The sequence below is a fragment of the Equus caballus genome, chromosome 20 (assembly GCF_041296265.1).
Source record: "Equus caballus isolate H_3958 breed thoroughbred chromosome 20, TB-T2T, whole genome shotgun sequence".
Taxonomy (NCBI): Eukaryota; Metazoa; Chordata; class Mammalia; order Perissodactyla; family Equidae; genus Equus; species Equus caballus.
The window spans coordinates 49,610,840-49,676,985 of record NC_091703.1 but is presented as its reverse complement, the minus strand read 5'-3'; the positions used below and the strand labels follow the sequence as shown (position 1 = coordinate 49,676,985).

General features: G+C 39.7%; 1 protein-coding gene across 1 annotated transcript; it reads right to left on the bottom strand.

The window, feature by feature from the left end:
* Nucleotides 1-36,777: 36,777 nt before the first annotated feature.
* OPN5 (opsin 5) lies at nt 36,778-64,968 on the bottom strand. Its single transcript, XM_001502775.2, has 6 exons — nt 64,839-64,968; nt 60,458-60,577; nt 56,184-56,354; nt 52,539-52,873; nt 42,075-42,316; nt 36,778-36,841 (listed from the first exon to the last, which is right to left on the bottom strand). Exons 1-6 carry the CDS (start codon nt 64,966-64,968, stop codon nt 36,778-36,780), a joined length of 1,062 nt encoding a protein of 353 aa, XP_001502825.2.
* Between the last annotated feature and the right edge of the window lie 1,178 nt (nt 64,969-66,146).

The following is a 66,146-nucleotide window of genomic DNA, read 5'->3' as shown; positions in this document are numbered from 1 at the left end:
TAAGGAACTCAAAGATCCTGCCCCAAGCCATTCTTAGGTGGAATTTTAGGATTATGCATACAAGCACCCAAAGCCAGCCTAACACAAGCATGAGTAAAATATATCATCTGATGCTCAGGAACATTTCCTTTTTCCCCAAAAATGAATAATTTATTGATCTTCTACCTGCTGTTTTCATACTCACATTAATGATTCATTGATTAGTCTCAAAAACAGATACTTGTAATTAAATGACAGGTTCTGTAAGATCATTAACCAATCCTCTAATGGCAGAAAGAATTAAGGAGAAATTTCATAGTTTAAATTCATCAATTCAGGAAGAAATATAGGAAACATTTTCTGTACAATTGTGGTATTTGCTGTATTGTTTTCCTTTCTAGTAGAAATTTTTCATCTTCTAAATTTTTATTAGTATAGAACTTGCTTTAGTTTAACCCCAGCAGATTTATTATTCAATACCATCCATAGAAATTCTGACTCAGATGGCTAGTGGAGTGTAGCCTTATTGCTTGTTCAAATTTATTATTGCTTTTTGTTTTATGCCTTAGTTTATCCATATTAGAATTTCTCCAAAATAATGTAATTTATGTTGGTTAAGCAGCATTTCATTATTTGTGGTAGAAAAAACATAGGTTTCAACATAAGCAAAGTTTCCTTTAAGTTTTGTAGGCGTTAGTTGCTCAGGAGATGTGATAGCTATTTCATTTCCACCGATATTTTCTTCTCTACCTTGTTCTCAGTGGAAATTGCTACTTATATTTTTAACTACTTGACTCTTGAAGTTGAGGTAAGCTGAATAGATTCAATTTTTCAATTTTCTCTCACACACATTACCTTGTCTACATAAGGAATTTATTTATGGAGCAGGGTGATGAATATTATAAACTAAAATCAGATTTTATTCTTATGTCTGCCTCTGAATCAAAAATTGGGGATGCCTGTTACAAAATCAAGTTTATTTCTGTCTGAAAACCTTCCCTCTCTTATAATTGCTAGGGTATTCATTCAACGCTCTCACTCGGTATATAATTTCTAGCAAAACACTTCCTAGGGAAGGTACACCAAGACATTGCATGCACAACACTCAACCTTAAGTGTGCATAGATGGTCTGGTTCTGCCACTCTTTAGCTCACACGCTAAATCAATTGAAACGTTTCAAAAATGCTTGTGTTGGATTTTAGTTTGAGACATGAAACACATGGCATTCTTAAAAGTTTTATCCTCAGTCCTCAAGGTACTTATATCAAATTATTCCTAATTACAGTTTGCTCAAAATCTATTATAATGAAATTATCTTTGGGATGTCAGTGTTAAAGTACCAGCTTGTAAAAAAATATTTAATGGCAGCCGTTAGTATGTTTAATATCTGTGTACTCAATGTAGTGCCATCTTTATTGGATGATTTATTTCACAACTTTTTCATTGCCATTTTCCAAATGAAAATAAGTACCCTGCAAGGAGTTTATAGCCCTTCTCTTTGGATACTATTGCAAAGACACAGCAGCACTTTTAACTGAAACACTATGGGTTAAAATGGTTTGGTGATGGTATGAAGTTGGGTCAGCATTGCAATGCAATATTGAAAAAATTAGAATGCAATAAAGAAATGTAGATATTACATGTGAGTGCTTCATGCTACCCAAACTCCTCATTCATTGTTTGGACACAAGAGCTATTCTTTTATCTTGCCGAAAGGCTACTGTCAGGAAGTCAATGTGATGCTGCCTTGTTCCAGGACAGAAGTTTTACAAAGCAAGATATTTTTAAATGACGTAGTTTTACAGGACAGAGGTTGGCCTCCAAAGGAAACTGCATATTCAGATGAAACTTTGTATTATCAATGTGCATCTGTTCTTACTAATCTGGGGAGAAAAAAGAAGATTGCCAATTCACTGTTGGTCAAACGCCATTTCTTTTAGGCAGCACAATACACCAGCACATGGTTAGCACCACTCTGGTACAAAACTGTTGAAAGAAAAGAAAAAGTCATTGTTCTGAAAACATGTAAAGCAACACTGATCATAAGCAATTTTTTTCAAGTGGGGCAATACTACAATAACATGAATTCTTGTGTCTAGGTTTTCTCCAAAAGATCATATTTGCTGGATCCAGAAGATTCAAAAGTTCCCTAAACAACTTTGGTCATAAATTTTATCATGCTTCAGCTTCTGGCAGTTTGGATTCATTACTGATTATTAACATCATTGATTAAATATGAATATTGTCCCTTCCCATTATGAAAAGCTATTACAAACATATATGGATTTATATAAAGGTTGATGACTATATGCTTTTTTATATTAGAAAACTGTGTGAAAACAAAATTAATCTGATGAATGCTGTTAATTATTTTAACTTTTTTATTAGGTATAAAATGTTCATAAAATTGTTCTCTCTATAACTTACCAAGATTTATCAGCTTGTGTAATTTTTATAATCAGAGGAGTCTGGTTTTCTAATTAAAGTTTTGTCAAAGAAAATGAATTGTTTGGCTCTTTCCTTCTTTGCAGGCATATTATTAAAATGCCAAAAATACTGTCCAGGTTTTCTCTCCTCCTCTATGTGGTATGCAAATGAAATTGTATACAGCCAACACACCTGGATTTGGGGCTATTTTAAATTCCCATTATAGGGAAAAATAAACGAAAAAACTCTTATGCATATCTGAATATTATTAGAACAAGCTAAAACCAGGAAGTCTGTGCAGTTCAAGGCTGATCACATTGGAGGCCTAATCATGCTTACCTAAAAATAACTTTCTCCATCTACTCCCAATTAGGGGAAAGGGCTAACATGATACCTTAAACATTATCAGCCTTCCCTCAGACAAACTGGTCACCTCTCTACATCTTGTAAGCCTTAATTATTCCATTTCAAATCCCAAATGAAAAAATTTACCATTACCGGGAATATATTCACTGAATCTCAAATCTTATTTGAAGAATAGGAATACTCCTGTTCTAGGAAATACTGATATTCTAGGAAATAATGACAAGAGCAACCATGAGAAAAAACACTAAATCACATACTTTGGCACTGCCATTGCCAAATTTCCTATGAAACAGGTAACTAAAAAGAAAAATATTATCAAATATAGCTTTCAGTCGAAATTTTTCTTCTCCAAGGAGGTTGCCTACGAATTTGCTGGGAGTGGATCGTATGAGGGAAGTTAGAAGAGTGACAAGCAAGAAAACCATCTCCAAAAATATCTTCAGGACCAGGTATCATTGTAATCTCACTCCTTAGATCTTGAAAGCTTACCAGTTTTAAGAGTTCCCCATTACAATGCAAAAGTCTCTGGAAAAGGTGATATTGTAGATCAACAGTGGTGCACATTAGTGGCTTAGTTATCCATTTATTCATTAACACCTTAGCAAGGGTTACTGAAAATGGGAGTTCCTTTTTTTTCCTCTCTGATAGATGGTGTGTTATAGTTCTAACCGGAAGAAAAGAGAAGTCTAAGGTGGGTTAAATTTCATCCCCTCCTTTATTTACCAAAGTCCAGAATTCCTTTTTAAAAAAAAAAAAAAAAAAAAAAGTCAATTAATTGTAAGTATTTTCAACAGAAGGGTCACTTGTCTCAAAATAATTAAAGCTGCTTGGTTAGATGCATGATGGGCTGGCAGGTAGATATTTTAATATAGAGAACACTATTCCAGCTGTTAGCCATTGTTACCCACCATATGTAAGAACTGAGCTCCTCGTCTGGGCTTCTATCCTCAGTTTATAACCTGTAGGTCTCTAAATCATTCCTTCTACATTGAATAAGCGCATCACCAACAATGAGTGCTTAGCTAGGCTAAACTGGGCTCACTGTATCCTAATATGCAGGATGAAAGGAATTTTTCCTTAGAGAGGAGATAGAACAGGAAAAAAAGTGGCCTATGGGACAAAAAAGGTCTTGGTAATTGCTATTTGGTAAAGTAGCAATTAAAGCTTGGTGAAATATGAATCTAGTAGTAAAAAGAAGATCAATAAATATCTAAGCCATCTCAAAAAAAAAAAAAAACAATGAATAACTACACATTGATAAAAATCATTCCAATCAGGACGGGAGAGAAAATGGATATATAAGCAATATGCCCATATAGGCAGACTTTCAGAAAGCATTTTAGATAATATTGCCAAAATCCTACTGGCAAATTGCTTGGGCTCTGCACATTCCCATGGTTGGAAGGCTGACAGCATCAACAAATGAATAGACATGAATCTTGCTGAAAGGAGGTGTCATCTGCAGCGCCAAGAGTCAAACATTGTTTTACATCTTCATTATCGATTCAGAACAACAGATAAACCAAATCTGCAACTGATAATAAAGCAGTCAGTGTTCCTAAACCTCCCAAGGGGAGAAAATCAAGAAATGCAGGCATGAAAATGTTAGAGATGCAAACAATGAGGAGCTCAAATGGGTTTGGCTGAGACATACACAGGGAAATTTACCACAAACCTGGGTTTGGAAGCGGGGTTAGGAGAAACACAGAAATGTAATAAAGCCAACAGAGCCCAACGAAGTATGAGAAAACAAGTTGAGAATGCATTCGTAGTATTTATACGAAGTAAATAGGCCAGTGCTCTGTGGAGTGACATGCAGTATGAAATTGAGAGGTGAAAATAGTTTTTATGTACCCCTGAAATGGGAGGACTCATTCAAAAAAGTTTGGGACAAATTGGAAGGATCAATAGTGCAGGGAAATACTGGAAGCAGTTAGATGAGTACGCTTACAAAAACAAGCCATGGCTCAGGGGAAATAGAGCAGTGACACACCGTGGTGATGCAAGTCTAGAGGAACATCATAGATCTGAGCCAGTGAGCCCAAACTATGCACCACTTGTGTTCACTCTCTGTTGGGTCCTTGTGGTGATAGGTGCTCGAAAAAGCGATTGACAGCATTTCTAGAGGCAAAGTGAGTTCCATTATCCCTACAATGAGAACTGCAGGAGATGGAAGGAGGTGCTATTTGGTATAAACTAGGGTTTCTGAATTTTTAGGTGTAGAATCCTTTCTTCAAACAAAGGTCAATGCAGAAATTGCACGTGTAGAACAGATGAGTACAGTAGCTCTGAGGCCAGGAGCCTGTCCTTCCTACCACTCTGCTTTCGACCCCTCAAGCACCCTGGAAGAATCTGAAAACCATTGGTAAATGAAAAAGTAGAGAATCCCCCTTATCTCTGCCTCTGTATGGCCGAGTGATAACAGTTAGCCTTGTCTATAAAATGAATGAATTACATTAATGATGTCTAAGGCTTCTTCCTTCTTTCTCTAATTACTGTAAGTATGGCCTCTGCAAATTTGGCAAATGAAAACCATCATATCCTATCTTAACACTTTCTGGCTGAACTATACCAGAATGGAGATGTTTTTCTTGGGTCAGCTTGGACTCTGCACTATTCAGTATTTATTGACTAACTTCTTACCCCAAATTTCAATCCTTTCTACAAACATCTAGCTTCTGCTTGCGTATTTCTTGTGATGAAAGCCTCACTCACTTGTGAGGCAACACACTGAATCTTCACGTAATTGTTGGAAAGTTCTTCCTTACATTGATTTGATATCTATGTCCACCCTTTGGCCCAATCAGAATAAATCAAGCTCATCTTTTACATAACAGATCCTCAAATATCTGAAGAGATCTCTCTTGTTTCCCTGAGGACTCTCACCTTCCAGAAAAATAAAAGAAAATCTTCAGCCCCTTCAGTTATTTCTTAGATGACAAGAGTTACCGACCCCTCATTATGCTGGTTTCCCTATTTGAACACGCCCCTGCTTATCGGTGACACTCTGGAAGCAGCTTGCCCAGAACTGGACACAGAACGTCAGCTGCAGTCTGATTGTTGTACAGAAAGAGGGAACATTTATTACCTCCTAAAGACAGCCTAAGGTCACATTAGCTGTCTCTGCACCCACATCACACTGTTGGCACAAGCACTACATAATCACACAAGTAGAACACTGTGACTTCTCAGAAGCTCTTCAGCTATCTTCTTAGTGATTAGACTCTGAGAACCCGCTCCTCTGTGATTTACTGATAGGAAACAGGGAAGGGAAAGCCTTGGGTGGCCATGCTGCAATTAGCTCCTAATTTCTTGAGATGCCAACAGCCGCAAGAGAGAAGCTATTCGCTGCCGGCTTCCCCCAACTCAAACCCTATGTAACAGCCTTCAAAGATTGATCTGAGAGCAGTTTCAGCGACCACGGCTCTATCAGGAGTGAGTTATTCATTTACTAAAGCAGCCAATATTTATTGGGCATCCCCACTCATCCTTTCATATTTGGGGTGTTAATTCCCAATTTGAACAATTACTTCTTAACTTCTAGGCTATAGAAGAAAATGAGCACTAGAAAAATTTCACCTTCTATTTTTATTATATGTTTACAAAATTACAGTAATTCAGCCAGTTATCTTTAAAGCACTATCACTGGCTCCTCTTCCCATTCTCCTCATGGGAATATGTATTACACATCTTGCCTCCTGCATCTAGAACATAAAAGGTGGGTGCTGATGTATTTGTTTTGAGATATCAAAAGAAGTCATCTTCTATCTCACATATGAATAGCTTCTCCTTAGGAGACCTTGCCCTTAACAATGTCAGCTTTCTGGAAGGCAAGCTGGCCTTCCTAGTCTCCTGTACCTCTGTTCACATCCTGACTCTACAATTTGCAAGCTGTCGGATATTTGGCAAGTTGTCTGACTTCTCTAAACTTCTTGTTACTGTATAAATAAAAGTCTGTCTTTGATAGTTATCTACCTAGAACTCAATATTCTTTTGTTCTTTCTTCCTTTCTGCTACCTGGAATTTTCTGTCTCAGCGCAGTTTAACCAGGTGATATACATATGCCATTACAGGCTTCATGGCCTAAAGACACCGTAATGCAGTTTCAGATGTTTCCATCACAGCCCCTCTGCAGCCTCCTCCTGGCCACAGCTGGGCTGTAGAGCGTGGAGAAACACTACAGTCACTAGAAAGACTGCCTCCAGGATTGCTCGCTCTTTTCCAGGTCTATGGTGCTGCCACCCTGAAATGTTTGTTTGGTCTTTTGTTCAGTCATCTACACTCATCAATCATTAATTGAGCACCTATTCCATGGTAGACTCTGGGATAAGCACTGGAAATATGGGTACTCTACCCTAAGGAGCATACATTTTAGCAGGGGGAGACCAATATGATTTCCAAAAGTACTAAAAGGGATAATGTATTATTTGGCTGAAGTCTGAACAAAGTACAGAAGAGCACAAAGGAAAGAATGCTCAATTCTCCCTGAGTGGATGTGGGGAGTGAAAACAAGAAAGACTTCATAGAAAACGTTTCTGGACTAGGCCATACGTTCTGAGGAGAGAGAGAGAGTCCTATTTGTCTTCTTTGCTGCTGGTCTCCCTATAGCCTAGCAGAGGGTCAATCAAGTGTTCAGGTACCAAAGGAGACTGAGACATAGAATTGGTCTACAGTTCAAGGCAAAGTCATGAGGAAGGAGAAACAAAGACTCTCACCGGAAGACACAGAGCTTGTAACTCTTCTCACAAGGAGAATCTGGAAAATTGACTGCAGTCAAGGTCTAGTTAAGATAAACCTCATGTAGCCCCTGACACTGATCCCCTCAACCCCCACCACCTTGTCCCTGGCAGAGAGCACTACCTCAGGAACAAATGTTTTCTTTGGTGAGCTTGGATTCAAAGGTGAGGAAATTGTGTGATCCAGAGGATATCTCCCTCAGGCTACGATAGATTCTAGTGGGCCAGCATCTCTCACTCAAAGTAAAGCAAAGTATTATCTGAATGTCAGCTGCCCTTGCGTGTATCCTTTGTTCTCACTCAGGCCAAGTTTGAAGTAGGGCCTGGCACATCCTTCCATTCCTCAGAGGAAGAAAAAGATCTGCTCATACCCAAAACATTAGTGAGTAGTATGGGATTGAGGGGAGATTAGAAATGGAGATGAAGATGTTTTATGCTCAAACCTCCGTAGCGCATATCCCTGTGATGCCCCAAGAAATATGTCTCTTCTCCAAAGACCTGTTGGTGTGGTTCACCTGGAGTTTTCTTTCTTAGCCATTCCCCAAGGGTGCTCCCATCCCCAATTCTGGTCTTTTCTGAGTTCTTTTCAATCTTTTGCTTCTTTTTCATAGAGAGCAACTCATCTCTGTGCCACATCCTGCCAACTCACCAACTTCTACCCAAACACAGACCTAGAAAGAACCTTCTGGCCGCAGGGGCCCACTCACTTTAGAAGGAAATTGGAGGTTGTAAATAACTTTCACAAGAAATATGTGTCTGCTTCATCATAGACTACTGAATATCACTGAAAATTTGCTTGACAAAGCTTTCTTTTTTCAGTATTTCTTGTTTCTATATTTCCAATTTTTAATCTTTTACACCATTGCAGTATGTTAGTCTGAGGTATAGCCGCTTAGGGATTAAGTGCATGGAGTCTGGAATTTGAAATATCTGGATTTATTTCAAATCTCACATCTGCCACCTCCCTGAATGTGACCTTGGGAGAGAGATGTAACCTCTCACTGCCTTGCTCTCCTAACCTCTTAAAATGTGGTTCAATAAATCTATATTGATAGATTGCCATCTACCCTTTGTTTATTCACTTAATCATTCATCCAATTTTTGTTTCATACCTTTTATTGGAGTTCATAGGTTTGTTTGAAATAATTAATGTAAAACTCTTAACACAGAGTTCATCATGCAAGTATTTAATCATCCATTGTCATTATTACTGCTATTATCTCTTTCGTTCTTGAGAAAGGGCTTGTAAAAATTTCCATTACTTGGAAAATCAATTTCTCTTGATCTTTGACTTACATCCATCTGATCAATTTGCCTTTTGTTTTTCCCCCTCTGTTCATACCAGCCTTATCCTTGAGGAAACCGGGCCTATTGAACTTTTTGACTGCTTGAATTTGTTAACTTTAATCATATTTTCAGAGTTAAGAGACAATGATTTTCGTCTAGCAACATTCTGCTACTTAGAGAGTAATCTTTCTTCAGTACCTTGAAGTAGTAAGCCAAACCCTGGTTATCACTGTCTTGTGGAGATGTGGAAGTTTAGGTATCTAGTTTATAAAATTATAGATTGGCTGCTTTTATTGTCCATCAGTTATCAAAAAATAAAATATTTTATCAATATTTTTTTAAGATTGGTACCTGAGCTAACACCTGTTACCGATCTTTTTTTTCCCTTCTTCCTCCCAAAGTCCCCCAGTACATAGTTGTATATTCCAGCTGTGAGTGCCTCTGGTTGTGCTATGTGGGACACCACCTCAGCATGGCCTAATGAGCGGTGCCATGTCCACGCCCAGGATCCGAGCCCGTGAAACCCTGGATGGCTGAAGCAGAGCACACAAACTTAACCACTTGGCCCTGAGGCCGGCCCCCAATATTTTATCAGTTTTTGTGTTGAGTATGGATTTAAGTAATTCCAAAAATTCAGTTTTAATTTTCCTTCCTTTCAACATAACCTTTCCATTATCACCTGTCAAGTCAACCTAGGTGATGCTGGCTGGAGCCAAAATTAGTTTTCCCCCTGGATCCAAGCCCAGATAGTAGACTCCTGAGAAAAATGTATTATTGTTGTTCTAAACCACTAAGTTTTGGGGTGGTTGCTATGCAGTAATAGATAACCAGTATGCCATTACACTATAATATCTAAAATCATGAAAGGCAGAATGCCAGAATTGGAAAACACTCTGGAGGTTGTCAGGGTAGGAAGCAGCAAAGAGAAACGATAGAATAGTTGAATGCACTGAGTTTAAAAGGAACTGGGTTTTTGCTTTTGGAGGGTTTTTTTTGTTTGTTTATTCTGAGGTCAAAAAAAGAAGAGAAATGGGGGCTGGCCCCGTGGCCGAGTGGTTGAGTTCGCGCGCTCGGCTGCAGGCGGCCCAGTGTTTCGTTGGTTCGAATCCTGGGTGCGGACATGGCACTGCTCATCAAGCCACACTGAGGCGGCGTCCCACATGCCACAACTAGAAGGACCCACAACGAAGAATATACAACTATGTACTGGGGGGCTTTGGGGAGAAAAAGGAAAAAAATAAAATCTAAAAAAAAAAAAAGAAAAAAAAAAAGAAAGAGAAATGGCTTGGAAGCAACAATTGAGAGTTAGGGATATACCTATACCATTTTCTGGCCTTGAGGTTTATGAGATGTGAGAGAGAAATAGAGTCTTTATTTATGAGAACCACAGGAGAACCCTTGTCATCACAGAAAAGCCAGGTTTTAAAAAAGGCAAGAATATGGAGGGAGGATTCAGAGAACCGTTAGAAGATACAGAGAAATCAGCAACTCACAGACTAGCAGAGAGAGTCGGCTGGGGGTCTGGTCAGTTTAGGGGTTGTACAGAGTAGCGGGAGATGAGCATCTAGTCAATAACAGATGACAGAGAAGGCGTTGATACGTGACCTTGCCAGATTACTTCAACTCCCTGAGCCTGAATGACTTCTGAGGAAAGTGGAACGTACACATCCACCTAAGGAGATGCAAAACTTAAATGAAAGTGCTGGGAAATATTTATACGCTCAAGCCTATGAGAAGTGGCATGGAATCAAATAGGGTCACCCCCGTCACCAAAATCAAAACAACCTGAGGCAAATGGTAAGAGAGAATAAAGGGTCAAATTAAATTGCCATTGTCCAAGGGCCATGGACCTTCTGAAGGAAGAGGTTTGGTATCTACTGTGCAAGGGCTCCTGGGTAAGGTGGAAACTGACCTGGGCCTGCAAAATGGAGCAGAATTAGTACAGAGAGAACCTTCCAGGTATAGTAATAGTCATTTTCCCCCTCCTCGTCACTCCCTTTTGAGGAATAGCTAAACTGTCAGGCCCTGTTACACATGGTTCTTTCCTCTGAGTATCTTGGATTGAAACTCTCTTTTATCATTCCCACCTTTTCTCTGGGTCTAATCTCCAGATCTAATTAGTTCAGCACTTCAGTCAAAAAAGGCTTTTCTCTGTGCTCTCTCTGAACATCTTAACATCTACCAGGAAATTCCCCTTTCATACATCATCTTTTCATCCATGTTCCCTCTTTTCATTTATTTCTCTTTATATAAATATTTTCTATTAATGCATTAAGAGAACTTTATGCCATATTTATTCTAGAAGGACATTTGCTTCCAAATTGTAAAACAATCAGGGGCTTTAAAGGCAGAAGAAAATCTTCAAATAATTCTTTCAAAATTTGAGTCTCTTTTCTTTGTCTCTCTTCATAGCTCATTATTAAATTAAAAGTTACTGCCTCCTATTTAGAGCTCACTATGTGCCAACCACTGGGTGAAATGCTTTCCACCTCTCATCTCGTCTAATCTTCACAAACACACCATGAGGTAAATATTACTCTTATCCCCAATTTCCTGGTTTAGAAATTGAGATTCAGTGAGGTTAAGTAACTGGCCCAAGATCACACAGCTAGGATGGGGTAGAGATGGAGCTTGAACCCAGAGCTGACGCTCAAGCCTATCCTTTCAATCATGCTATGCTGCTTGAGAGTCAGTCCCAGTTGTGAAAATATGAGCCCCTATTTGACATCCATGAGTTAAAGTGAATATATGTACACGCTCTTGAATCCAAAGACAACCAAGATCAATTTTCCAGATCTTCAAGGCTTTGAATAACAGGTCACAACAGGAGACTAGAATGATTGAAGCATTAGTTGAGAAAAGTTAACTGAGGAGCCCCTGGGTCTTTCGAATATATGCTGCAGGCGTCACTCAAACAATCGCCACCAAGATGAAGAGCATCGGCCTCTCTAATAATTTTTCTTATATATTCTAAAGCCAGTTGGAAGATAACACCCAAAATAAAATTGCAAGAAAATCCTAGGAAGAACGTTTTTTCTCGGCATCTGAGATGGTACTTTCAAAGGCATTGCTATTCTAGCACCAGGCTCATTCTTATTAGTGGAAAAGAAAGAGAAATCTAGTTATGACAGGCCCTGAAACTTTTGCTTCTCTGGTCTGGCAGGCTATTTTGCTTTCTTAAGCATTTTGATAAGTTAACTTTGCTTTCCTGCCAAAAGGCCTCTGCTGAGAACACCCAGTTATTAGTACAAATCTAAGGAGCTATCACCCTGTCCTATTTTCAATTGAACTTGACCTTGAAGAAATATTAAGCATGACTTGTTTAGAGGGGAAGAGAAGAGAATTACTTCATTCTCCTGCCTCTGTCAGCTCTTCTTAATCAGAGGAATTTCACGCCAAGAGGAATCTGTGACATAATGAATTGCTAAAGTGTGAAACCCTCCAGAGATGGTGTACCACTGCTTTACGCTTATGGGGCTGAAAACGTACCACCGTCAATAGATGTTCATAAGACATCCCCTGTCACTTTGCCTAGTGAGATGAAGTAATTTCCCCATCACTGAATCTTCAGATTGGACATAGGAAGGAAGAGAGAAAACGCTTGAATCTTTTTATAAGGGAAGCTTGTTATTATACTTCCCCTTCAATTTGATCTTCAAATTATGTGAAATCCATATTACTTACATTTTATTAAAAAAACAAGAATGTGGCAATTTTATTTATTAATTTTATTGACTATTGGCAATGTTATTGAACTTCAGATAGTTCTAAATTTTAAAAAAACTAATATTTTTATTTAGGATTTGTCAAATTCTGTCAAAGTGCCCTCTGTGGAGAGTGAAATGTTTCTGATCATCCTTTGGGATTCCCCACATTACACGCATATCAGCCCCACTTCAAACTCACCTTCTTTTTGCTTTGTCACACAGGAGCATGTCTCAGAGTCATTGGTTCTATTCTATTCTTTATTCAGCACCTCTAATCAGTCCCCTGGCCCCCTCGCATATTTTTAAGCATGTCTCGCATCTACCCTTTCACTCCCGTTTCCAAAACTATCACCCCTCTCCTGGTGCTGCTCCATGCAATGATCTTTATACAAGAGAAATCTGACTTGCTGAGCCTTTAGCTCCCCATTACCATCAAGAGAAAGTGTCAACAAAATCACTTACAAAGCGTGTGGTCCACCTCGAGTTCCACCCCCAAATTAACCTCTTAATTCTCCCATCTCCCAAATTCTGTTCCCATCTTTCACAATTCTGAACTGCTATTTTGAGTTATTCTTACATGCCTTCCCACAAAAATAATAGCAGACCTGAAAGCTTCCTCCACACATATTTCTCTCTCATTTTCTAGATTTGGGATGTTCTCTGCTATTATTTCTTTGAGCACACTTTCTGTTCCATTCTCCTTTTCATCACCCTCGGGGATTCTAATTATTCTTATGTTACATTTCCTCATTGAATGGGCTAGTTCTCTTACACTTATATTCTCTTTCCCTGGGACATCTCCCCAGACTCCCACCCCTAGGCTGGCTGCTCCGGTTGCCCCCGCCCCACATGCCTGGGTTCCAGGCTGCTCATTTGTGTCCCTGTAACTTCTGTACTGTCCCTATAGCAGGATGTTCCAACTTGTGCTCCTGCAGACTTGCTTACTGCCTATTCCCCCCAATCAATTCTAAGGCCCATGACAAAAGGAAACAGGGTTGTTTAAGTTTATTTGTCTTGGTTTTTTCCATGCTTTTACCCTTATGGTCTGGCTTAATGCCAAATTCACAGCAGACACTCAATACATATTTCCTAAATAAATAAATGAGCGAATGGACTAAATAACTTTATTATCTAACATTTACCTATAATGCTATTCCCTGCCAGTTTTCTCTGTTTCTTGGTATCTGTCATGGGCAGAATAATGGCCCCCAAAGATGCCCAAATTTTAATCTCGAGGAGCTATGAATATGTTATGTTACATGGCAAGGGGGAATTAACATCACAGATGGAATTAAGCTTGATAATCAGATGACCTTAAGATAAGGAAATTATCCTCAATTGTCCAGTTGGGCCCAATATAATCACAAGGGGATTAAATGAGGCAGGAGGAGACAGGAGGGTCAGAACTAGAGAGATGGCATCATGAGAAAGACTCGACCATCCATTGCTGGCTTTGAAGATGGAGGAAGGGGTCCATGAGCCAAGGACTGTGGTTAACCGAAACAAGCAAGAAAATGAATTCTCGCCTTTAGCCTCCAGAAAGGAATGCAGGCCTGCTGACATTTTGATTTTAGCCCAGTGAGACCCACTTCAGATTGTTGATCTCCAGAACCATAGAATAAATTTATGTTGTTTTAAGGCACTAAGTTTGTGGTAATTAGTTACAGAAGCAATAAGAACATAATACAGTCTTCCAACAAATTTTCATCTTGGCTTGAGCTTTCATTATGTAGAAATTTGTTTAGTAACCTCCCTAGTCAGGGGCAATGCTTCTAAATGTGTGTGTAGCGTGTGTATGTATTGTGTGTGTGTTGAGTTGGGGCCTTGGTGGTAAAGAACAGACATCAGATGAACCCCAGAAGCTCTTTCAAAATCCACCTTGCTTAAATAACATAGTGTTAGAACAGCGTATCAGAGAATATGTATTTCAAAATACACAAATCCCCCCTACAAACACACACGCGCGCAATGGAGGGCTATCGCTCTAGGATCTGTGACTAATGACCATCTAGACCTTGAACTGAGGCAATTTCCTCTTTTCAGAGAAGAAGTTTACTATAGTTTGCTATTTTATGAAGGATTCTTAGGAATGAAGCCCAAAGTTAGGTTGGGAGGGGGAGCTTCCCTGTATCCTGGATTGGGGTGGGGAGTGAGGAGTAGGAATCGGCTTAAATGACACAAACTACTTTGTAAAACAATATAAATGCACAAGAAGATGTACTTTTTTATTCTAATGAACTACTTCCACCAACAAGAGACTGAAAAAAAAGACATGAACACTGATGGGAATTCAAACATTCCTAGAAATGGAAACTGCTAACTCATATAACACCAGCTGTCAATATTGATTGGTTGTGGCCCTCAGAAACCACTGAGTCCAAATCACTTATTTCATAGACGAGGATATCAACATTCAGATCCCAGGTGCAGACCTATGCACCACTTGTCAAGCTACACTGTGGCAGGCAGCCCACATATTAAATAGAGGAAGATAGGCACAGATGTTAGCTCAGGGCCAGTCTTCCTCAGCAAAAAGAGGAGGATTGGTAGCAGATGTTAGCTCAGGGCTAATCTTCCTCAAAAAAAAAAAAAAAAGTGTGTGACTTTGATCCCTAAAATAAACCTCAAACTCCTAAACCTGCACTGGCAGGAAGTGGGCTGAGAACCCTCTTCAGCCCTCAGGAAGGGCACACTCTCCAGTGCCCACTTCGGATTGAGTAGTGGATAACGTAACTAAGTTCTGGCTAAAGGATGTAAAAAAAAAAAAAAAGATATGTAGGACTTCCACATTGTGTTCTTAGAAACAATGGATATGCTCTCTTCTCCTTTTTTCTTCCTGCTCTCTGGAATGTAGAAATTATGGAAGGAGCTGGAGCAGCCATGTTGGTCATTGAAATGGATATTTCACACTACGAATGATAGAGCAACAAGGCAGAAGAAGCTGGAGTCCCTGATGAGAGTGAATCTATCTATGAGTGCTATTCCTCATAGCACCAAACCGCCTTCCAGAGAAAGAAATTTTTGACTTATTTGAACCACTATTATGTGTAGTCTCTATTTTCGATGTTATGAGGGAAATGTTGGAGACAAGTTGACGACTGGATCCAAGGGGCCTCCATCATGGGTAATATTATCTATCCTTCTGCTATATTTTAACAGGGACTTAAAAAGGTTTGAACTAGCATTAAGAGTTGATATCTTTACTGGTACCAACAAACAAAACAACCACCACCACTTGTGCCATGTGTTCACCAAAACCATTTCATTTTCCTCTTGGGCACACAGGAAGACTCATTTTTCCATGCCTTGTTGCAGCTGGGCTGGGCCACATGCTTCCTTTCTGGCCAATGGAAAGTGGGCAGAAGAAATGCATAACACTTCCTGGCATGACCCATAAAATTTCACTTCTTGAGTCTCCACTGTCATTTTCTCCCTTCACGGTGATCTTGGAGACTGCATGTAGAAGACGGAGATGTCACAAAGTGGAAGGAGGCTGACCATGAGGGACTGCATGCAGCAGAGTCCCTCTGCCCATTGGCATTGGATTGCAACGTGAACAAGCAGTACATTTTTACTCTGTTAATCTACTGAGATTAGGGGGGATTTTTTGGGTTTTTCATGCATGTGTATCATTACTGCAATATGGTATAGCACTTGATTTAACAAAACTTATCCGTAGCAATATTTTAAAAGGTTTTTAAAAATGTGGCTTTCACTACATGAGAGCTGCTTTATGTCTGTCTGTGTTAATCCCTCTTATTTGTGCGTGTCTGTCTCTCCCTCAGACACACACACTCTCTCTCTCATGCATCCTCTCTCTTTTTTTATTTTCTTCCCATGTTTTTTGTTTCTTTCTTAAATGGTCATAATACAGGTTTAAGATGTTTGCTGCGGCATTAGGTTTATTGGATAGTATGTCTCTAAACTCCTAAATTTCTGGGGCCCCTGTTGCAATATACAATGACGGCTCTACTTATAGTCAGCGGGAAAACCAGCTTTTCTGATGCTGCCTCCTAAGACGAAGACATAAAGATTACAATAGAATATTTATTGGTTGTTCCAATTTTTAGAGGGTGACCTTGGGGGACTTGCTTTTGGTTAGACACGGAAATCAGTGATATAACTCCCAAAGATATTCTTAATTGCCTTGACAACTCCCAGTGCCACCAAATGTTAAGAAATATTTCTAACCAGTGAGCATTTTACCTAAACCTTGTAGTTTTAGGAAAGTCCACACAAATCACCATAATGGGCAAACAGAGATTGCTGAATTTTGCTGGCCCCTTTAATGCAAGGTACCCTTATTTTAGTTCTGTCAAATTCTCTCATTTATTACCCACTGTGCTACTGAATCTTTAGATTTAAAATAAGCAATACCAACAAACCAAAATGATTCAGAATGTCAATGCAGTGTATTTTCTTTATTGAAAAAAAATGCGTTTGAATAACACAGCTGTGGCTCAAAAAGAAAAGACAGAGAAATTATTTTAAATGTGTGAATAAAGAGAAACTGACAGAAATGAAAAGAACTAATCCATTTTTCCCCAGTGCGGTAGCCAAACGTGCCCTTCAGTTCAACACACAACTGCACTGGAGATAATGATCAGAAACTAAAACATCTTCTGAATATTCTCATGGAGAGTACTTACAAATGCTTTGTACAAGTTGACTTGACAGATTATGCTTCTAGAAGTTTCCCAGATAATATTCAGAATTCTAACCATCTACAGAAAGGAATAATTGGTAGTTTCAAGGACATTTTACAATAACAAATGCATTGAGAAGCTCAATTGCTATCATAATGAATGAAAAATTTAAGCTACTCACTGCCTTCCCATTGCTAAGAATGTCCTTTCCATCTTGGGTCATTATTTTCAATCATCTATGAAGATTGAAGAGTGATTACTTAACAACATATGTTACATACTGATAATTAAACTTCAATAACAACACTTCACCTGGCATTGGTCATATATTTTTCTCAAGCTTAAAAAATAAATACAAATAACATAGTAATTTTTTTCAGAATTTCAAAAAACTTATTAGAACTTAGTATCTTGTTCTGAAGCTCTAGTGATCAGAGTTTCTTGGCCTCAGAATATAGCTTCATACTTCTTGGCACAGTCACAATTATTACCACAACTCCCTCCATCCAGATCACAGGTACTAGTAAAATTGTACCTGCTCTCTACAGGGAACAACGATGTTTTTGAGGTGCAACATATCCATTGATTTTAGCATCTATTCAACAGCTTTTCATATCTATTCACAGAGGGCAGAACAATATGGACACTCTACAATCTCTGAGCCAAACCTTCTGAGGCCACATTCATTTATCTATTTATTTACACACATCTCAGCAATGGATACTGGAGTGGATATGGAGAGTTGTTTAATTGTTTTCACAAAGCATCAAGTTTAATGCTTGCCTAAGGCAACTTCAGATAGATCCTAAAGATGAAAGCTCAATGCGAAAGAGAGAGCTCCAAGAGCAGTGGCCTAATCCAGTTGAACTCATAGTCAGAATGGCCTATTGTATTCTGTCCCACTAACAAATGTATAAAATTTCTAAGCTAAGAAATCACTTCTAAGCTTTCTGTAAATAAAACCAATTGTCACAGAGTAAGAAATACGCAATTTTCCCATTTCAAGAAACCCCAGAAATAATGTGACTATTACTTACCACAAGGCTTTACAAAAAATTTTGGATGAGAGATTGGCCTATTGTATGCAGACATGCATATGTGTATATAAAGACGTATATACATACACACATATGATTAGATAGATAGATAGATAGATAGAAGGGTTGTTTCCTCAAATTCTTTAATGGAGGGGATAGGTATATTGTGTAGCTATAATGCTATTTATTATCTTACAATTTGAACAGCACACTGCAAGTCAAAAGCCCCAAACAGATAACTCAAGCATAATAGGATTATGCTCCATTGGGTTTAGATTGAAGGTTTATCTCTGTGTGAGAAAATTACCTTTCATCTCAGCACTTCCCTGTATCATATTCACTAGGCAGAGGTAGCCGCATGTCTGGAATCAAGGCAGCTTTTCCTCTCCAGACCCATCTTGTCCAAATGTGCATCTGCTCCAGATTCTCTTCCCTCCCCGTCCCACAGAATGCCAACCACATGCACCACAAATATATAAATCCTTCATTCATTCTGCGACTTGTTTTACTTATTTGCTTCTAGGTTTTTGATTTCTCTTTCTGTGCTCTGAAAGACAGGATCATGTCTTCTCTTTAGCTTGATTTCCTAAACTTTGCACCATACAACCATGCCCACAAAGATGCATATTAAACACAGTTTGCTGATAAGAGCCATCCTAAGGATAGATGACCATCACTGATTGCCTTGTCACCATATGCTTCTTTCTGTGAAGCTGGGTTAAGGAAATGGAGAATAAGGGTTGAGGGAAGAAGTCTGATGTCTAGAATCTAGGATTCTTCTCGGGGCTAATTTTCCAGTAATAAATTATTCCAGGTCTGCTTTTGTTGGTTTCCTTTTTGATCTCTGCCTGACTCTAGCCCCAAACCCTTCAAAATAGTTTCTTCTATATTAGGATTCAACTTGAAGAAGGTAGTCCTGGTTGTCTCTGATCTTGCTGAAAAGAAGTGAGCACTTTGAGATTCTCTGGTCTTATCTAAGAGTTTGCCTCTTTTATAATTTTTTCTCCTATGTGTGACTAGAACACATATCACCCTGTTAACACTGAGATAACATTGGAGGGAAGGTAATAGATCATCTTCACTTTTATACATCTCTGTGCAATACTGTTCCAATTGTCCCAATGAGACTTTATCACTATTTTAATTTACATGCATCAGTTAAAAAACTTTTAAAAATTCTTCTTAGCATTGTTTCGTACTCTCTTTAGGGTGAACTGAAATCTGTCTACATTTCCTCTCATTTTGACATTTATAACATAAGAGACAAACTTAATTACAGAGGAAATAATTTTCCCCCAACAATTCAACCTGCCACTCAAAATATTTGTAATCTACACAAGGCTCGCTCTGAAAAATAACTGGAAATGTTCCTTTTGGAGATTCAGCAAGGTAGTCTCAAATGGGAATTTTTTTCTGAATAGTATGAACTTGAGATGAATTTCCCACATTTACCAGCTACTCACCTTTAACGGACTCACCCTTTTCACCTCCCTACCAAATTATAAGATGCGTTCTCCCACTGCTAACCTCCCGTGCCCCCTGGGACTTCCAGTGAGGCATCATTTCTTTTTCATTTGGAAAGATTATGTACCCTACCTTCTTACTTAGGATGTAATTATTGCAGACTTTCTAGTTTCTTTTACCAGATCTCCACAAATCCCTCTGAAAGTTACCCTCAGCCTATCCCAGACACTTGTACCTACCTTTGTTATGTTTTAAGGTCTCTTTCCCCCTTAATGATATTATTTTTGTAGAATAACAGCGATGCTCAAAACATCGTTTAACTTCCAGTAGACAAAGCAGGTGGAAAAGCCCTCACTCATGAAGTCTTCTCTAGCTCCCTCATTGGCTTTCTGTGCTTTTTGGGAAGTCTTTGGGGCTCTCTGAGTCTGGGCACCTCCAGGACTGAATCACGGTTGGCTGACTGACTTCCTACGGCAAATAAGCACTTTAAACATTCATTGATTTGAAAGTCTGGTGCTAGCGGGAGCTCCCCAGGAACACGGAAAGGGTATTTTTCGTTCTGGATTATTACAACCTAATTAAACTAACCAAAAAATAAACAAGATTCACACTCTCACTTCACAATAACCATTGACATACACACACTTGGAACCAGGAACCAGGTGTGCAGGCCAAGAAAAAAATACATCTTTGTTTCTTCCTAGTGTCACAGATGCCAAAGTCAATGCTTACTCCATCTCTAGGCTGATACTTAGTGTGTGGTTGGCTCTTGTTTTTCTCTGGCTCATTGTTCTTGGTTTGGCTGAGGTTTCTCTCATCAATGAACCTAGAGGCAGGGCCATGTGCTCCTGTTTCAGAGGAGCGGGTCTCACATTGGCACACCCAGACACACTACGTCTTAAAGTGGACTGTGTTGTCATTTGTGCTGCCTTTCTGCTCTGGCTTTATTGCTCTCATTTTTTTTGACCATTATTATTAACAATTTGTTTAGGACTTTGAGGGTCCATATATCATATTATTTTATCCCCAGAAAAAAAACATTTTAAGTGTTTATTGTTATCTCCATTTTCAAATAAGCAAACCGAGGCTCAAAGAAGAGAAATGATTTTCCCAAGGCCATTATATCAAAAGTATAAGAGTTGATTCCTTAACCCTGATTATCTAATCCAAGGACCAGCACTCTTTTTGTTGTCATGGTGCCTCTACATTTTTAATAAGTTTTAAATTTATTCCTTCCTTAATTATGAGAGGGAATATAATAAATAATGGAATTATGGTGTTTGACTCTGTATCTCTCTTCTGTTTATCTGTCCAGAGACATGCATTTTAATCATCTGCAACGAATGATTGTTTATTATACAATTTTACGGTCTAGGTATATAAAAGATTAAACTGAATTGCTCTTGGTAATTACAACATGTGGAAAAAACCTACCACATTTGCCTACCTTGACCTACTTTAATGAAGCAATAATGTTCATTATTAGCAGCCCCACATCCAAGTGTTTCCTGTCTCCATGTGAGTGTGTCTCAGCCAGAATAAATGCTCAGTTAATCAGAGGTGTTTTAGTTTGCCTCAGTAAAGCTCTAATAATGCTGGTGCTTAATTCTCTGTAGCTATTACACAACTGTCTTGCTTCCCATGATACATTTGAAAATAATTACGTAACTTAAATTTTTCTGTGTAATTTTATATTTAGGGGAGATTATGCCAAACATGTACTATAGACGGCAATATTTTGACCTTGACAAGGAAAGCGAGATAAAAGGTAAATAGCTGCTGTTTCAACTCTCCATTCGGTGCTCTTCCCAGCTCTATCACACACACCTCCACTGAGGAACCACTAAGTGGTTCCACAGAGCCTCTCCCATCACTGATGGGACATGGACTAGAGCTTCCAAAACAGGTTGGGAGTGGAGGTGGGTGGATATCAAAATGAGCATCGGTAGAGTTGTCCATGGCTAGAACAAGCAAAGGGCTATGATGGTAGTTATAGGTTGTCCTAAGAAAATGAAATCTTTAGATTCCTCCTTTCCTACCCTAAAACATGGTTTACATTCTGAGGGAAGAACCAGACCTTACCTCTAGAATATTTTGAAAAGAGCATTGTCATTGGTAGACTCTCCTCTGCCAAGTAATTCTAGATTAAGGCTGTCTCCCCCACCTCCGTTTCCTTTGCCTCCCCAGTTCACATCAACCAGAACAGGCCGGGAGTCAGGGGCACACCCCATATGTCAATGCAACATTCACGATATAGTCAAAAGAAGTGCAGTGGACATAAATATCTAGGTTCTAATTCCAACTCTGTAATGAATTTGTGACCTTAGGCAAGACATGTACCTTCTCTGTGCTTTATTGGCTGAATAGGTATAATGCTGATCCTACCCTTTTACAAGGCATTGGGAAGTTTACCTAAAACAATAGATGTGAGGCTAATCTAAAAAGTACAAAGTGCAATGGAAATAGAAAATATTATTATTAAGCAAAATCCTTAGCCTAGTGACTCTGACCAAGTGTGTTTGGTTGCACCCTTATTTCCCGTGGCACTATAAGGAAACTTTATATATTAAAGCCACTAGCAGATGCTCACATCATCAGGTGTAAATAACACCTCCTCTCCAAATGTACAGCACAGATGTTAAGAGCTCAGCTTCCAGGGGTCACACAGACCTGGGGGTAAATCCTACCTCTGTCTCTTACCCGCTGTGTGATGGTTGTCAAGTTATTTCATATTTCTGAGCTTCAGTCTCTTCATGTGAAAATGGGGTAATATATTCATCTATAAATCACATCTCAAAGGGTTATTATAAGGATTAAATGAAGTAATGCATATAAAAAACATTTAACAGGGGCTGGCCCCGTGGCCGAGTGGTTAAGTTCGCGCGCTCCGCTGCAGGCGGCCCAGTGTTTCGTTGGTTCGAATCCTGGGCGCGGACATGGCACTGCTCATCAAACCATGCTGAGGCAGCGTCCCACATGCCACAACTAGAAGAACCCACAACGAAGAATACACAACTATGTACCGGGGGGGCTTTGGGGAGAAAAAGGAAAAAATTTAAAAAAATCTTTAAAAAAAAATAAAAAATAAATAAAAAACATTTAACAGAAAGCTTGGCACACAGTGAGTCCCTAGTAAATGTAAATATTCTCTCTTCACATTTCTTCCATATGATGTAAATAAGATCTGCTGAAAATAAAGAGGTCCAGGCTCAATTAATTTTGGAAGATACTGGTTTAAATGAGTTCTCAGTTGCAGACTTCTCAGAACCATTCATGTATTAATGTACAAGGCAACTCTTCAAAATACTTGAAGATCAGAACCCTTTATTTTTTGCAGTAGTTTTGAAGGACAGCATTTCTATGGATGATACTTTGGGAAATCTTATTCTCACAAATCAGACATTGATAAAATTGTGGTGAAATCCCAGGATGTTATTTGCTTCCAAATAATGGGGGGAGAGGGGAAGGAAGGAAGTGCATGAGGGTATATGTGAAACAAAATAAGCTGTGTGTTGATCATTGCTGCAACTAGGTGATGGATACACAGGAGTCCATTCTACAGCCATGCACCACATAACAATGTTTCAGTGAATGATGGACCTCATATACCATGGTGGTCCCATAAGATTAGAACTATATAGCCTAGGTGTATAGCAGGCTATACCATCTAGGTTTGTGTAAGTACACTCTATGATGTTCACAAAATGATGAAATCACCTAATTACACATTTCTCAAAACATATCCTCATCATTAAGTGATGCATGACTGCACTATTGTTTTGCGTATGTTTGAAAAATTCCATAATAGTTTTTGAAAAAATACTAAGCAAACTTCAAAAGAATATGTATGTATGTGTGTGTGTATATATATATATATATATATATATATAAACACACACCAAAGTCTAAGAAGAATGGCTAATCTCCTGAGTTCACAGATGCTCTCAAGCAAAGCTAAGTTATCTTCTCTCACTCAACTTGGAGATGAAGCTCTTCACACACCTCATAGAACCTGAAGAGCTCACCTGTGATGCCAGCAGTCAAGAAGAACGCGGCTGGCTTAATCTTTTCTCTCATGTGCCAACCAGATGTCTACTACAATCAAAATCAGCCAAAGGTTTGGCAGGAGGTAAAACAGAATCAGCCCCTGAGTAACAGAGAATTGAATATGTCATACACTCCATTGACTGGATGCAATAAGCAATAGGCTTGACTTGAAGATTTGAGCACATCTTTCATTTTAACTAAAGCTATCTTTTGGTAATGCTAAAGTTTCTAGCTGCCAGGGAATCCCAAAGGACTTGTAATTGGCCTAGAACCTAATTCACTTGCCGAAGTGCCCAATTTATTTTAGTAAGAGGATTATCTCTACTGATAATGATGAAATCACCAAGCAACTATAACTTTTTGGCTTTTTGGACAAATTCTCCCTAACCACCCTCTTGTTCTAAATGTCATTATTTTAAACATAGCTCATTATTTTTAATTATGCCCTATTAAAGGTATTTGCATATTTGCATCATGTATTTAATGGCTTAAACTCACTTTAGGGCATTAACAAAATCCTATTATTGTTCATTTAACCTTTAGAAAGTTCACAGATAGCTAACCCACATATCACCAAGATTTGTGTTCATGCATTAGTCATTTTCCAACTAGACCATTTCACAGTCTCCTGGCAGGCTCTTTTATTCATCTCGTATGTGCCTTCAATCCAGTCAAAATTTATAAGGTGCTTAAGTTTGTTTCCATCCTCTAAATTTCCATTTTCTTCATTCTCTCTGGTCAGGCATAATGACTTTTCTCTTCACCTAAGAATTATCTTTGAAATTAAGGTACACTTTTTTTATTTTTTCCTGTTGTATAGTCCAAATAAAGACAGAAAAAGAGCTATTCAATTGAGTTACAGGAATAATGGGTTTCCATTCTCCTCTTTACAAAAAATTGATTCAGGTTGCCCTAGTTTGACTTCTTATTCCCCAAATACTTCTAAGAGTAGGCATCCCCGAGATCCTTAAGCAGAATAAAAAAAAGAGTAGGAAGTAATTCAATTGCAAGAATTAGACAGTTTCTGCCTACCTGAGACCCACATCTGGGAACCTGCAGCTGGGACATGGTAATAACCTCACATTAAGTGTAAAGAGTGGAAACAGTTCAGTATAGAAAGCCCACAGTATCCTCCTTGAAACTTAGTTGGCCTGAAACCCCAGAGAGATGGTCAGATACTGTGGTAAAGGCATCAGGACCAAACCCTAATCTAGTGACCCTTCCTATCAGTAGCAGACTCCTTTGCATTACTTTGTCAGTTATAAAAATGTATTTTCATCAATCCACACCCACCTCTGCCCAGCACCTCATCTGTAAGAGAACAAGTCAAATTACAGATGTGGAGTGAAGCTGCCCAGATGGAGCTGCAGCCTCATCTCCTTTAATCAGCACTACGTCCAGACCAGCTTTCACAAGCCCAGTTCAGTAGAAAGTGAGTTCCTTAGGCACTGGACTGGGGTGTGCAGTGGAAGATGTTGAAATCGCAGGTCTCCAGCACTCTGTAGTTGGTAACTCTGCCATTATACTAGAATGGGACCATTCAGCTAAGATATTTGACTTCAATATTCCTAGGGTGCATCATTATTTTTACATTCCTTGTTAATTACTTTTCTCCTGACAGGGTAAACAGGATGAGGGTGAGAGGTCAGAGAACTAACATTTGTAAGCTACCTCCTCTGTATGTGTCAGACACTATGTCAGCACTTTAGATGCACTCTCTACAACCAGAAAGTTTGTTATTTCCATTGCAGAGAAGAAAAAATTGAGTTTCAGAGAGAAGCATACCACCAGTTAGTGGAGAGATTCCCAAACTAAATTCAGACCCTAATCATACCACACACACACACACACACACACACACACACACACACACCAGAAGGACAGAGACTGGGATGGACATTGTCATGGAGAACAGCTTCTCCATGAACTCCTTTCTCCCTTTTCCCAGATACAATTAGTCCTGCAGATCTGAGCTTTCCAGATACATCTTATCCTTTTCCTTTCCTGGACATTCTAATGGCCACTATTCTACTTCAGGCCTCCTTTCTTATCTATTTCTCCTCCATAGTCTCCCAACTCATTTCCTTGTCTTCTATTTCTATGCAACGCCTAGAATGAATGCAACTTCCTAAGACTAACCTGTAAGGCCCTCTAGGATCTGCTCTCTATGCTTATGTATAGTCTAATTTCCTCCTACATACCTTTCAATCCATCTAATACAAACTGTCTCTGTCTTCTAGTTATGCCCCTCTGGAGGCCAGTCTCTCCACCTCCTCCTATGCCTGAAAACCTAATCTATCCTTTAAGTTTCTGCTCAAACTCTATTTCCTCCTTGAAGTCAAACCATCCATCCATCCCTTGATTCTGCCTTTCCTATTAGAAAGTGAGCTCCTTGAGGGTTAAATTCGTATCTCATTCAACATTACTACCCAGTCACATGCTGGGCCAAGGTCATACAACTAACCGGAGGCAGAAGCCGGTTCTGATAGCTCCCTTAGCAATGCTCTTTCCAATAAGCAAGTCACTTAGGGCTTTGCTGGAATCACAATAGGGTTTTGCGCTAACCCCATGTGCTATTCAGAACATCTGAAGCAAACTGTATCCTCAAAAGTGTCTCCTTCAGATACATGGGAGGGACCTCTTATGCAACTTCTTGATTATCTATGACAGATTAGCTTGTGGATTTGTGAAGAATGAAGATTTCATTTGGAGAATCTGATCAACAGCAGGACGGCATGATAAAAACTATCAACCAAATAACATTTTATCACAGAAAAAAATAACTATTATGATGTTGGCTCATAAACAAGTCTTCCTTAGTTCTCTAGTGGCCAATCTGCCCACAGAACAGACTCCTTAATTTCACTAAAGTGCTCTTCTTGCCAGGCTCCACATCCCTCATGTGTGGCATGATAATTTCAAAAATATATCATATTATGTATTGGGATCTTCATTCCAATAAATATATATTCCAACCAACCGCTCTGGACATAGTTTTGAGTTTACGGGGAACTGAGCTGATTTCTCCTCTCCAGAGTGAAAAGCAGAGAAGTTATTGAGCAAGTATCTGAATTAACCTGGGAGAGAAGATAGGAAGAGGGGCAGTTTTAGGTCATAAAAAATTATTCTCTATCTCATTTCAATAACCTAAGCCAGACTTATTTTAATCAAGAAGGGCATTTCCTTTGCCTTTGCTATCCGCTACCCACATCCAATTAATCACCAACTCTTGTCAATTTTTATTTCCAAAATACACCTAAAATCCATCCCTTCCTCTGTAGCCTGAGTACCCCTATTCAGACCCTCATCAGCCATCACCTAGATTAATTTTCCCGTCACTCCTTCTTAAAACCTTCCTTCAATGCTCTTCAAACTGTGGAGTGTATAAGAATCACCTGGGATGTTTATTTAAACGCAGATTGAAATAAACACTACAAAATTTAAACATCACACAGATTTAAATAGGTAGCACTCCACAGAGAATTTGATGTAGAAGTGGGGCCTGATGATTTCTGCTTTAAACAAGCATCCCAGGCAACTCTGATACAGGTGTTCCCATTGCCATGTTTTGATAAGAATGATGACTACATTGACCTCAAATATATGGCCCAAAATGGAAATATGAAAAAAAAATACATGTACTAAAACACTTACATAGTTTCCTATAGTCAACTGAAAATGAAGGACACTAGTGGCCACAATGTCATAATGTTCACAGACCTTCACGAATTGATGGCATCTTCCCGGTCTCCTACCCAAGTTCTGAGAGCCTCCATAACACACCATGTCATGAGGTTCTCTCTGGTTTTGAAGACCCTCAAAGCAATTTCTTCTGACCAACTCCTATTAGCAACTCCCTCTTTCAGAAATGTCTCCAGGTCCCATCCCCTTCCCACAACAATCTGACCTTGGAAAGCCTTCTTATGCTCTTGCAGCTCCCTGTGCAACCTCTATCATAGCACTGCCATAATGTGTTGAAATCATCTGTTTACTCATCTGTTTTTCCACCAGACCACGACCTCTTTTCGTATATGCAGCATGCATTATTTTTTGCGTAGCTTCTATGTAAGAAGCACTCATTAAATAATGTTTCTTGAATTTATCCTCACCTGCTATTACCTCATCACCCCCCATACAACTGGTTCCCTTATAACATAAACAGAGTTAGGACTTGAGACATCTGGTCTGGGACCTCCTGACTCCATTAAAAGGAATAGAAATCAGTTGTTAATTTCCCATCCCACTTGTAAATCAAGCAAGGAAGTATAATTATTATAAGAGACTTAGAGTAGGATTTTAAAGCAAGCAAGCTGGAAGGAAGAAATCTAAACACAGAATAAACCCCTGTTGATCCCTAAGCTAAAAAAGGCACAGGCTCTGGAGGCAGCATGAGAGAGCTGGAATCCCAGCTCTTCCACTGACAGGCTGTAGGATTTTGAGCTGTTGCATAAATTCTCTTTGACTCAGTCCTCATAGTCGACAAAGAATAGCCACTAGAGTTAAGACATGTAAAACAGTAAAGCAGATTTTGGAAAAAATTTTTTGTGTGTACCATAAAGTACATTTTTAGGCTCTGCAAGACAGTCTCTCAACTATTCCAAGGGGAAGCAGCCATAGACATAGGTGAATAAATGAGTGTGGTTGTGTTCCAATAAAACTTTATTTACAAGAACAGGCAGTGGGCTGGATTTGGCCCTAGGGCTGTGGTTTGCTGACCTCTGCACTACAGCAATGTTTGCACATGTTAAACTTAATAATATTGCAGCTGTTATTATTTTCCTTGGAGAAATTTACTTCTTGGCAAATAACTCAAGTTTCAACATTTTATACAAACTTTAACTGTGTGGTTCCCACTATAATGAGAACACAGCTCACCTATTTGTGCTAATTGGAATTAACACGAAACAGGCTGCCCACAGAGACTCACAACCTCAGAGGATTTCCCACCACTGCTCATTTATGTTGATCATCAGAAATAAAACCAATAGAGTATTTTCTGGGATAATAGAGCTTCCCATGTAATTTCGACCATTCTGAAATCCAAAACTTAATTTGAAAAACCCCGTAAGACACTGTAATGGGAAACACACAACAAAAGCAGAAGCCTGGCCAATGTGAATGATTTTGTTCATTTGAAAATCATTTATATTGAATGATAAACTATGTTAATTAATAATTGTGCTAAATTAAATCAAGACGACGTCGAATGAAACCAAGGTAGCAAACTGCTGAATATGGAATACATTGCTCCCTTTTTTCTTCCCTCCAGTATCACATTTACACTTATAGTGCCAAACATATATATACACACATATGTATATACATATACATATGTGTGTATATATAAAACCTTCAGAATTTTTCAGCTATTTCTGATCAACAAGTCATGGCACTGATGCCACTACCTAGGAAATTTAGGATGACCAAGGGGTGAGGCAACAACTAGATGTTAGTTGTAGAGTTTGTTGCTAAATTATGCACACAACGATTTAACCACTTCTGGCATTTTCTCCAGGAGCTAAATATAAATAATTTTTTGGATGAATTTAAAGAAGCCACAACTGCCTTTTTTCATATCAACTTTTGCAAGCAAATATTCTTTTGTGGAATTTGCCTAGAAGTAGTTGTTGCTCTCCTCTGCCCACATACTCCCCCGCTTATTAGATCCTCCAACTGGTCGTGTCTGTCTGCAGGGTCTGGACCCGCAGCAGCTGCTTCAACCCAGCAGGAGAAAGGGAATGCCCTTGCTCATCCACTCTCTCAGGACCTCCACTCTCCCTCTCTTTCCTGCCTTACCTGCTCAACCCTTCATGCTCCAGGTGCTTTGACTCTTGCCATGAACGACTTTTAGTTGGTTGCTTCTTACAGAGCTGCTTGCCTGCTCTACTGGCTCCCAGATCACCTGACTGCTGATTTCCCAGACTGCCGTACTCCCAGTCCATGCCTTCTATTGCAGGCTCCTCGTTGGTGCCTGCCCAGCTACCTCAGGTAGCAATAACAGGAAAAGGCTCAGAAGAGGTGACCAGGGTCTTCTCTCACCCTTCATCTCCCCTTTCCTTGGAGAGGCATCATCTTTGGAGTGTGCCTGATTTCATCTCCATCCTGAGCTAGGGACATCATCTATGCCCCACATTCAGGCTCAACAGCAGAATTAGATTATCTTCTGGATGGATGCCCTCCCAACTCCCCACTGGCAGCGAGTTCCTGCAAAACACTAGCTTGGACGTGTTTGTACAATCTTCAGGCCCGGTCCCATATTCAGAGAAGCATGCCAGTTTCTTCACTCTCTGGGAGTATTCAGAGTGACTTGCTGCTTTAATATTATTCTTTTTCAATTCCAGTGCTTTAAAACTTTTATCAGTCTTGGCTCATACATGGCTTTACTTCCTACATGGATGGAATGTCAAAATTTATAGATTCAGATATAATTCTGGGAAGTTTGGATAAATCCCACACACTTGCTGCCAAATTTGGCTCATTTTTCAAAGGGATCAGATGCTTTTTTTTCCCTCTAACAAAAATAGACCTTGTTCATTTGGGTGTGTGTGTATGTGGGGTGGGTGGGCGTTGCAACTGGATGCCACTTTCAAAATAGAAAATACTTACAAAAGTGTAACTCTTGCTAATAAGGAAAACTCTCTTCCTCTCTGAATAAGTCAGCTCTGAGTAGTCAATCCTCACTAATACTGCTGTATGTGAGGAAATGCTGACTCCTCAACAGCCTCTTGTGCCCCTTCCCTGGTTTCTTGGGGAAGAGAATGGGCCCTTGTCCTCAGCATTCCACAGGAGGCTGTCATCTCAGAGTTCTCCCTCCGGGACACCTGGTACCATACTGTACCTTTGTTCTGAGGGTGGAACACAGCTTTGAGAGTGTCCTTCCCACAGAAGACTCATATCCCTAGTACACAGGGGCACTTTCAAAACCCCAGTTCTCTGCTCTTACACCAGCTGTCCGTTTGCTGGGGTGCTATTACTCAGACAAGTTCTGATTGTTACCAAGTTCAGTGGGGAAAGACTCATAACCACATTATTCTTAAGATAACCACTGACTTAACCAATTGTAATGGGCATGCAAATCACCTTGTTAAATTGCAGATTCTGGTTCAGTAGGTCAAGGTTGGGCCTAAGTTCTGTGTATCTATCCAGCTCCAAAGAAATACCCACATTCTAGATCTGAAGACTACACTCTGGGCAACAAGGATTTAGACCACACTATATACAGCATCATACGTAGACAGTAGCAGGTTAAAAAGCCTAGATAATCCTAGATAGATCTTTCAAAACAGAATTTTCTCTGCTTTGAATACTTTCTGTAGTTAGGAACCAGAGGATCAGGTAACTGAGAATTTCTGTCACTAGCTTGAACTCCAAAGAGAAATTTTGATTCTGTCTCTATATCCATAAGATCCATAGTGGGAAATTAGAGTGTTCTCACCTCAGTGAAGTGTCTATGAAAGGCTAATCATCTTGATCCTTCCATTAGAGCTAACTAGACAAGGCACTCTGGTTCCTTTTTCCTTCCAGGATGACTCCCACTGAAAGAGAGCAAACCTCTACTTTCTTGGTCTAATGCTACATGTTGCCCCCAGCCATGGCTCAGATAGTCAAGTATCTTCCCAAGGTGGCAGTTCCTAACACTAGCAGCTCCCTGCAGCAGAGATACCAGTGGTCACTCCCACAGAATCTTGGGGTCTCAAATAGCTTGAACATCACCCAGATCTATAGTGACCAGACATCTGAAGAACGCTCTCCTACCAACTTTAGAAAAGAGTTCACAGCGGTCACTATAGAACCCACTTGGAGTAATTATATGGTTTTTCTCATAATGGTGATAATAATAGCTTCCGTTTATGGTATACTTTCAATGGGCCAGTACTATCCTAAGAACCTTACAAACTTTATTCAGATTACTCACAACAAATCCTAATAAAGTAAGACTGTTCTTATTTCATAGCTGGGACAACTGAGGACATTGGGAGATCATGTAATTTGCCCACACTCATGTAGCAGATGAATGACAGAACTTGCATTTGAGATCAGGTCTGGCAAACTCAGCAACTGTACTCTGTACCTCTATACCATGCTGTCTCTCTGATGCTCTCGTGTTCGTTTGAGAGAAAATGTCTGATTCACAGTGCCTCAAATCACCTAACCTACCCAATTTTGTGGTATGCTGGGGAAGGAAATGGATTCATGAGATTTTCCTCTGCTTAAACCAATCAATCAAACATCCAGAGATTACAGGAGATCACTGCCCCCAGCAATGAATGACATCAGATAGAGAGGACTTGGTGAAAGCCCTATATTTCTCTTCTCATCTGGAGCACAAAGGCACATGTGCAAATCAGTTCCTAGGTTCTGTCCAGACATTTTGCAGTTTCTCAAAGTATCCCATCAAAGTAAATTCTATTGGTGCCTGTAGATACCCATCTAAAAATTATTCCTATTAAACCATTTACAATGTAGATATTTCACAAGACTTTGCCAAAACCCCCAAATTCTTAAAGAACTGAAAACACATCCTTCTCTTCTTTTGTATCTCCCAAACATTCAGGATAGTATATACTACAGGTACTGAATAAAAACTTCCTAAACGTAAAGCTGAGTGAGTGAAGGTAGTATTTGCCTATGTAGATTTGGCCAGCGTTAAAACCAAAACAAAGCAAAACCAATAATAATGCACATTTACAATTTGGAACAATTTTTGCTCTTAAATAACTTTCATGTAATATATCTAATATATGTCTGTCCAGTCTAGAGCCTGTGGCACATGTGAAGGCCCTTTTTGGGTAGTATATATATATATATACAGTCTGTGATCAAACTGGGAAGGTCCCGACATACAATTACTATAGTGTCTCCTCTCTCCGGTGTGGTTAGGGAAAGCAGGTTCAAATTAATTGAAAGAAGTCCTTTAAAAGCCAATGCTTGTTTTGATCTAAATCTCTTAGATAAAATTATTTTCATAATATACTTCACATGGTTCCATAACTAATGAACATACATGTTGAAAGTTGCACAATCTTTGAAAAATCATTCAAGGTCACAGCGGCGAGCAGTGGTTTTGCTATGTAGTGGAGGCTCATGCCTTGATGTTGGGAACACCCTCCAACGTGTTTTTTTACCAAATCCCTTATAACTCGTATTTCTTGGCCTTTGCCCCTTTTTCACAAGAGGAGTACAGAATGGTCAACTCTGACCTCCTGGGCAATAGGTCTGGCTGGCTTTCTACAAAATTAGTTATTGAGTCAAAGGCCAATGCTACTTTCGCTAACTTTTTTTCTATAATAACGTATATTTTCACTCTATATAAAACGTCTTCTGATATTTCAGCAGTTTTTAAGACAATTTGTTATGCAGGCATCAGTGATCCCTTCAAGATCCTACTAGTCGGCTCCCTGTCTCTCTCTTCCTCTCTCCCTCCCCTTTCTGGTTCCTCTCTCATTTGCACTAACTTCATGGAAAACATTCCCACTGGTGGATTTGGGGTTCACATTTCTAAAGATCATTAAAGGTGGTAGTGTGTTTTTCAAGAGAAAAATTAATGAGACAAAAATTTTAGCTATGGTTTCAGTTCTAAACAAGCACAATGCCTGATTCTTGAGATAACTGCATTTCTAAGAGTCAAATAATTGGGGTTTCCTATATAGTATATTCCTATTGCCTCACTCTATTGGAAAAAATCAAAATACGTTTGGATTTTATCATGATTCTTGAAATCCAACCTTTCAAGTTAATAAAGCATTTCTATTCTTAACCCCGTTTCACCAACTCACTTATTCATTCATAATACTAATGAGATAGGTCATATTCAAATGGGGGTCCATAGAAGCAAGTGAATTTAAAATAAAGAATAAACCAGGGATCTAGGATTTTGCATACTCAATTTCATACTCTATCCCATGCTTCCAAGTCATAACCTGATAGATACTCTTTTGAGTTCAACCATTTGATTTTTGAGTGCTCTTCCCACATCAGGCACTGAGCCAGTTACGAGAACCTAAAGGTGAGTAGGCATAGTGTCTGCTCAAGCTTTCCAAGTCTGTCTCACACACAACCCCACCAGCACACAAAGGTAATATGTCTTTTTTTTAAGCTAAAGCAAGCTAAATCAAATTTGTAGAAGTGTTTGGGGCCTACACAGAGCCCTCTCAATCATTGAGATCCCTGGGGCAGCCCCGAGAGCCTGGTGTAGGCAAGCCGACCCTCAAAGACTCATTGTTTTCTTCCTCCATTCCACCCAAAGACCACCTCTCTCCTTTCCTATCAATGCTGGTAACAATTCTGGTGCCTGGCAGCTCCCAGAGTGTCACAAAAAAATGTGGAACCAGAGTATAGAGGATCACTTTTTAAGTCACATTTTTAAAATTGGAAACAGAAGTTAATTTTCAGACCTTCCCCCAAAGCTCTTAGTACTTAAACTCTTCCTCCCCTCATAACTATACTAATCCTTTCTTATACATGCTTTTGAATGCTATGTTAAAAACCACATTCTAGTTAAATAATTAATAAATGGCAGCGTATATCTACCTTCACAGACTTCCATACAGTGTCAGTGTTAAATTCTACCTTCTAGACAAACTGACATCAATCTCAATGTTCTTTTCTACTTCTTCCCTCCATCATGCACTTCCATAATCATTGCAGCAAAAAACAAACAAAAACTCCTTCACTTCATTTTCTTCAGGTCTTTTGAAACCACTAATGTCTCCTTTAACATTCTTTTCCTACCTGCGTAACTTCTGAACTCTATAAGCCCCATATTATCATGCATGACTTTAGGTTATTTTTAACTAGCTATTATTTTAAATATCTTCACTTGTGTTGTGGACACTGTGTTCAACAAATTCCAAATATAATTCATTATCTGACCCCAACCCCCTCCTGCATTTTCCCTTTCTGTAGATACCATTATCCTCACTGGTCCCTAGGTAGATGCCCCCAGGTCATCCCTCATTCCTCCATCTCCCATGCAAACAACTGTCAAGATCTCCTACTTCTTAAAATATTTTAAACCTGTATTCGCATCTCCATTTCTATTACCAATCCTTAACTCAGGCCCTCATAAATTATACTTTCTTTATAAAGCTGCCTAACTGGTCTCCCAACCTCTAATCTTGAAATCCCATCCCCACCCAGAACAATCCATCTCCACACTGCCATTAGACAGGTCTTTCTAAAAATCATAAACTTCATCACTTCCTTCCCCTGCCTAAAATCCTGCGGGGTCTCCCAATCACCTTCAGGATAAGATTGATATAACAGCATAAACAACAAGGCCCTTGGAGTCTCACCTGGCACTTGCTAACTACCATTGCTAGCCCTACTTATGACCACCAACACCTACATTAATAATAATAATTATAATAATAGCAATTGCTATTATGAAGGGGGTGCTTCCTCTGTTACATTCATGGTGCTAAGCGATTTATATGCATATTTTCTCATCTAAGCCTCACAATGACCCTGTGAGTGAATTGTTGTTACAATCCCCATTTTACAGGTTTGCCAAAGGGCACCGAGCAGGGTGCAGACACAGGCAGTCTGACTCATCACTCTAAACCTGTGTCCCCCTCCACCTAAGGTGCCACACTGTTTCACACCCCTATATTTTACGTCTGCCCAAAAGTCCCTTGCCTCTCTTTTGTAATGACGATACTGTCTCTTTTCTCCAGACTTTGGTAAGCAATCCCAAGTCTAAGGCAGAGTTGCCATTCCTTTTGCTTTAATCACGGAGTGTTTTATACACGCAACTATTTAGCGCTTGTATTACCACTGACACTCATCAACTGATTCTTCACTCCCCACCCCAACTCTGGAGACAACGAAAAGACAAAGAAACCAAAGCTGCCATGTACTGAGGGCTGAGCCTTGGAGAAGGATCCGATTCTCCAAAACTCCTCAGATAGAAGGAATGCAGAGAGTATGAATGGCACTAGAGGGGCCTCTCTCCTCCCTTTCTCTCTCTCTCACCAGCTCTTATCAGAAAGGGAGGATCAGAATTATTGAACAGGGCTTAGGTTTATAGCAGGAGGGAGAGCTGAATGGAGCAAGGCAGCATGGAGGACGCCCACTTAGGCTTTGAACTGAAAGAATTGCAATATAGATGGCCCCACTCATTGGATTAGGAAAGGAGATCAGACATTGGCTTGAAGGTCAATTTGGACTTAGTATTTACATGTCCGCCCCTTTCATTAGCTCTTAAAGGACAGGGATCTGCCTTCAAGGTGATTCCATCTCATTCTTCTCTGCATCTCTTTACCTGTAAACCTCACTAGGTATTTGTTGAAAACAAAGAACAAACAAAAGGAAGAACAGAGGTAACAAAAAACAAATGAATAAAAGAAACACTTATATATAGCTATCTCTGCTAAATTTGTTTCTTGAATAACTATAGCTAGGAATGCTCTGTCACATCCACTATTGTAGTACGTAGAGCTTAATGAGAAAAACCCATATAGGGAAAATTATCATCAGTGGAAATTACTTTTGTCCTTAAATCCCAAGATACAAGAGAGTTTTCCATTTAGGGATTTAAGGCAAAATTGATTTCCCTAGAGGACAGCTTGGTGGAATGACTACCACTAGAGTGTGACCCTCTGTCAGCACAGAAGAGAATGGCTGTGAGAATCAGAAGCATCTACCAGTCAAAAGCCAGGGTCCAACGCACTGTCCCAGTGATCACCCACCCAAATGAACTCCAGAAACTGCCTCCCTGACCCTACTTTAAGGAATAATAATGATGCTGTAATAAAATTAAACACCTTAATAAATAAAACTTTTAAACATTTTTCTTAATATCTCAGACTTAATACTGTTTGGCATGACAATAGGTTTTAAAATACAGTGAAAAGAAAACTTCAGGGAGGCTCATCCTAGTAATATTCCTGAAAGTAGTACCCTATAATCTAGTTTCCATTTGGCTATTGGAATTTCCCAGCGAATCCTGGCTTAAGGAAAAAGTGTACAAAATATAAAAATATAATATAAAGAGAAAAGTGTGGACACAATCAAACGTTAACAGCAGTGAAGAGGCAAATAAGTGAATAATTTTGTCCATGAGTGATGCTGTGTCCATCTTCATACCTCCTGATGGATTTCCAGCACAGCAGAAGACTTCCTGACTGTGGTTACAGTGTGCAGCCTAGAAGTAGGAGAAGAAAAATGCAGTTGAATATACATACAGACAGTCCCCACTTACAATGATTTGACTTATGATTTTTGGCTATATGATGGTGTGAAAGTGATAGCATTCAGTAGAAACCATACTTTGAATTTTGGATTTTGCCCTTTTCTCAGGCTGGCGATATGCAGTACTGTCTTCTCTTGTGATGCTGGGCACTGAGCAGAGGGTAAACAAGTGACACACTTGCAACCTTTCTGTACTCATATGACCACTCTGTTCTTTACTTTCAGTACTGTACTCAATAAATTACATGAGATATTCAACACTTTATTATAAAATAGGCTTTATGTTAAATGATTTTGCCCAACTGTAGGCTAAGGTAAGTGTTCTGAGTGTAGTTAAGGTAGGCTAGGCTAAGCTACGATGTTCAGTAGGTTAGGTGTATTAAATGCCTTTTCAACTTAAGTTATTTTCAACTTACAATGGGTTTATGGGACTAATCTCATTGTAAGTCAAGGAAGATCTGTATATATATATATATATACACACACACACACATACACACATACATATGTATATGTATATCATATCAAACTTGGCTACACAAGTTTGCACAAGACTTGCACAAGACTAGACTGCACAAGACGACTTAGAAAAAGATGGAAAACAATAATTCAATTTAGAATATTCAAAGTCAAGAAATCCCTTGGGTAGAGATTTCCCAAAAGAAGCCACTTATTCATGACACATTGCCTGTACCCTAGTGAGCTTCCTGTCCTCTAGGACAAAATTCATTGCATACCTACCCGTCACTCAGTTGGGCCTCGTGACTCACCTACTAAAGAGCAAGCTTTGGAAACACAGCACTCAAACTAAGGTGGTCAGGGGAGGTTTGATTACAGTAGCAGTGTCAGAATTTAGTCTTTGTTCTTCTCTGTTATTTATCTTTACTAAAATAGTAGGAATGTAAAAATGCCTTCACTATATATCCCAGTGTCTTTTTACCTTTTATATTATATCTAAGTTTAGCCTAACATCTGAAGTCTGGTTCACCTGTCGCTGACAATACGTGGCCCCATTGGTTTCTATGTAGGTGGGTGAAAGGCCTCTGACTCCATGAGCTGCACTGCCAATGTTTTCTTTCCCCAAGGTCTTGCTCACTCCTTTTCAACAATGGCTGTGTGAGAGTCATCTGGGAGAGTTGGCCAAACAACTGAAACTCAGGACCAATCAAGACAAATTAGACCGTCATCTTATATACTATACACAATATACACAAACGCCACAATTAACTCAAAATGGATTAAAGACTTGAATGTAACACCTGAAACCATAAAAATCCTAGAAGAAAACATAGGCAGTATGCTCTTTGACATCAGTCTTAGCAGTATCTTTTCGAATACCATGTCTTACCAGGCAAGGAAAACAAGAAAAAAAATAAACAAATGGGACTACATCAAAGTTAAAAGCTTCTGCACAGCAAAGGAAACCATCAACAAAATGAAAAGACAACCTAACAAATGGGAGAAGATATTTGTAAATCATATGTCCAATAAGGGGTTAATATCCAAAATATATAAAGAACTCATACAACTCAATAACAAAAAAACAAATAACCTGACTAAAAAACGGGCAGAGGATCTGAATAGACGTATTTCCAAAGAAGATATACAGAGGGCCAACAGGCACATGAAAAGATGTTCGACATCGTTAATTATTAGGGAAATGCAAATCAAAACCACAATGAGATATCACCTCACACCTGTCAGAATGGCAATTATTAAAAAGATAAGAAATAACAAGTGTTGGAGAAAAGGGAACTCTTGTACACTGCCGGTGGCAAAGTAAACTAGTGCAGCTACTATGGAAAAGAGTATGGCTATTCCTCAAAATATGAAAAATAGGGCCAGCCCGGTGGCTCAGCAGTTAAGTGCACGCATTCCACTTCAGCAGCCTAGGGTTCACCGGTTCGGATCCCAGGTGGGGACATGGCACCGCTTGGCAGGCCATGCTGTAGTAGCACCCCACATATAAAGTTAAGGAAGATGGGCATGGATGTCAGCTCAGGGCCAGTTTTCCTCAGCAAAAATAGGAGGATTGGCAGCAGATGTTAGCTCAGGGCTAATCTTCCTCAAAAGAAAAAAATAAAATAAAAATAGAACTACCATTTGATCCAGCTATTCCACTTCTGGGTATTTATCCAAAGAACACAAAAACACTAAATCAAAAAGATATGTGCACCCTTGTGTTCATTGCAGCATTATTCACAATAGCTAAGACTTGGAAACAACCTAAGTGTCCATTAACTGATGAAAGGATAAAGAAGATGTGGTATATGTATGAAATGGAATACTACTCAGCCATAGAAAAGATGAAATCTCACCATTGGCAACAACATGGATGGACCTTGTGGGTATTATGCTATGTGAAATAAGTCAGAAGGAGAAAGCCAAATACTGTATGATTTCACTCATAAGTGGAAAATAAAATAAAACAAACAAACAAACACATAGACACAGGAATAGATTGGCGATTATCAGAGGGGAAGTGGAGGGAGGGCAAACAAAAGGGGTAAAAGAGCACCTGTGTACTGTGACAGATGGCAACTAGATTTTGGGTGGTGAACACCATGGAGTCTACACAGAAACTGAAACATAAAGATGTATGCCTGAAATTTATATAATGTTATATGAACTGATGTTACCTCAATAAAAATTAATTACATTTTTGAAAAAGATCAATTAAAGCCAAATATCTTCAGGGGTCCAGGCAGCAGTAGTTTTTCAAAGTTCCCCAGGTGTCACTAACACACAGCCAGGGTAGAGAAGGACAACTTACAAAATACAGGAGACTACACCTGGATACCCAATGTGGTGAATAGTAGCATTTCAGAAAGGACTCTTGGCCACATTTCTTTCTTTAGTTCACTGGCTTCTACCAAAATCTCAGGGGACTCAATTCAGGGGAAAAAAGATAAGTTAACTTTTAATGAACTGTTACAATTACTGAAAATTTATTTCCACAATCTCATACTCAACACATTAGTTTTTTATTTGAATCTGAAATATTTCCCAAGAGGGCCTGCCATTAAAAGCAAATGCATTTCAGAGCTCAGAAAAGGAAGAACAAGGATTAATTAACCCAGTTTAATTCAATTTAATTGTGCTGGTAGTACATTAACCACTTTGGACTGGCTTCATATCACTTCCCCTCATTCCATGGGATTCCATGTAACCCACTTTCTTAGCTTCTTGATAATAACAAAGATAAACAAGGAGTTTTTTTTGGCTTCTTTGGAAAGCTAAAACAAAACTTCTGGTGGCCACTTCTCACCCTTCTGCTCTTGTCTGAAGCAGATCCTTCTAAAGTCTCCGACTCATCACACCTTTGCGGCATTTCGTTCCTGAAGATGCTTCAACTCTAGAATCCAAGGGCTTCTCCCTGCTACGGCACTGCCACCTGCTTTCTCCACTAAAAGATGAAACTCTGGAGTAAGCAAACAGCCCTTGTCTTCCTCCAGCAAAGCAAGTGCTGTATTCCGTGTAAATGGCTAATGGGAGCAGGTGAACTGAACTGTTTCTTGCCTGGCTGATTTTTCCAAAGGTTTGTGGCCTTAAGTCACTTTCTTCCACATAAATTTTCCTCTTTTCATTGTTGAATGGTGAATATTTATGTGCTTCTCACACTTGTGAGTGAATATACAGAACACAGAGTCAGTCTGAGGCAGAATTATGAGGTAGGTGAAATTTGCCTTCAGCCATTCCTGTCAAATTCCCATCTCCTTCAGAAGAAGAAGTGCCCCATTATTTTCTCCCGCAACTGCTCTGTTCTCCCTACCTGCATTCATAATGAAGTATTAAGAGTGGGTAAGGATAAAGTGTTATTACTTCCAAAATAGATGCAATTTAGCATTTTAATTTATTTAATTCAACAGAGAAGGCATTAACCACCAATGATGTGGGGAAAAAAACACTAAGAATTGTTACCTAGCCCTTCTCACACACGCATTGCATGTAATTCTTACAATTGCAAAACATGAATATTGCCATCAGCCCATCCCAATTTTCAGCCCTAGTAGTTAATTTGTCCAAAGAATAGAGCTATTGTAAATAGCAAAATCGATCTTAAACACTGGTCTTCTACCTCAAAATTGTGTGTGTCTTCCCCTGTACCACAGCAACAATGACAATACTACCTTTTATTTGTGCCTTTTTTATTATCTTTTTCATTCATCCTGTATCTACACAGTAAGGAAACCAAAGGTCAAAAGATTTGTCACTTTCCCAGGCACAGTGAAAGAACAAGCTAAAAACCCACATCTCACAGCAACTTCCACCTTTTGTTCTTCTGTTTCCTACTTACTAAAGGAAAACAGTATTGAAAAATAACTAGACCTCGGGTAAGGATTAAGGGGCTCAGAGAACCTGGGGCCGTCTCAACACCCCTCACCTCAGACCATGAATTCAGGAGCCTGGTCCACATTCTACTGCTAAGACGGGCCCTGAGTGAAGACACAAGGACACCAATCATCCTCAACTCTTTACACACGCTGAGCCTTTAGGAAAAGTGGTGCCGGATCCCCAGTCACTTGTCCACTGTGTAGTAGAAATAGCGTAGATGGACAAGCATGGGTTTTGAAACCCAGTAGACTTGAATTTAAATCCCGGCTCTATTTCCTGGCTGTGTAAACATGGGCATCTCTCTTCATCTTAAACCTTACTTGAACCTTAGTTTCCTTATCTGACAAAGAGAAGGAATAATATGCAGCTCTCATGAAAATAAAAAGAACCTGGGAGAGAATAAAAATGTCATCTGCCTTCTCCCCTTCCTTTGCCTGCCCAAATGCTATACTCTCAGCTAATGGTAGAAATGTCCCAAACAGGAGAACCCTTCTGTTGTGAGAACTTAATTGTGGATTTGTGCCATGTGGAACAGTACTCTTGGAGTTAAATGGATTTGGTCCCCAGATAAGGAGTGAGGTATAGTGGTTGCAAGAATGAATGTGGCTCCATATCTTAGTTGCTCTACAATCAAAAATGGAATCACTTTTCTCATTATCTACCCATGTCGTTCAACTTTACATATCTGATTACTCGATTTTAGGAATGATAAACAGGAAATGAAGGCCTCCTTACACTACTCCTACGTGATAAGCTCTAACCCTAAGAAAACAGCATATCCGAGTGTCTTGAACCCCATGGGATTTTGAAACAAGGAGAGTATCATTCATTTCTAGCTTCTGAAGTTTTACCTGAAGTCTTCCAAAGATTTCTTCTTGGTTGCTTTCAAACCACCAGTTTGGCAACAGGCAAATTTGTAATCAATGACCTGGTAAATGATGGGGTTGTACATTGCTGCTGATTTTGCAAGCAGGGTTGGCACCACAGAGAGTTGTATGGGGATGGAGTCTGGCCTTCCAAAAGCTGACCACACAGAGACCACTGCGTAAGGGATCCAGGCAATCAGGAAGCCAGCACAAATCAACATTGCCACCTGGTGAGGGAAAGCAACAGAGAACAGAATCAAGACACACGGAGGAAAGGACGGGTGTGAGGGAGGAGCAGGTAGTGTATTTACACCCGAGAAAGTCTATCTATTATCTTTCCATTTATCTTTCCCACAGGAATCATTTCACATGGACTTCTGAGATGTTTAGCCAGAAGAAGTTATCACAATTCTTTATCCCATTTGCCACATCCTATCCATTCTCCCCTCTAAAATTTGAATTTACCCAAAGACCCAAAGTTTAACCCTATAAAATCTGTCAGATGGAGCCTCTGTTGGACAATAAATCATGCTAAAAAGACACCAGTGCTCCCAAAATTTCCAGATTTCTCAATCTACATCCCTTAAAACCTAGATGAAAACTATGGAAACTATGGAACTATGGAAACTATGTTCACCTTGCTGAAATTTTTAATCACCCTTATTTGCCTCAGGAAACTTAGAAACTCTGCCCTTGTTTGAAATTCTAATATGACTCTTCTTCACAGATTTCTATTAAATGTTACTTCTTTTGGCTCAAGTTTTTCTCAAGTTTGAGGCTCACACAGTAGAAATTCACTAGGAATAAAGCAAAATAGAATCACCAAGCTTTAATCAAAGTGATACAGTTGTATAAAACAAGACTATTACCAAAAAGGACTTTTCTCTCTCACAAAATTATAACTACTTTAGGGGCCTCTTGACTTTCAGACCAAAGAATAATTAGAGATAGGATTTAAAACGCCCTCGCTAGTTTCTCACCATCTGCAGTTCAGACCCTTTAATGATGTAATCTTAATTAGTGCCCTGTAACTATCTACCTGACCCTACAGATTATCTCACTTTAATTCAAAACAAGCACTTTGTGCAAGATATGATGCCAAGCGCTGTGGGGGACACCAGTGCACCTTAGTGCCTGAGCTGCGTCCGTCTGGAATATGAATAACTGCAGCCCAAGGCAGAATGGGATTCAAGTGCCAGCTCAGAGGAGGACAGAATTACATGCCATGGGGCAAATTAAGAACAGTTTTAAGAGGGATGTGGCATAGAATCTGCATGTTGGCAAGTGGAAATAAAGGAATAGTAGTGAGACCAGCACGAGCAAAGGCACAGGTGTGTGTGAGATTTGTGTAGGAATTAGTGAGCAATTCACCTTGGCATATGAGAAAGCAATAAAGGGAGATGAGTCTGGAGAGAAAGACAATGTCCATGTATTCAGAGTTTTGTATAACATCTTAGAGATGAGGCTGGAGAGAAAGATAACATCCAGGTATTCAGGGTTTTGTATAACGTACTACTGAGCCTGTACTTAATTCCACGTGCTTTGAGGAACTAGTAGGTTTTTGAGCAGGAGGCTTAATGAGAGCTGTGGTTAATAATATGAACCTGTAAAACGGAATGGAACAGGAAGAAATAGGAGGTAGAAAGATCATCATTTATTCCTTCAGTCAACAAGTATTATTGGGCATCTCCTATATGTTTTGTGTTGAGGATAAAGCAATGAACAAAGCAGACACAATCCCTGCCCACATAGAATTTCCACACTTAGCAGACTTGTTTAGGCAACAGTCTACACGAGAAATAAGAGGGGTCTTAACCAGAGTGCTGACATTGGCAAATGAGGTCCAAGCTTTGATGCTTATTGTGAAATTGAGCTATTTCAAGCCCTAGTTGAGAGAAAGTGAACTAACTTCAAAGTATCCTTACACTGTTATCTACTAGAATATTCTCTCTGTAAGATAAATAATGAAACTATATTCAAATTAATGCTCTGTGTAGTAGACATCTGGGTTGGTTGGTTTGTTTGTGTTTATCCTCATCTTCCCAGTATACCTTCTACCTTAGCATTGCCAGCATCCCTTCTGCCTCCTAAGAGTTAACATCACAAGCATCATATGATCAGTCTTACCAGAGGACTGCATGCCCCTGGCTACAATAGTAGGAACAGGAATGAGCACAAGACTAGAAAGAGTATAATCAGTCTCATCTTTGATATTGATTTATAAGGGAGTTCTAGTGGATTTTCCCTCATGGTTCTAGTAAAAGTGGGTCTTCCTTTTATCTTTGAGTTCAAGACCCTGGGAAGCTGTAAGGATGGAGCTAACTGCAGAAGGCACCACTTCCTCTTTTCCCATCACCTTATTTAAGAAGCAAGACTACCGCTCTCAACATCAGAGTCATGACAAGCAAGTGTGAAGGATCAATAAGAAGGAATGAGACACAAAATGTTTTATTAATAGTAGTTAAAGTAACAACATTTGTGCATATTTTTTTGTTTTAGAAATTCAGTTGGATACGTTTTTCTTATAACAAAGTCATTTGTGTGTGCATATACAATTCAAGATGCTTTCGTGGGAGAAGAGTACGGTATGCAGGGAATGGTCTGTACTCCTCGGGCTGCTTGACCTGTGGAGCAGATAGTCAGTAGGGTGTGTTTGCCCTGGGAACCCCACATTTGTGGGATGTGTCAAGAAAGAAGCACGGGAAATCTATGCTAAAGTCTCAGGTTCTAAAATTCCACCCAAGAAGTTCAAGGCTCATCTCTAAAAATTAACTGTAGCAGAGAAAAACATCAACAACATCTATCTCACTTCATTTTGGAAAAGAGATTCTAAACCCCAAAGAGATAAACCAGGTGAGCCCAGACCTCTTGCACATCCTGAAGCTCTGCCTTAGGGTCCTGAGCCAAAATTCTCACCTGTGTGTTAACAGTTATAAACAATGCCTAATGCATACCTGCAACTCTCCTGCTTGCTTCCTTTTCCATCTTTCTGCAGAAGTTTACCCAGAAGAAATTGTGTTTGATTTGGTCTGTGTGACTTTTGTTTATAAGTGGAATGGATGCCTCAGAGCTCACAGTAAGGGTCTTTTTTTTTTCCTAAATCCCCAAACAATAATAACTATATAAATAAAGCTTGCTTTAGCAGATGTCTGGGAACTTAACATAGCTCCATCCTTTCTCCTTTGGTGAGTCATATGATTTCACAGTATCTCAAAAGCTGTTTTCTATATTTCTGCCAAAATCATTGACACAAAATAGATTAGCACTGAGTCCATAATATTTTCTACATTTTACATATTTTCTACTTTTATGGGAGTATGCAATGGGGAACAGGAAGGACTTGAAACATTTGCATTATGTTATTCTTTTTAAGAAGACATGGAAGAATTAAATAGACTGTGGTTTTTAAACACACAGCAAATGAATCATTGTGGTTTTTCTGAGATTAAAATAAAACTAAATACTTTAAATTGAATGGCTGGAAATCAAGTTTAAAGCAGAAAGAGGTATAAAAGCCTAGATTTAAAAGTTACTGCAGAATGTTACTTCTATTTTTGAAGTGAATGCAAAGTTAGTATGAGGCATATTCATTTTTTACAACCTTCTCATGTTAAAATATACTCCATAAAATATTAAACGTTAAAATATTAAATATTGAAAGTATTTTAAAATACACTCTACAAAAATTTCCAAAACTTTCATGTTACACTCAGTTTTCCAAAAACTTTCTGCTTAAGTTGGACCACGTTTCATCTTTGCATCTATCTGTTCTTTGCCTTCCTCATTTCCTAGTGGGCCTTCATTTCTATTTTCTAAAATTTCTCTCCCACATATCATTAAACCAGTTGTAACATGGGCACCTGCACCCATCAACTTTTTCTAAGGTGTTTATTTTTTAATCACTTCAGTTTTACCACTGCCTTTTGGTTCACTGGAAAAGCATGTAGAACTTCAAATTCTTAAATTAGAGAGTTTTGTGGGAGGAAATTCACAAGATACATGTTTAGCTTCTACAAAAGAATCACACATCTGCAGCCCAGTTCATTTTAAATATATCTTGCTGCTGAGGACCAAGGGGTATTGGTACATTCCAGCTATAGTTCAAGCTGGCATTAAGTGTCTCGTAAGCAATTTTGTCCATCATCGATCAATTGCAGTGACTTAATCAATTAAGGCAATAATAGAACAATGGGGTTGAAAGCAAATTCTCTAAGTTATATAAAGCCCTGCCTTTAGGCCCAACACGTCTGAACCGTTCCAGCAGATAAGGTTTCCAAGAAGGGAGATCCAATCCTGTCTGTGTGCTGAGGCAGTGTGGAAGAGTGGGAAAGTCACCGACATGGAGATACTGAGGGGTTTAGACTCCAATCATGGTTCAGCTCCAGCAACCAATGTGAGACAGAATCTCTGATTCTGTAAGAACCACCATCTCAGTGCCTCCACCAGGTTCCTTTGCCCAGATATGATAAGACTTCAGCCAGCATTTGAAGTTGCATGCTACCTTGAATAATGAAATAGATGAGAAGAGGACATGGAATTGATGTGGAAGTGAAGGCTTACAAGGAGGGTTGAAGATATGTAATAAATTCACCACCAATAACAATTTTGAATCATATTACAAAATCAGCTAGACTACTGATAGCAGACATATTTCAGTGGCTGGGATGAAATAAGGTCACAAGAAGAGAGATCACCACATCTGTGCACTGAGAGAATGGGAAGAGGGAGGGTCCCGGTCTGCTTCAGGAGAGTGTACAATTGACAGGAGCACAGGAACGATAAGATTTGGTTTTTCCATCCTGGGTCTAGATAGCAAGTATATGGATTTGCTCCTACCCAGTGGTAAAATGATATCAAAAGATGATGATACAACAATAAATGCCAGTTATGAGACCACTACCCTCCACATGTTGGCAACTGGTGATTGAGCCATACTACCAATGGCAAGGAGGAGAGTGGGAACTTGACAGCCATGACCTACCTTCTTTGACCCTCCATTTTGTCATATATATAAAAATAAGGGTGGTGATACTTAGCTTTCACACCACCTTTTAAGAAATTAAGTAATTCGACAAGTCTAAGTGTGTCTAGCTTGAGTTTCTTCCTTTCTTCTATTTTATTGACAGAATGACAACTAAGGCCAACTGTCCCACGCACTTCTCCATACCCTTAAAAAGAAGAAAAATTCTGAGACCTTTGATGTGTCTGCCATATGTTAGCCTGGTTGTGATCCAAATAGAAAATATTAATTCGTACTTTTAAAAAAGGAGAAGAATTCTGCACTTCTCAGTTGCAATTTTCTCAAATCCTAAAATACCACTACTCTATAAACAAGCAATTCTATGATAGAAAGGAGAGGAAGTAAATTAGGTCATGTCACTCTGTGCATCTGTGTTTTGGGATTTTGGTCTAAAACTGAACGCAATATCCCTTGCCAGGCAGTGGCTGGCTCGAAGAAAAAGAAATAATTACTAAGTATCTGGTTCAACAAAGTAAAGGAGATTTCACTGTTCATTGTAGATACACTAAGTCCCTGGAGGGAGGAATACGGTGATCCGAGGGGAACAAATACTCAGGCTTAGAGGCCAGGGGGTTTTAGTAAAAAGAGCTATTGCCATAGACCTTTAAACAATCCAACCAATCCAGCAATTTTCATAGAACCTCAGAGTTTTAGAAGGCAACTTACACATCATGACAAAACTTAAGTAGTAATTGAAAATGGCTTAAATTTAGTACAGAAGACACCACAATAGAAAGTTGTGTTTATCTTTCAGTATGGGTTGAATATTGACTAACATTTTTTGTACAAATGCTAATAATTAGAAACCCACAGACTGCCCTTAGAGTCCCTCCGGGGTTTCTCTGAATCTGAACCCTCAATGATAAATAACATTTGATGAGCAACAAAGGAGAGGAGGCCTCTGAGGGAAGCAGGAAGTTATGTGTATGAGTTTTAAAAAGACTTCACAATCAGCGTGAAAGAACAAAGCAAAGCAAAATGCCTCCTCAGGTATGAAAGGAACAGAGGCACTCAAGCCAGGGGTCAAGGGACCACTTAACACTCATTAAGGTAATTAGATCAACTTAGTTTATTCAGTTATGTGTCCATTCCAGCAATCTTAATTAAACATCCAGCAGGCGCCCGGCAGTGGGACGCAATAGCCCGCAGGATGTGCAGCGTAGCCCACACCCAGCAAAAAAGAGTGACAAACATGAGATTCAGGAAATAAATGGGCCAAGTGCCCTCATGGTCCATCATAGAGGGACTTAAATCCAGCCCAGGGGATCAGGAAAGCTTTCTGGTAGAAACAAGGGAAATTAAGAGAAATCTAGGTTCCCAAAGGATCTGGATATTAACTATAGGCCTGGAACATTGCAGGTGATCCACATGTGTTAAATGAATAAACATGAAGTCCCAATAAGCAAAGCATAGAAAAATTTGGAAGATTTAATCTACGCTTATGGTACTTCCTTCCTGTCACTCCACCACCCCCCTCATTAAAGCAGAGGCAAGACTTTTCCCTGCATTATGTGAAGGTTTCTACAGAGCAGAAATACTCAAGGAAGTAAAACATTCATTTCTCAGCTTCTGCCTTTCAAAACAAAAACTTGAAACTTAAAGGAGAGAAAAGGGTTTTGACTGTGAAGAAAATGATTTTGAGTATCCAAAGCCAGAGACCTGAAGGACTCGGGCATTAAGCTTACCACATGAACAATTTAGAGGGATGCTTGTGGATATAGGAGCCAGTTTTCCCACCTGAGAGTTGGTAAAGGTTCTACAGCCCAAAGACAGGGAGGACATCAGAGGAGCTGGTAAGTGACCTTGAGAAGCTGTCCTGAAACTGCTCCACTGAGCTGAGCACAAGGCGGCAGGGATGGGGTTGAGGAGCAACAGAACCCTCAATACATTTGGTGACTTGTGAGCAGAGAACTTGTGCCTTACTTCCCAGGGTCCTAGCCAAGCTCGCAGTATCCCCCTGATGAGGTGCAGTCAAAGGATGGGGAGGAGAAGCTGGGATTCTGATGAGCCTAAAGAAGGCCTACAGTTGGAAGAAAAAGGATGTAAAGTGTCATGACAATAGATTACTCCTACCAGAGGGAACCTTAAACATCTCAGCAATACCAGGGTCAATAAATGACAACAACCAGACCAGGAGCTCCCACCCATTGACACCATGGAATTATAAAGACCTCCCTGGAAATTATCCAAAGCCCTGGGAAGAGGAGGAAAACCCTGATTCAACTGAATTTATCCTGATTATATAATACCGTTTGTTTTACAAGGTCAAATGCAGGAATAAAAATGAGATTATACTAAGTCATAGAAATATAAAGAGAGGCATTTTTTGTTTGGGGTGTGTCTTTGTTTTGTTTTTTTCTGCATGCCTCTGTTTATAGTCTATGAAATTTCAGCCTACTACAAAAGTCTAACAAAACCTTGTTTTTTTCCTATTTAATTGGATGGAAGTGACAAAGTAGAGAAAGGTTTATAGATGAAATGTCAATTTTTAAGTTGATGAGAATAGACTGGCAAAATCTAGGTCCAGATAACAACCCAGCTGGAAATAATTAGAGCACAAAGTAGATGATTTTGATTTTGATCCCAGAATCCGGGGAGGTGGACTTTAAGTAATAAGCTTGAAGACCAGGCTGCTCTGAAGATCAGAAGTGCCAAGTGAACAAGTAAATCGACAATCCTGAGAGGTACTTGAATGGGGAAAAGGTTTCTAAGATTAGGAAAAGGCCCAGCGTGAGGCTGTTTCTACTTATTTTACTCATGACAAAACTTAAGTAGTAATTGAAAATGGCTTAAATTTAGTACAGAAGACACCACAATAGAAAGTTGTGTTTATCTTTCAGTATGGGTTGAATGTTGACTAACATTTTTTGTACAAATGCTAATAATTAGAAACCGTACATTTAAGTTATTTTAATATAGGTTTTACATAGATGAATGAAATATAGACATATAATATATAAGATAGACATTATATGTAATGTAATGCCATTTAGTATATGTTAGAAGAAGATATATATAGAATAAAATCATGCATATATGTGCCTAGACTTTTCATTTAACATATCTTTGGTTAATCTGGCCTGGGTGAGCCTAACTATTTGATCTACACAGTCTAGGTCAAAGAGAATCATAACAAACCAAAGTAAATGGTGTATACTGAGCTTCACCTTGTTTGCATAACGAGCTTCAGAAGCACTCACTAAACAGGCTGCCTGCCCTCAAGAATACACAAAGAACAAGTTGCTGGGGTATTCCTAAAAGCTAGCTGTCAGTGGGTTGAGTTGAGATGAGTGACTAGGAGAAATTGGAGAAGGGCCCATGGGTATGAGGATCCAGATTCACTGGGCAAGTTCATCAAAATGTCTTAAGGTCAATAACATTGGAGGATGGCAAGAAGAGAGAGGAAGTCATATGACGTATCAGCAGCTTTACAGAATGCCAAACTACAGGGCTGCAAGGTAAACTGAAATCCACACACCAGTGTGATGGACATCACATTGTTTCCCCGTGGGTATACATTGTGGGTATACTTCCACAAACTATTGAAAAGGAACATTCTTATCGCTGTTGCATTTGCCCAGTTCCTACAACAATACCTGGTACAGAACATGATTTGAATTAAAGGTATTCAAAATTAACTTGAATTGGTTTATTTGAATTAAATTTCTTTTTAAAAAATCACAGATAGGACCTAAAGCGAGACCTGGAAATGAAGAACTTAATTCCTGATCCTACATCTCGTGGAAATATTTTTCCTACTTTACAGCCAATTATAAGATAGAAGTAGATCATGATTCCTAATTCTGCATTTCTGTCCAGGGAGAACTGTTCTATTATCAGGTTATTAGCATAGATGTAGAGTGATGAAAACATCCTTCAACCTTCCTCTTACTCAGCATGAGGGGTTGAGGGAGTAAATGTCAACCAGAACCATCAGGAATCTCAAGCTCATACTGTGCAACCAAGAGATCTTTGCAAACCTCAAGAGATCTGCAGTTTGGAGAAAGGAATATTACTGGGCCCAATACTACAGGACCAAGGCCCTGGCTTATTAGGAAGCCACCTCTGGTCTGGAGGGAACTATGTTACTATAGGTCCCTGAGACCAGTGGTCTCCAGAGTCGTCTGTGAGGACACTTGAGGGTGGGATATCAATACACATGATTGATTGGGGTACCAGAGGGATGATTAGGACTTCAATCTGCATTTATTTTCATCTTTAAAATATAAGATAGAAATTAGGGTTGTTAATATTAAATACACAGTTTGATGATATTACCCACATGCCATTTATGTTGAGCGTAGGTGCTGAAAATATGTTTTCGATATAAGGGTGAGACATGATGAAACTGTGAGGATCACTGGCTTAAGCTTTACCAGAATTCCTAAAAGGTGTAAAAGAAAGGAGGAACTATGGCTTCTTCAACACCTTCTATGCACCAGATGACAGGATACCATGCTTTATCTCATTGAATCTCCACCGCGACCCAATGAGATAGATGTTACTATTTCTTTTACATAGTGGAGGAAATAGAGATTCAAAGTTTAGTATCTTGCTCTGGGTTACAAACCTGGCCAGTGTCGGTGATGGAATTAAAATCCTAGTCTGCTTTCAAATTGTCTGCTCTTTTCCTTACACAACAATATCTAAAGAGCTGCCAACCCTGAAACTAGCATTTACCAAGGCACTAAACCCCGCAGAAATGGCTCTTGTATTAAGATAAATTTCCCATAGGAAGGCAGACATGGTAAGCTCTTACTCTGTAAATAATGCAAGGTGGCAGAATGTCCCTAATTTCACCCTCCAAAGTCTATACAAAACGGTAAATTCTATGAGGCATTTGATTCATAAAAGTGATTATTCTTATTACCGAAATAATTTTTAAGAAGCAATAATATTCTGTTCAATAGAAAGAGTAAGCTCCCAGTAGATCCATTGTACAAATTTGGTAGATATTAGAAGTGTGTGTGTGTGTATAAATGAGAGAGAGACAGAGAGAGAGGAAAGAGATATTACAAAGGCTTAGATAAATAATAACAAAGTCCAGAAATACATAAATAGTGGAGATTCTAAATTCTCCCAACCTCCAACATTTCCTATCCTCTATGACCTATGAAGTTTGTTTTGTTTTTTTTTTTTTTTGAGGGAGATTAACCCTGAGCTAACATCTGCTGCCAATCCTCCTCTTTTTGCTGAGGAAGACTTGCCCTGAGCTCACATCCACACCCATCTTCCACTACTTTATATGTGGGATGCCTGCCGGAGCATGGCTTGACAAGCAGCGCATAGGTCTGCACCCGGAATCCAAACCAGCGAACCCTGGGCCACCAAAGCGGAATGTGCAAACTTAACCACTGTGCCACCAGGCTGGCCCCCTGTGAAGTTTTAATTGATCAGAAAACACCTCTGTAAACTATTCCTGCAGTTACCTTGGTCAGTTTCACTTCCAGCACGTGGCTGCCATGGATCCGACTGTCGAAATGAGCCACCTCTTTGGAGGAGGACTTAACCTTGGCAATGATTTTGACGTAGGAGAACACGATCACAGCCGTTGGGAGCAAGAGGCAGAAGAAGAGGATGTTCAGGATGAAAATCTGGCCCCCTACCGAAGCCTGGGCCAGCCACCAGTCCAGGGTGCACGAGGTTCCGAAGGGCTCAGGCACGTAGTCCCCCAGACCTACCAAGGGCATGGTGGTCCAGAAGGAAGCATAGGCCCAGATGACTGCCAGGCAGATGTAGGCGTGCTTTCTTTTCAGCCAAACCCCTGGAGGCGGAAGAGAAGCATTACCAGGAAGCAATCTGCCCTCCACCCAAATACCTCCCCTTGATATGTCAAATTTCACATCCAAAGAGTTATTCCATTGGATTCTGGGAGAAGTGGTCAGATAACTGATGCCTGAGGGAGAGTGGAGTGCAGGGAGAAAAGTTCCAGAGCTTGGGCCTTTTTCCAAGAATAAAATTGCAGGTGATTTCACAGGGACGGTTTCTCTAAGCATCTGGGAGCCTTGGGAGGGAGAAGTGACTAAAGCTGGGGAAAAGGGGAAGTAAAAAGATGAGAGGATGCTGAAGACAATGGAGGATCTTATGGAAGCATCCCGAATGATCTTTGAGATCCTATCCAATGGCAAGAGGCCAACTGGTAGACTATAAGGTCCAAGCCCAAAAATGCGTGTATCAGTGGATCATCCAAGATGGAATCTTTGGGGAAGGTGAGAAATGATAATACATTGCTAGTGTCTTTAGAATACCCTTCCTCCTAAAAGCTTTTGTGTCTCTCATCTCATGTGTCTTCCTAAGCACTTGTTGAGCGGGGGTTGGTGGGCCGTGATTACAACTGTGTGGTGTGTTGTTAAAGTAGTTGACTCTGCTTGGTGAGAGCAGATTTTGAATCTTCAACCATTATTAACACAATACTCACACTCACACAGCCATAGCGGGAGAGGTAGAGAATCTAGGTAGATTATATCATGTTCTGCCAAAGTAATTTTGTGAAAACACTTTTAGGAAAACAGAAAAAGAGCTTTGTTTTTCAGCACTAGTTTCCATTAACCAAAAGAGAATTCCAAGAGGAAGAAATAGTGCAGTCATCTAAGAAAAGCTGAAAAGCACTAATATCATTTTCTAAAGTTCAGCACAACCACGGAAGACAGGTCAGCCTGATCTAATGCTGCAGCCTACACGGCAAATTACTTTCACACCCCACTTATCACCTCGAACCAAAAGGGCCGGAGAAGTGATTCCTGACTACCTGGGTTTTGTGGTAGCAGAGAAGAAATAGCAAAACATAGTCAATAAAAGTCAGATGATTTCTTCAAGATAGACTCTGCTTAGTGCCAGGTGAGGCTTGGGAAGCAGTAGGGCCTACTTCTTCTCATTTCTAATATTTGACCCTCTTCGTGTAACCTTTCTAGACGCCGGTGTTTTCAGCAGTAAAATGGAGGAAATAAGAATATATTGCTTACAGATTTTGATAAGTATTAAAGGAAATAATGCAAGGCTTGTCCTGCAAACTATGGAAAACTACATTAACATGAATTTTTACTCCTGTGTTTGTCTCACTTAGCATTAATAAGAAATACGATGGATTGTTTCTACTGTCTCTATTTTTTCAAATACGTGGCCTTTTGTATCTTAAAATGCAAATTTCTCGAGCCCAACCAGATAGGGGTAACAATCGTGTTGCTACAATATACATCAGCTCTTGGTTATCCATCATAACGGATAAAACATTGGCATGGATAATCACATATATTTACGGGAATGTGCATAGGCATACGTATAAGCATTTATGGTTAGGGTTACTTGGTGAGGTGTTTTATACTTACATTCGAGTATGGTGAAAGGCTGTCAAGTACAGGAGGGAGTAGATTAGTAGATTGGTTCTGTGTTGCTCCAGAAGTCAGAACTAGGACCAATGGGTGGAGGTTACTGGGAGGCAGTTTTGTCTCAATATAAGGAATAACATTGTAACAATGAGAGCAGACCAATCAGAGAATGGGCTGCCTTGTGCAGTAGTAATCTCCCCGTCACTGGTCACTGGAATTATTCAAGAAGAGGCCAAGTGGCTGTCTGGCAGGGATGCCTTAAAATAGTTTATCACGTTACATGGGAGAAAGGTCTACACGTCCCCAAGTGACCTGCTAATTACAACATTCTAAACCCTGTGGAGGGTTTAATAGTGCTTCAAATCAAATGATGAAACCATACTATTGAGAATCAGCCTTAGAAGAGACTGGAAAATATATACAGTTCCCATGTGGAGTTATACTCTGCAATGATTCTAGGGGTGGGCAGTTTCATCTCTTTAATTGACACAAAGGCTGAATTCAAGAAAATATTTAAAAAGCAGAAACATCAAGGTTTAGGATTCCTCAAATATTCCCAGAAAGTGGAACTTTTTGTCTTCTCATCCAAAAAATCCATAGGAGTATTTAAAATCTATCTGGTATGACCAAAAATAAGTTGATAGAAAGAATTTGACTCTGAAGTCATCCAGAATATTTATAATTGTATATTTTTTACGTATTGGAAATTTTGATTCAAGCTATTTCTATTGGAAATTTTAAACTGTTTAGAAAAAAGATGCAAATTAAAAAAAAAAAAAAAGTGAGTGCTGGATCTTGAAGACAGTGGTCCATGACCTTACCCTCCCTATGTTTGGTTTCCTTGGAGTTTGGGACTGTAAACTTTCAAAATATAAAGGAAAATTCCACCACATTGAGTGTGTCAATTGCCTTGATCTCTTCCACCTCAGGCTCCAGGCCATGCTCTGTCCCCATGGTCGTAACCACTCTAATCGACAGATTGATGAACAAAGCAGCTTTATCCAGACGGAGCAATATGACTCCCTGGTCGCAGTAGTTTGTCAATATTAAATTTAAGGGCCCAAATGCTTCTCTTTCTGGTTCAATAAATTCCCAGAACCCCAAGAAGCCAACGTACTACAAATTTATTTTTAACATTTAGAATGTTCTAATCATTCAAAGAGAAAACGTTAGCTTCTGAAAACTTGTTTATTGCTGGCTCACCCCTCACCCATTCCCTTCGTCACTCATCTTTCTACCTGCCAATACCATAACAAGAATGTCTAGTGGTAGGTATTTCTGTAGGTGTGTCCTTTCCTGCAGGCACAGCTGCCCAGCTCTCAAACTTGGAGGTGGACCTTTTGGAATTCCTCCTCTAGGAAATCATGGGGAGCCTTACTGCTAAAGGAGAATCAGAAACATCTTTTCATACAATGACGCTTACTATGTGGGGAACCAGCTAAACACCTTGGACATAACATCCTATCAATGCATTTTATTTCTTCTGTTTACATGGCAAAACATGGGAGAAGCTTACACACTTTATACAAGGAAACCATACTTTCAAAAGCATTGTGGCCAAACACCAGACTTTCCTATAAAAGCAGTATTAAGTCTTTAAACATAGGTTAGAACAAGATAGGCTATAAACAGAAATACTCTTGGTCCCTGAGGTCATTAGTAATCTTTGTTACCTATGGGTAGAATGCGTACAGCGCTGACAAATCACCTAGCTGTAACTATCAGAGAATGAGAAACCTTCCAACTTACCATAGGATAAATAGCAGATTTTCAGGTATCGATCCAGGCTGACAGCAGTCATAGTGATAAGACTTCCACAACCAAAGAAAAATCCAGCCCATCCATACCAGCGGCAGCCAATCCAGCCAAACACCCAGCGGTGACAGAAGCAAGAGATGATCGTGAAGGGTTTGCCTACAACTGGAGCACCAAGCAGTTTATCAAGGGACGTTCCATCTGGTTGAAATTTACCCACTTCCCTCAACTCACAGTTGAGTTATAGCCTGTTCAAACCAGAGAGATGGCTATTTTCGTAAACGTTAGGTTCAATTTGTTTACAACCAGACCCAGGTTTCTGAGATTTAAACTATTTATTCCTTCAGCCTCCATGTGTTTTTGCTTTTGTTTTCACTTTCTAGAAAGCATTCTTCTACTTTACTTCACAACCTGCACCCTCCCCATTCAGCCATCGTATTCAATCTTCACCTGCCCTGAAGGGAGAGTAATGGCAAGCTCTTCAAAGTCTCTATCTGATCTAGCGAAGGAACTTTCTCTAAACTTAACGCATTAGGAAAACCAAGTGACTGATATTCACAGCCTGCAGGGGCCAGCCCGGCCCCGCCCCTCCCAGCTGTGCCCCTTCCTTGGCATACAAAGGTACACACAACTTCCTGTTGGTTAGGCAGTTAACGCACGCTTCTTGTATGCCTTCTGTAAGCTAAGCACAAGTTTCCTCTACTTGTCTAGACAGCTAGTGCCGTGCTCCAACTTACTAGACTGTGCACCCTCACATTCCAGCTTCCTGATCCTAGTGAGTCTGACCCCATTGCCAGTGAGGAAATTGAGTGTAGAAGAATTAGTTTTTTATTCAACAAATACTTATTCGGTGCCTGTTATGTAACAAGCACAGCGAGGTGCTGGAAGACTAAGTGGAGATCAAGCCAGGCAAGTTCATTTTGTCATAGAGAGAGCAGACAAAAGGAATGCATAATTTGTAATATGAGATAAGATATGATGGCATGGTAGGTAGTGATTAGTGTTGTGAAGAAAAATATAGTAGGGGAAAGAGATAGACAGAAATTGTTATTGTACGTCAGAGTAAGACAGGAGCCAGCCTAATGAGACAAGGCCATCTGCAAGGCCCCAGGCCTATCGACATTGGCCCTAACCAGTCAGCAGGCTAGGAGATTAGCTACAGGCCACCAAGATCCACGTTCCACAGCCTCAGGACTTTCCTGGGCTCACACACGTGACCTAGCACCTTACACAGTGACTAGTCCGCTGAAGGTGACCCTAGCTCCATTAGCATAGTAAAAATCACACCCGGGGTGGAGAGTTAGCATGCTAATGATACATGTGTCACATGAAGTGGTATGTTGAACAACAGCACAGGCGCAAGGAAAACCCCACCTCTACATGCCGTGACAAGGCGCTCCTCCCCAGCCTTTGCCTAACAAAAGCCCCACAATCAGATCCCTAAGGAGCCAGTCACCTGCCCCTTCCTTTCCGCACTGGCTTCCTTGTGCTTCCCATGTGCACAAGCTAAAAACTTTTACTTTTCTACTCCCGTTTGTTATCTCTCTTGATTTCTATCCTGGGGGACAATAAGAACCCAATGTGCTGGTAACAAGGGGATCAGGGAAGACCTCTCTGAGAAGGTGACATTTAGGCAGATGTCTACATCAGTGGTAGAGACCCAGGCAATGTCTAGAGGGAAAAAGTTCTAGGCAGAGGAGACAGGAAACTCAAACTTGAGCAAAGTGTCTGCTGGGTCGGGGCTAAAGACAGCAAAAGACAAGAGGAAGTGACTTAGATGGAGTGAAATGAGTGTCTGTTGTGCCTGGGACCCACCAGCAAAAGCTATTTTAAGCTTCCTTCTGGAGTGGTGATTTGTTGAACCTAGAATGTGTCTCTCTCCTCCACTTCATGGAATGCTCCTGAACCCAGCTGCACGTTAAAATCACGAGGAGTTGTTCTGTTCTGTTTTGCTTTGCTTTGCTTTGTTTTGATTTACTTTAAATATCGGTGTCAGGACTCCGACCCCCAGGGAGTCTGATTTAATTTATCTAGAGTAAGCCTGGGTATCAATATCCACTTTTCTTAGCTCTGCAGGTGATTCCACTACATATAGCCAATTGAAAGCCATTGATATTTAAACAGCAAATATTCGTTGTGTAGGTGAAACACCTGGTCTCTAGAATGTGCGTCTGCAAGGTGCTTATAATAGAATATAGTTGATCAAGAAAAAAATAATACAGACATAAAAATTTTTAAGGGGGACCAGCCCCGTGGCCCAGTGGTTAAGCTTACACGCTCCGCTTCTGCGGCCCAGGGTTTCACTGGTTCGGATCCTGGGCTCAGACATGGCACCGCTCATCAGGCCATGCTAAGGTGGCATCCCACAACTAGAAAGACCCACAACTAAAATGTACAGCTATGTACTAGGGGAATTGGGGGAGAAAAAGTAGAAAAAAAAGAAGATTGGCAACAGGTGTTAGCTCAGGTGCCAATCTTTAAAAGAAAGTAAGGATTATTGGAAGGGAAAAGTGTATTAGAGATACTCAGAAGTTGAAAAAAATGATCTAGGTTCATCAGAGAGAGCTATCACATAGAGGAAAATGCTTTCTTGGTGAATTACTCTAAAGATATATGCAGAGAAATGGGGTGATATGTGCAACTGTAGTGCAGGCTTGCTTGGTTGAAAGCATTTTCAATGTATCAGACCAATTAAAGACTTTTATTCAAGCGTAGTCTAATTCAGCCTTAAGCATCAATCTGGTATTACTCATCGGGGAAGCTGGTGGCTGAAATGGCAGGTTTCATTCAAGCATTTACGTTCAGTAACAGGGAGAGAACCATTAGGAGTCAGCAGGGAAAGCTGACCATGAAAGCTATCATTCCTGTTGCGACACCGCCATCGTGTGGCAACAGCCAAAGTGGCAGCCATTTTGCAGGCTCACGAATTCCTTGAGTTCATCTTGACTATTTTCACAGAAAGTGGCCTGACAGGATATGCTCCTCTTAATGTGCATGTGTTTCCCATAAGAACTCATGACATTTAAGCCTGTGTATACTGAGTAAACCCTTTCTAAATAACCAAGACCATCCAAACTCTCAATAAGAAGGCAGCACGTGGACTGCTGGTGATAAGTAGGGACTGAATAGATAGAGGCTTATTATTAAGCCTTGTTTTTAGAGACTGGCAGTGGCAGAAAAGTCCACTTATGAAGAGGGAAACAAATATCAGAAAACATTTTTAAAGGAATCCTTTTGATGGGAAACTGCTAAAAGTTTTCCAGTGGAAAGAGGAGCTGATGAGTTTGTTCCATTCAAACTCGATTTCTCCAACTCTAGTAACTTAAGAGTGTATGCTAAAGAGCGGAATGTTGGGATCCAAAGACACATTTGGGTGTATGTAGGCTACCCTCGCATTTTATAGACAAAAACAAAAGGACATGACTTACCCCAAATCATTCATATTTGTAAAAATGAATTACAGTTAAAGAGAAATTTTATTTCAACTCCTCCTTGCTGGGTTTTCAGAGAGACCAAAAAAGCAAGAAATAAAACAGTAGTTCTTAATTTGGGGTTCACATTAAATTTACCTGGAAATTCTAATTTTAACTAGCTGACTTTTACTAACTGATGCCCAGGTAACATTCTCAACTAATTAAATCAAAATTTCTGGGTATGAAACCCAGCCATGAGTATTTTTTTAAGTTCTTCAAGTGACTGTTTTGTGCAGCCAAGTTTGAGACCCACTGAACTGGAAGCTTCCTATACTTGCCACCCATCTCCAAGCCTCAGTGAGATATATCACTATGTTATCACACTTAAATATGTCATTAACAGGGCAGCTCTTCTATCTTCCTATACTCACCTCTTGAACTGTCTTCAGCCATCATTTACCTTTTAAGACCTTACCCCCTTGATATTTATTGTAGCAGATTTCCATAAGGATGGGAGAGGTGTAACAGAGTTTAAAACAGTGATCTGGAGCCTACCTGTAAGTTTCTGTTTTCTGAATCATTTAGCCCCCTACACCTTGAGGTGTCTAAGATATCACGTGTTATTAAATTGTATCCTTGGCATTGACATACCCAGGACATAGAAAGGACTCAATAAACGTGAAATGAATGACCTCTTTAGTCAGACAACACTCCGTTGACTTACCACAAAGTCTGTAAAGATGATTTGCGAAGGGAGGAACAAAAGGCAATGGGGTAAGGATATCTCTGAGCCAGGGAGGACTTTAGAATGGGGCACCGTTCAAACCCCCAAAGAAGAAATGGCATGGTTGTTACCTGAAATCCCCAGATCACAGATTGCTAAATTGATAGTCATTATTTCCGCAGGTCTCAGCTTCTTCTTTCGTCTAGAAGACATATAAAGGACATACCCATTTCCAAATGTGGACAGAATCCCTACAAGGAAAAATATAAATTCCCATTGTTAAAACTAGGATTTAGCGTTCACTGGACTATGAAACACTTCTCAATTTCAAAAATGGTCACCATAGATTTAGAGGGTAATGAGAGGACTCTAAATAAAAATCTAAATTAAGAAGATGAAATAAAAAGCATGAGTTGTGAGTGACAGGCAAGGGATGGGTTGCCTCCAGAGGAATAGGAGTCAGGGATCATAAGACTGAACTTACCCAGAAAAAGGAACCACTAACTTCCCAGTGAAGGTCAGGAGGGTGTGGGCATCCCGATGCTGAGTTCTTGTACTGGCCCCCAGAGTGGAGTATTCCTCAGCCATTTTTGTAGAGTATCGGCTTTATAGAACTCCCTCCCTCTGATAAGTAGGGTTACCCTTGGCTCTTGATAAATTCTGACAATGAAGAGACCCAAACCAAGCAAGGTGCTTTCACTATCGCTGTGGACTGCAGAGGGAGCAGCAGCATTCGGGAGAGGCAGAGGCCAGATATGGCATAACCCTCTGCAAAGAAAGGTCATCTCCTGGAGACACATCCCAGGACTTTTGCCTCCTTAGGACACATGGATGCTGGATGTCTGCAGCTGCTACTGGACTAGGTATCAAGGGGAAGTGGGTGACAATTGAGAATATGGCCTCTCCCCCTCCCACCAATGGGAGAGAAAGTGACCCTTAACCCACCAACCTACCAACAATGGTATAAGTGTTCCCATTTTTTTATATCCTTTTATTAATGACTAGTTAGCTTGGCATTACAATGAAACTGTTCAAAAGTTCTTACAAACCCAGTTTAAATCCAAAAAGACCCAATCCCTACTGACTTTATTTAAGAAAAGAATACACCTACTTCCATAGCTTAACATGTAGAGTAGATTTCCTCAGGATTTCTTGCTTCATAGTGTAGCTGTGTATAAATGAGAATCTGGTACAGCTGCCTTTAGTAGTAAGGAATAAGGAGAGTATTAACAGGAGAAACCCAGATTTTTCTATTTTAATTTCTACTTCTCCACCACAATTCATTTTGGGGGCAAGGAAAGATATGTGTGTTTCAGCTGATGGTATGAAACCACCAGGAACTGACTGCATTGTGCTCTTAGGAAATTCTGGATCCCTGGAGTCAGTGCTGCCTAATGGCCCGTTAAAACCTTTTTAGCTTTCTTAAGAGAGAAGAGGAAAAAAATAGAAGAGATTATGGAGTTGTAGAACAAACCAACTAAAATGAAACTTATGTCTCATTAAGGGAAACCAGCTAGCAAGGCACAGTGGAAAATTAAAACGTGAAAACGTGGCTTGAAATATAAATAAATGCCATCTGCTTTGTATCTAAGAAGATTAAAAACAATAAGGATGCATATGCCTTTTATACACAAAGCTCATTTAAAGATCCTTTGTCTTTCTACATCTCTTTGTTTTTTTTTTCTTTTGCAGGGAAAGATTTGCCCTGAGCTAACATCTGCTGCCAATCTTCCTCTTTTTTGTTTTTCTCCCTAATGCCCCACTACATGGTTGTATATCCTTGTTGTAAGTCCTTTTGGTTCTTCTATGTGAGCCACCGCCTCAGCATGGCAATTTACAGATGGGTGGTCTGGTTCCATCACGAGGAACTGAACCAGGGGGGTAGGTGAAGCAGTGAAAGCACCAAACTTTAACCACTAGCCCATCAGGGCTAACTCCTATATCACTTTTGAGAATATTGATTTTCTTACTTATCCTTTCTTAAATTATCTGTATTAACTCTGTTTCATAAGGCTCCACCCAGTGCCCAAAGCATTATCCAAAAATAGTCACCTCTCTCTGAGGTGCATATGGGTTATGCCCACAGGCAATCTTATATGTAAGGGAGTGTCAAGAGAATGCAAATTTATTTTTTAATGGTAGTTAAGGAAAACAAGATTAAGAGGGTAGAGACTAAAGGGAGGGGGGACATTTTAGATTATCAAAATCCTGAATCTTTCTATGAATACGAAAAATAAAATCTCCTATATAGAATGTTAATAAGCTAAGAATTTAGAGTAAAGAGTAGAGGGTAGAAATGGGTCTCGAATTTATTTCTCCGCCGTTCCAAACTCAAATTTATCTTTTCGTCTTCCAGTTTTCCCTAAGACATCTAGTATTTCACGAAGCTCACCAAGAATGTCATTCTACTCTGATTCCTTAAAAGGAATCTGGGCACATTCCCACACACCTATCCTCAGAGGAGGTGAAAACCAGACATAGGACCAAGCCCGAGAGCTGCATCTAAGATGAGTCCAACCCCTCGAGCCGCCCCTGGCCTCATCCTGAACAACTGTTCTGGGATATGCCCTTGGCTCCGTCCCCAGCTCCCTGAGTCACCTGATGCTCGCTTTGTTAGGAGAGTCCTTGAGGACCTGCTCTTCTAGATGCCCCTCAGCATGCCCATTTGAATATGCCTGTGGATTTCCCTCCATCCCACACGTGGAAGAGAGAAATCCTCCTGACTCCCCCCACACTCCCCCTGGCAACCTCTCCCCCCTCCATCCTCCATGCCAGGGTGGGGATGGACTCATATCCCTCCTTATTTTGTGTCATCTGGAGAAACCGGTCAGGATAAAGATGCTACTTTTTAATTCATTCCTTGCAACTGATTGAGACAAATTCAACTTATAGATGTTTATTTTTCTCTCTTTTCTGATCATGGAAAGTACTTATGTTTAATAAAAATGCAATGTGGATTTTACTACCAGATAGTCCCTGCGCAGACAGAGAGTTTGTCTGTTTTGTTCACTGTTATATTCCCAGCAACTTAAACGGTGGTAAGGTATAGGCACTCAGTATGTATTTGTGGTTGAAAAGACATAGGGATCCATTTCTATGACATAGAATTTAAATCGGTTTGATAATGACTAATAATAAAGCCAAGGACCCAGGGAATCCCTTTGCAGCAGAATTTCTGATTCCATCTCATCCATTCCATTTGCCTCAAGTACTGACCATAGAGGGGTCCCCAGACTTTTCTAATGAGTTTTGCTACTTTCAGGAGGTTAAATGAAATTCTCAGCCAGTAATAAATAGTTGAGAGAGAGAAAGGAAGGGAAGGAGGGAGAGAGAAAGAGAGAGAGAGAGAAAGCTTGACCCAACATCTGAAAAGATTAAAGGCAGACACACCTAAAGATGTAACCCACCGGCACACTGGTTACCCAAATTTAAAAAAACATTTTTAAATTTAAGAAGAGTATTGTAGTTGAATTCTAATTGCCTAGACTAGTGCTGTCCAATAGAAATATAATGTAAACCAGAAATGTGAGCCACATATGTATTTTAAATTTTTCTGGCAGCCACATTAAACAGAGCAAATATATTACTGAATTAATTTTAATAATATATTTATTTAACCTAATATATCCAAAATGTTATGGGTTGAACATGTAGTCAATTTTTGAAAATTATTAATGAACTATTTTACATTATTTTTTTCTAGTACTAAATCTTCAGTATCTGGTGCATATTTACACTACTGCACATCTCATTTTGGAAAAGTCACAGTTCAAGTGCTCCAGAACCACATGTGGCCACCGCATTGGATAGCAGAGTCTGGAAGCAGATGTGCCATGTTATGGATTATGCACAAAAATCTTTTGACCTTGGACTGACTTCCATTTATTACATTTTTCCAACTCCCACCAAAATCACTTCGTGATGCTAATGTGATGCGACTTTACTTTTAGGTGAATTAAACTCAGTGTGTCCATCAAAATCGCTTCATGATGCTATTGTGATGCGACTTTACCTTTAGGTGAAGTAAACACAGTGTGTCCATCATCACTACGGCACTAGGCTAGAGTTTTCTCAATTGTGAAAAAAGGAGGCTGAACTAGATGATTTCTAAGGTCCATTTGGAGGCTACACTCTTACATCAAAAGCATGTTTTAAAAAAGTAAAGGCACTCTGTTTAAATAAGATCTCGTTATCATTAACTTTCTTATTCAGAAGAGGAACCTACTACCAAAGCAACCAAAATGAAATACAGTCTCAAGATAAATTATTTTGCTGTAAACGTTCTTTAGATTTTTAAGGGAAAATTTATCCCTAAGAATAAAGATAACAGAGTTATTTCTATGAAACATTCCTTGAACTTCGTAATGCTACCCCATCTTCTGCCTTCCTCCCTCTCTCATCTCCACTTAAAATATCCACATAAGTGGATGCAGAATCTTTGTGCAAAATCAATATCTCAGCCCATGAATTTTCTAGATGCAGCTTTTGCACAGAAAAATTAAGGAAGCTTACCAATTATTGTTAGATAAAAGCCAGCCACCAAATCCGCTTCCCAGGAAAGTTTGGAAGCAAAAGGATCCCCATCTCGCAGGTAGTGTGGCAGGCGCTCATCCTGGGGCAGGGCAGTGTGGTTTAGCGCCATGCTGTTCTCAAGCCACCAGGCGTCTGCAAAGCAGATCGGCAGAGATCTCAACAGACCTGAATAAGCCAATCTGAACCATCTCTTAACCACGCCCCTATTTTAAAATGAAAAGCAAGTTCCCAGGGTCATGCTTGATTCACTAATTAATAACTGGAGAACATGTTAATATTTTTCTTCAATGATCCAAATGTGTCAGTATTCAATTATTGGATGTTTGGATTCTCCAAGCCTGAATTCTCTCCTTTCTTCATCATGCTGCCCTCTTTGGGCCACTTCATCCCTCCCTTGGGTGAATAAGAGGTTGAAAGCCAAACTCCATCAATTTTACTGCTTCTTAGCAATTTTTGTAAAAGTCTGAACTAAGAGAAAATATTGTATGGAGCGTATACTATACACACACACACACACACACACACACATACACTGTACATATATAGAGAACATTTCATCAATATTTAAAATATGTTGTAAACATATAAAATATTTTTTAATTTGCCAGAGTATTTTTTTAATATTCCAAATTGCCCAGAAGAGCTTCTCTATCAGTTATATATTCAGGGAGCTTTACAGTTTTTCTGAAAGAAATAGAGTTATTAGTTATTAGAGTGTTGAGTACAAAGGACCATAGAAACTTTACCAAATAAAGTTAAGAACTAGGAGATTTTCAAGCTTATCTTGAAATTTGGGGCTGTTTAGGAAAGAAAATTCAATCTTGGTAACTCACACGTCTCATACACAGGAAGATTTGGTTCCAAGTTTCCTAAAGCAGAAAGCAACGTCATTATTTCCCACCACTGCCCCTCAAATCCATTCCCTAAATTGTGCATTCCTGCTCCAGGATGAAACCTTGAGCAATGACGGGTTCCCAAAACACACAGGCCTTTGTAGTGTTCCTACCGAATTTTGATTTTAAATGGTTTACAAAGTCTTTGATAAACCCTCTGCAAAAATACGTCACACAATATCCTCAATGCTGAAAGTTGGAGTGGTGTGTTGTTCCTGAGATAAAGCATTCTACTGATGTCATAACTTTGGAATGGTTGTTATTACTTGGTTTGAAAGGGGGAGAAATACTAGTGTAGATGTTTCAACTGCTTTTGAACTTGCTTATTTCAAATTGAACCAATAGATGTCACTGTTTAGCCCTCTAGGAAGCGATTTGGGGCAGAACCTATCAG

What these genes read in the sequence shown, in the direction of transcription:
- OPN5 (XM_001502775.2), bottom strand. Translation starts at nt 64,968, where the DNA reads ATGGCGCTAAACCACACTGCCCTGCCCCAGGATGAGCGCCTGCCACAC. An exon ending in CTTTTATCTAACAATAATTG is followed by an intron (nt 60,578 to 64,838) that starts GTAAGCTTCCTT and finishes TTTTCCTTGTAG; the next exon opens with GGATTCTGTCCACATTTGGA. An exon ending in TGGAAGTGAAACTGACCAAG is followed by an intron (nt 42,317 to 52,538) that starts GTAACTGCAGGA and finishes TTCCCTCACCAG; the next exon opens with GTGGCAATGTTGATTTGTGC.